The sequence below is a fragment of the Lactuca saligna genome, chromosome 2, assembly GCF_052625555.1.
Source record: "Lactuca saligna cultivar CGN05327 chromosome 2, ASM5262555v1, whole genome shotgun sequence".
Classification (NCBI taxonomy): domain Eukaryota; kingdom Viridiplantae; phylum Streptophyta; class Magnoliopsida; order Asterales; family Asteraceae; genus Lactuca; species Lactuca saligna.
In genome coordinates this window covers 23,037-95,125 of record NC_136418.1, presented here as the reverse complement: position 1 = coordinate 95,125, position 72,089 = coordinate 23,037, and the positions used below count along the sequence as shown (strand labels likewise).

Here is a 72,089-nt window from a genome sequence, read left to right as displayed (position 1 = left end):
AGCCCAATCCGGATACAAAACTGGGCTAAGGAACGAGCCCAAGACGCAACACATAATAGACCCAACAATTAAAATTCTTAATAGAAAGCTTAATTCGATTCTCCAATCTCAAGCTAATTCTGGGAATAAGAATTCAGTTTCAGGGATTGAAGTTGATGTTCTACTCAAGGTTGCAGAGCATCGTATTCAAAACAAAATTGACGAAAGCGATCATAATAATGAGCTTCAAATTAAAGCTCAAGGTGGGTTATTTGAGAATGCCTTGAAGGAATTAAAGAATGTTGCGAAAGAGAGACATGTTCTCTTCGTACAAGATGTCAAAAAGGTTCATGAAGATGTGAACCTCAAGATCGAAGAGTTGAAGAAGGACGTTTCTCATGAAATCTACCACGTACATTCTCAATACAATTCAATTCAGGAGAAGGTGGACATCATTGTTGGGGCTGTAACCAATTTTATAAAATCTTTTCAAGATACAGTACCAAAATTCGAAGCCAAAGCAACTGATGATAACCTAAAGGAAGTGGTTTCGAAGCCTGTACAATAGTCCTTCTTGACTCTTGAGTTTTTAACTTAGAAGTTGAATGTGCTCGACCAAGTAATACAGAAGGTTTTTGCTCCAATTCACAAATTTGCTCAATTGTTACCGATGAATGCCCCACCTGCTGTCACAGGGGTGCAAGGAGGAGAAAGAAAAGAGAGCAAAGGTTTGAAGGATGACATGAAGAGAGAAGGTATAAAGAAAAAAAACGAAGATGCGAAGGTTTTTGGGAAAGTCTTAACTTCACAAATTCCAAGTTCTCTTCCTATCAAGACTGACCCCATTTCAACAACAATAATGACTATAAAACAAACTGCAAGACCAATTGTAAAAGGGATTGTAATTGGTTCAACAATAGGAGGAGGAAGTTCAAGCTCTTCGAAACCAATAATAGGTGTTAATGGAAAAGGGAAGGGGGTAGCAGTCGAAAAGACTAAAGAAGAAAAGAAAGTTGAACTTGAAGCAAAAATAGAATTACAAAGACATGTGCAAAGTATTTTGAAGCTGAGGGAAAGTGATCCTCCTGGCATGGAGAAAGGAGATCCGAAGAAACTCTCAGTTATGAAACAATCGAATCGAGGGTTGCATTCAACCATATGTATGCCTTCAAGAAGAAACTGAAGAAGAGTTACTCCATTGCCAACACAGATATGAATCAACTTGATTTTCCAATCAATGAGATGATGTTCATCACTGCACTATACAAAATCAGTGAGAAGTTCGAAAATGCTGATGACTACACACACATGAAAATTCGTTTTCATGCTGTACTTGGAAATGAACCTAAAGAGGTGTGGTCACTCATTAAAATCAAGAAATTTGTAGTTATAAAGAAAGATGTTATGTTTGAAGACATGATACAAAACTTCAGGTATCATATGGTTCGTGCAAACAACCAACATGTAGACTTCAGTGTAGCAGACTTCCCGTTGATGAACTTGGATGATTTAATTCAAGTTGATTTAATCTTGAAAGACATGGAAGGAAATCAACTCAAGGGTACAAATACTAATGTGTTCAGACTTGGTCTTGCTCACATTAAGACTTTTATCGACAATTATTATGATTGTCTGGCCCTAACGGATGAAGAGTTGGCTTCGGGTTTGGGAAGAATAATTATTGTTGCCATTTTACATTCGAAGCCTCAAACTGAACTGAAGAAGTATGCAGATGGTGAGATTTGCTTGAAACCATTTGGCTTGGTATTTACGGGGAAGGATACGAAGGGTAGAGAGAAAAGATTTCTATTTCAAGTTGCTGAGATAGAGAGATACACAACTTCCCAAATATACGAACTTCATTGTTCGTATGAACAATTGTACCAAGAATAATGAAGGAGATAATAAGGAACTTAAGAAGGTCTTGATGTGGTACTCAGAGATTCGAAGGATGATGCACTTCGCTGCTCAGATTCTCACGAACTAAGTAGTTCGACTTGTTTACAAAGGGGAAGATTGTTAGGGTCGAATTCTTTGTGTTGTAAAGAGTCGAAGTGTATTTCCTTATTTCGTATGTAATCTATTTGATAAGTCATTATTTGTTCGAAGCGTCAATGTATAGACTTAGTATTTTTTGTACTCTTGGTTTCCTATAAATAGGAACTAAGCTTAGAGTTAGATAACAAGTTTACCCTGAATGTTATCTGTTTTGTACTCTGAGTTTGTTAAGAGTAATATGAGCTAAACCAAATCTTATTTACATTGTGTTATCATTTCATTGATCTTTAGCTTGTTTAATTCTGATCTTAATCAAGTTCTCATTTCAATTCTTCAACAACATCACAACTTACCAATTTCAAATGTGCAAGAATAAGAAACTTTCCTATTCTACATTTGATGAGTGTTATAAACCTACTTAAAACATGCCACTCAAGTCATAATCTTGGAGTAGAACTCTAAGCCTTGATATTGGAACGAAGTATGATTGATTTTTTTGACTTAACCATTTCAACAATCTTGATTCCTCCTCTTAGCCATACAAGTGCACTAAGATTTACTTAGAGAATCAATTGAGATATGGTTCTTAATCATTAATACGATCATAGAACATGATAAAAGTACTCTCCATTCTTCTCAGAATGGAGAAACTTTTATCTTTCTTCCTAACTGATTCCTTTTATTCGTTCTACTATTCATTGAAACTTTTCCAATGATGTAGAATTATACTTAAACTAGTACACATAATCACATTTACCAAGATTTTGGTAAATCATGGCAAATCTTTTATCGTTCTTTGTGGTGGACTTGAGCAACGCAAAACATTGCGAACTCGATCTCTTAGTCCTTCACTTGACTCTTTGTCAATGAATTAGTCTTTAATTTCCCAAATATAAAGTTCCTCATTCATCACACAAACCAAGTTGTATGATTCCAAGTTTCTGTCCAATTGAAACTTGGGTGATGAGAATCTTTCGTTATTTGGAAAATTCTCGACATTACCACAAATAACATTATTAAGAATCACATCCATTTGAATATTGCTAATAACAGAAATACACAAAACATCAATTTTCATACAAGAAATTGCAAGGAAACATAAATAATACAAAAAAGCAAATTTTATTTTATTTCGGAAAAATATATCCTCACAATGCAATTCAACTGAAAACTATGCTATTACATATTTCTTAGCATGATATCCTAACTCTAGAGTAGCAGCTCAAAAATCCGATCTTCGAATCCATGCGATCGAAATCCATTTCTTCATGATCAGATTCAACACACTTGTTCCTTAAGCTTCCCCTCTTTTCTTCGATCCTACAAAACATCAAAATGCAATATTATCACATCATGTATTAAGAATCAAAAAATAGGAACTTATAGAGTTAGTTAACGGATTTTACTTGAAGTTGAGGCATACGTCTTGACTATCTCATTTCTTTGATCTCTCAGGTAGTCAGGACAACTTTGTAACCAATGCCACTTCCTTTGGCAATAAAAGCAAATTGACTCTTTTGGATTAGCATATGGGATAATTTCAGACTTAGCCTTTCCCTTTACCATCCATTCAAACGGTTCGATCATGGCCAATTCCTTTCCATTGGGAAGAGAAGACTTTTCTCAACTTCCATTGTCACCAGTGTCCATGGAAACTTGAGAAGCTGACCCACCAAACAAATTTGCTTAACCAGCACGCCAAATCATTGTTGATTTAGCAACAATAAGCAAATAGGTGCGTTCAATGAGGGTCACGTCGTGTTCCATCATATAGTACTCTCTTACGAACTCACTATATGATCCAGGAAGTGACTGAAGAACCTAGTCAAGAGCCAGCTCCTTGCAGACAACAACACCCAACATTCCCAACCTGTCGATGTGTGACTTCATCTCTAAGACGTGTGCGCACACATGCTTTCCATCTTCGTGTTTACTTTCCAAGAGGGCTTGAGTGAGATTGAACTTTTCAAGCTTTTGAGCTTGTGGGTCAGGGAGAACAACAGGAGGAGGTGGAGGAAGTGAAGCATGATTCTCATTTCCACGATCCAATCACGGTGGATCATCTTCTAGAAGTTTAGGAAGACCATAGTTATTTAACATCTACAAAACGGGAGAAAAACCAGGTTAGTTGATAAGAATCCTTGATGTAACACCCAAATGAAACATCAAGGCTAGGATCCAACACAATACTCTACAACCTAGAAAAGGGATGTCGTAGTTTAGTTGCAGAATATTTGAAGGTAGGTAAATGATGATTTACCAATTTCCACTACGAAAAATGAAAAAGAAGTAAGTTTTAAATGTATTGAAAACTCCTAGATCTTTTGAGATTCATTGAACTTTTCAATGGCATGTTTAAATCTCGATTATGCCCTTCATTTGTGTGGGATGCCGAGGATCACAAATAAGGTGTGAATAATCATGCGAATGTATGTGGTGCACTCAACGTCGTCATCACCTAATCAATGTACCGGTTAACCACACACGCTCCATTGATCTATGACAAACATTGAATCACCCTTCACTACCAATTCCAATCCCAACTTAGTGTGCCGGTTAACCACACACGCTCCACTAATTGTATTGGCAAGGGTACAAAGTGTAATTCCATGGATTAGCATACAATTTCACATTTTTCTTAAAGTAACTAAGATTTGGGAATAATATAAAGCATTTAGTTACTTTGTTTTCATTATACTTATAATGGAAGGTTGTGTCCTATCCTACCCGTTCGGCTAACGACCCTCCACTAGTCAAGAGTGTAGTGGGTAAGAGAGGATACCAATTCAATCTCCATTTTATAGGCAATTTCCTTAAACACCCATTAGAGACCAGCTTCGTTAATGAGGCCTACTAACAGTAAGACTGACTCTTTACTCATACATAATATGAGACTTTTAATTTTATATATAGTATAAGGGTGTATTTTACACTTTTAAAATACTAGGTGGTCTAATTTAATAAAATTATACATTTAATTTAATTAAATGTAAACCATATTATTATGGATTTTTATCTATCTTTTAATTATATACTTTAATTAATTAATAAACCATAAGGGTGTAATTTGAACTCTTCAAAGTACTAAGGTTTTAGAATTTGATACTTTAAAATTAAACTTTTAATCAAAATTTAAATTCCAAAACTTGAGGGAAAGTTTTGAAATTTTTCAAAACTTTATCAAGAACATTGTAGATCAAGAATTCAATTAAATAAGACAATTAACAATTAATTGGTGGTTATCTAATATTTTGACCTAGTCCAATTACTTGCAAGATAATTAATTAAATAACTCAAATAATTAAATATTATCTTAAAGGCAACAATTATTTGATTAAATCGTAATTCTCTACTATTTTGGCAAGGATAATCACCCAAAATCAATAAAAATTGGATTTTATTAATTAAAAATGTTTTTGGTAATTATCCAAAGCCAAAACAACAAGAAATCGCGAAAATATTGCTGCCAGACCCTCTGACTCGTCGAGGTCACAGTGGACTCGGCGAGTTCACCAGTTAACTCGGCAAGTTAGACCCCCCAGAAAGTCAAATTTTCCAATATTCAGCCTTGAACGATTATGGAACCATCAAATACATCAATCAAACAACCTAGGATCTGATACCACTAAAGGGTTTTGAGCACTACATCATTCCTATGGTGTATATGCAAATCCTAATAGCTTTGGATCTAGTTTGTCCAATGAACATGCAATAATCATTCAAAGCCATAAACCCTAGATCTAGCATACAATAATCAATATCATCATATGAAAGAGTTTAGATCTTACCTTTGATTGTTATGTAGCAATAACAATCTATTCCTTCTTGTAATTGGCTTCAGAAAGCTTAGTGTCTCAAATGTTGCACCTCTAATGGAGTCACAAACACCACTAGCAATAAGGATGAAGAACGAGGAGAAGGAGAAGCTCCAAAAACGAATAGAAACCCTAAGGGAAGTCTTAGCCACGTTTTTGGGGCTTAGGTGGTCTTAAAATAGGTAGGCCATTAGGGTTATCAAACAAGGAAACCCTAATTTGACTGCTTAGGCCCTAAGCAGCCCATGGACTCCTTTAGAACATCCTTGGATGAAAATCATATGGGCTTCCCATAGATTTCGTCCAGCCTATGTTCCAAGGTAATCCATAGCCCAATTACAATTATCTTATAATTATAATTCGGGATAATGACTTGAAAGGGTAATGAACTTTCGACTTTGTTCACATTTAGTCACTAAACTTTTTTTTCGTTATCTATTTGCCATTGAACTATTGAAACTGTTCACATTTTACCCTTATGACCGGCTGTTGCCGGTCATAAGGGTAAAATGTGAACATTTTCAATAGTTTAGTGGCAAATAAATAATGAAGAAAAGTTTAGTGACTAAATGTGAACAAAATTCAAAATTCGTTTCCCTCTAAAAAGTTCAATGGCTAAATGTGAACAAACTTCCTATTGTATTATGTTTTAGCAAATTATTTATTTTTGTTTAATTGTAGCAACATTTTTTGATGAAGAAATCTATGAAATAAAACAAACAAAATGTAACATCCGGATTTCCAGGTATCATAATTTAAGTTTTTTTTTTTTTGAGTTAAGAAGAGAGACTCGACGAGTTGATGCCTCAACTCGTCGAGTAAGGTCGCGACTGATGACTCGGATTAATGAATGGACTCGACGAGTCGGTGAGGCGACTCGACGAGTTCGTGCTGTTGGCAGAAACCCTAAATCTTTGGTCCCGAGCCATATTTAAAGGCACTTATGGCCTTCAATTGCGACTACCTTTCCCATAAGTGAGAACCCTAGCGAGCTTGAGTGTGTAGAGTGAGAGGAAGAGCTATCTTGAGCTTTTTGGTGTGATTTTGCAAGAAAGGAGAAGAGTTTCAGCAAGAGGGACCAAGGAAGGTTATTGTTCTGAGTTATTCAAGCAAGGAGCTTCATTCTGAGGTACAAAAATGAACCCTTTTCCTTCCCTATTGTGTAGATTCCATTTTGGGGTTAGGGCTTGAATCACTTCATCTTTGGGGTTTTGAATGTCTCAAACCCTACTTGCAAGTTTGTGTTATAGATCTGGACCCCTCTAGGTTCAGAGGGCCGAAATATGAAGCTTTAGTAGAGTAAACATTGGGGTTTGAAGTTAGGAAGCATTTATGGGATTTTTATGGTATATATAGTTACTTTCATCTTACACATAGATATGAAGTATTTTATATAAATTACGTGCTATGTGTGCATATTATTTGAATACTTGTTGTCTATGCCGGATGAAGGATTTTATACATGTTTTAAAAGATTTAAACGGTATATTTATTTTATATCTACAAATATGTTGCAGATGAAACATGGGTAGATGAAATAGTTGGTGTGTGATGAAATAAAATGATGAGAGATAGGTGATGATAGAAAGGTAATGATAATTAGGTAAATAGATGATGATGAATAGGTGATGTAGGATGAAAGGAGATACCATAACCTTAATCGGGAATGTGGCGATGTAGTCATCTACCAGAGTATAGATGGCGACCACGGACTATTCTAGACAACCCAGTGGAAACACCAGCAGACCCATAACCTGTAGGTGATGAATTACGAGTTCAGACGATGTTGTAACTACATATTCATGCGATGACACTCTAACCCCTTACTATGAATTACGAGTTCAGACGATGTTGTAACTACGTATTCATGGGATGTCATAAATTCCGCATGCCAAACCAATGGTCATAATTCACATCACTGAGAATGGTTCATTTTTTTGTAAAACAAAAATCAGATTGGAAATTTTGATTTTTTATTTTGGAAAATGTCAAACCATTGGTTTTTTATTTCAGTTTCGGTTTTTTGTTTTTTTAAAATATTATTTAAGGGTTTTTTTTTGTTTTTTTTATTTTATAGATTTCTTCATCAACAAATGTTGCTACAATTTAACAAAAATAAATAATTTGCTAAAACATAATATAAGAGGAAGTTTGTTCACATTAAGTCATTGAAGTTTTTAGAGGGAAACGAACTTTCGATTTTGTTCATATTTAGTCACTAAACTTTTTTTCGTTATCTATTTGTCAGTAAACTATTGAAACTGATCACATTTTACCCTTATGACCGGTAACAACCGGTCATAAGGGTAAAATGTGAACGGTTTCAATAGTTCAATGGCAAATAGATAACGAAAAAAAAGTTTAGTGAATAAATGTGAAAAAAGTTGAAAGTTCGTTACCCTTTCAAATCATTATCCCTTATAATTGCAGTCCCCTAAGTTTAATTAATCTCTTTTAGCCACAAATTAATTATTAATTAATTCTTGACTAATATTAATTAAACAATATGATTTCTCCTTTAATATATTATTCTCATAATATATTCATAAATCATAATTAATCCTCTCTCTCTATAATTCATCTTACAAGTTGCTAGGGTGATGGCAACCCAAAAGGACCATGCTCATAATCGGGTCAAGTACATACCAAAATAGTTATGGACTTAGACACTAATCCAACAATAACTTCTTCGTTATAACTCGGATTTCAACATTCTTTATATATTCAGAATCCTTGTCACGAATACTACAACTTAGTTAAGATTATTCATTCTAAATAATCTTCTATTAAAAATTCATTTTTGACGCTTATCGCCTCTAAATTGACTAACCTTGATCGACGGGTGTTACACTATCGGAGCCTCACCAGGAACCAGATCAATCTGAAAACTCCACCTACCTCTCGAGAGGCACTCCGAGTAAATCCTCAAGAAACACATCGGGGAAATCACGAACAATGGGCACTCCACTCAACTTTGTTATGCCCTCAACTCGAGTATCTGCAACATAAGCTAGGAACTATATCTCCTTACTCTCGCAGCTGAACAGAGAATCGGTCCATGTGGAGTTCTCTTTCTAGGAATAACTAGTTCTCCCCCACTTGGGGTTCAAAATCTCACCAACTGTCACTCACAATCAATCATGACCCCATTGGGGCTAACCAATCCATCCCGATGATAAACTTCGACCTAAAATCGTAACAAAATCAAACTTTTTGGACCACTGATGTGAGTCCAAACTTTTTTGGACCAAACTTACGAGTTATGACATAACACAGGGATCATTCTTGTAATTTTGTCAAACAAGAATAATGACTTAATAGATTACCTTACATAGTCGCTACCAGTTTAATCAGACTAATAATACACTTAAATTATTTAATTAACAATTTCTTAATGGAATAAATCACTTAGGGCTGATGTTAATCAATTATTGTGGGTGAAGTGAATTAAAAAAAAAAGGAACTAATTAAAAAAGGGGGAAAAGACATTAATTGAATTATTCATTTGGAAATTACATATTAAATTACTTAGAGGGCTGATAAATTCAAATCAATTGTATATGTGGTGTGAATTAGGAAAAAAAATTGATCAACTAAAAGGGAAACTGAAAAAAAAAAATAAAAAAAGCAAGAATTTAAGTATTAAAAGTGATACTGAATCATGAAACTAAAATCAATATTAATCAATACAAGGTAAACAAATGGTAGGAGGCTAGAGTCGAACACCACTCACTTGGAGTGAAAAAATTAAAAATGCCACACTTTGCCAACCGAACCTCAAGTAATATTTGAAAATTTTTACGTAAGGTAATATTGTAACATCCTGAACCTTAAGGTATTTGTTTAGTTGTCAAACCAACAAATAATGGGATAAAATAATAACAATAAAACTCAAGTCGCTGCTACTTCATACACTAGAGATAGTATAGAGTAAACAGGGTCGGTCCACAAGAATATGGGATTTTTTATTGAGCCATATTCTTACACATCATACAAACAATATTAAAATGGTGGATTATGTTTGAACTTGAATTAAACTTCATAAATAAACAATATTGATAACAAAATTCAGTAAAAGAAATACATTTCCGATTCTGATTCCTATACATGTATTATGTTGTAAAGTGTAATATGATTGTGATTCATGTTCAATCTATGTTAGTAATTTAGATGATAATAAACTCTAATATCCAAGTTGACAAAAGTGTTTTATTCAAAACATGTTCTTCAAATAAAACTTCATTTAATTGATCCAATTCAAATAAGCCTTTTCATCAAATCATTAGATGACATTAAGTTCTTGCAACAATTACCAACAATGTTCAACATTCCTCATGAGCTTGGGATTATGAACATTTAATCTTTGATTACACTTATTTTGATCTAGTTACAACCAATCAAGTGCATGTTACTAACATCAAATCATAAAACATATACGAATATTACAATTTGATTAACTAGATTGATAAGAACCCTAATTCATTGATCAAGTGAAAAAGAGAACCAAACAAACACATAATTAAGATCAAATCAAAGATTACTAGATGTTAAACATAAGTCAAGTGCAAATTACAACCTAACCACAAACACTTAAAAATTCAAAATCAGAAATGATAAAGAAATCAACCACACATGTCTAAGTCAAACTACAAATTCAACAAGTTTTATCTTCAAATTGACTTACAAAATGCAAATTAAAGTGTTTCCAAATGATCTTCTTCAAGCTATGAACTAAAATCTTCCTCTAAGAGTCTTCCCTGATGTTCTGGGATGAATATGAGTCTGTCTGATGGTTTAAAATCCTGAAATTCGTTCATAAAAGAAAACTGTCCTGGAAGTTATACGACAGACACGACCCCGTGTCATCCAAAAACTTGGGAGTTTTTCTCATTTGCAGCCACTAAACGTTGACTATCCGATTGACACGAACCGTGTCAAAGATAGACACGACCCGTGTCAAAGATAGACATGACCCGTGTCAACTCTTTTGTGACAAAGTCTTGTTTTCTTCAGTTCTTCTCTAAAAAATCCGCATCTTTGCTCCCGAACCTTTTTCACCATCCCGATTCATCTCCAACCTCCAGAACCACCTGAAATGGCGTAAAAAAGTGTGGAACTAAAGTGTGCCAAGTTTTTTTCCCAAAAACAAGTAAATTGCATGGATAATTACTAAATTGAAATGCAAAAGAATGAAATAAACATGCTTCAATAGTGCATAAAATGCACCTAACAAATCTACGCAAGCTTAGACCTTTCTTGTCCTCAAGAAAGAACAAAAGATAGTCACAAACTGGAGAAAAGAAAAGAAAAATCTAGATCTAAATGTGGAGTACAATGCCATGGATCAAACAAAATATAACAAAACAAAAATGATCCAACCCAATTAACCTTGATTTTTCCACATAGTTGAGAATATACTTGTCATGCCTTGACCTAACTTGGCTTTGACCCCACAAACACATATTCATTGAACACAATATTTTTAGTCACTCCTTAATACAACTCAATAGAATCGAAGATTACAACACTTATTCAATTTTAATAGCATCAAGTCAATCTATGGAACAATTCATGGTCTTACTCTCGTGAAAACATATGTGACAAAAACATTCTCAATCATCTTTGTTTTACAAAATAAAACAATGACCGATTCCATCTATTTGTTGATTAACAACAATCTTTTTCTAAAAAATATTTTCTAAAAATTCCCTAAAATTTACCCAGATTGGTTACAAATTTTGAACCACTTACACCAATTAAAGTTATTAACAATCAGTCCCAATGTCATAAGTTCATGTCCAAGTCCAAAGGAATCTTTTGACAGCCAAACATTTTTCTTAAGCATATTATTCAATTAAACTATAAACACAAATATATACGAATTTCCTAATTACATTTTCCTATAAATAAAGCTCATGGCTTTCTTTGAAATCCTTGTAACGGGCTTCCAACCAAAATATCCAGAGCATATGACCTTAGTGTGCTAGATTTAAAAAGATCCCTTGGGTTTACTTGCCCGAACGTCAAAGGCCACATATTAGCTTTATTTGTTATTATTAAGTTCATGACTTTCTATGGAACCCGTGTTGCGAACTTCGAACCCAATCAGTCCCAAACAATTTAGCTTTAGGCAATTAGGTGTAAAACAACCCTCAGAGTTTACTTGTTCGAGTCCCAAAGGTCACAAATTAACTTAATAATAATTTATTTTTTTATTTTAATTTATTTTAATTTATTTTAATTTTTTTTAACTAAGATAACACATAACACTCTTATTAATTTATTTGCTAGGCCTATTTCATTATATTTTCGTCCTTGACTTTTCTATTGTGGGACATCTCACGGTCTATTACCATGAGAGCCTTCTAAGATTTTCGGGGGACTAAAGTCAACATGCAAAGACCCGTAAGTATTGTTGGAAACTGTGTCCCCGAGCAGGGTATATAAAAGGGAATGAGTAGAAAGGACTTTTTGGAGCGTTGGAAGGCTCGGGTCACTGAATTTTTATCTTCTTTTATGATCTATTGAATTTGGAATTTTGGATTCAGTTCAGCACTTACTACTCATAAGACCGGTCACATGTCCCAAAGATTGACTCATACCTATCGTTATGCTTCAGTGTTGAAAACCTTTTCATTTTCTGTTTTGCACGAGTAGCTTCAGGAGGTGTGCACATGTGATTGGACCGCTTTAAGGTTTTAATGAAGAACGAACAAGTTTAATCTCAAGGCATATGACTTCCTATCAACTCAATTGTTTTAAGTAGATTTGGTCTCTTGGAATTGGATCAAAACAATTTTTTTTAATTTTTAATTTATTATTATTTTCTATTTTTTTTATAAGTAAAACCATGCAACATGAAATACCTCATACCCCTCCTCAAGCTTAAAATAAGCATCATCCTCGATGCTTGGAGAGGGGTGGGACGATCTACTCGCAAGGAGGCGGCTGGTATCCGGGGAAATGACGGGTCCAATGGTGCACCTCATCAAAAGCCCCAAATATGTCTTCAATGCGTTTGTCACGCCTCTTTCTGTCAGTGTGATATTCTGTGGTGAAATCCCCAAAACGTGTGTTTAACCCTTGAAAATCAGTAGCGATGGAATCAATATGTGTGACCACTGACTGAACGGTGGTATGAAGGCTAGAGTAATCACAATGAAGATCAGAAAAGAGATCCATATACATCTGGTGGTAGGGTGGATAATCAGAGGAACCCGCCCCACTAGATGAGACAATATGACCCACATGAGATGGATCATTGTGAATCAGATCGTGTCTTTCATTTTCTTCCTCTTCTTCACTCGAATTCGGCTCCAAATTGTCCTCCGTGTTCTCCATAAATGCTAATAAAGTCTAATCAGTGTTTTCGGTTGGAGTGGACAATTCAAGATAATGGGTGGATGTCCTATTAATGAGGACGGTGGAGGATGTATCAGGATTAATGGTCCAAAGAAATCCACGTTCATGTTGTTTGAACATATGCATGGACTCATAGGCATCAAGAGTGAGAGACTTGTCCAAGGAAAATTGCTCAAACGAATCTAGTGTGACACTAATTGAGTCAGAACTTGCAATAAGATCAACCAATCCTCCACACTAAATTAGACCGAATTTTTCTTGGCTTATGTTGAAGAGTCTTGCGCAAATGAAAGCACCCAAGTGACGCTTGATTGGGAGATTTCGAGTCATGCAATACAGCAATTTCAACTCATCTGTGGTTACGGTTCTGTGCTCATGTCTTAGGAAGACAATGGAAGCGAGCAAAGGATGAGAAATATGGAGGACTGGGTGGAGGACCGGGAAGCTTTTAAAGCTTTTGATTGGTAACAATCTTCGCTGGAAATTTGAATCTAAAAAGTTGTTGCACTAAAATCTGGGATTTGTTTGAAATTTGGGGGAAAAGTATAATCCACTGGAGCATTTAGTAAAACAGTAAGTTCATCTGCAGTAATTTGATAAATTTGGTTGCAAAGGCGGAATGATAGGACATCATTTTGATACTCAAAGGATGACAAGAATTCAATTGTGGGCTTACGGTAGGAACGATATTTATGATTAAGAAGTTCTTCCCAACTGATGTTTCGAAATAGAGTTCGGACACCTTGGTCAACATGTAGATGGATGAGGGCACTCTTGCTTGCAAATTTTTGAGAACCAAACCCCCTTTCAAAGACAGCATCAAATTTTTGATGTTGAAAATCACTCACAAATTCAATGCCCACATGATTTGGGTTATGAGGGACTCTTTTTTTTTGAAGTTTTAGGTGACATGGGTTCCAAATACACAAAAGATAACTAATTTCAAACCAAATTATGCACCAATAATCAAAAATCACACAAAAATGCAAACTTCGAACAATTTCAAGCAACTAAACTAGTATTGGAAGGAGTATACCGGATTTATGCTTGAATGTGTGATTTTTGTGGTGAAGATTCCTCCTTTGTCCTCCCCAAGCTTATCCTACAAAACAAAGCAAGCAAATTAGCACAATTGAAAGCTAATTTTTGGACCTAGGGTTTGTGAGAAAAACCCGATTTCACTATGAAAGGTCCGAGAAAGAGCTTCAAGATGAAGAAGATGAAGTGTAGGGAAAGAAATTTCATACCTTGGGAGAAGATTTCACTTGGAATTGAGGAAACTAAGGTGTTTTAAGAGTGACATCGGTTTTGGGGAAGAAAAGTGGAGAGAAACACGAGCTCAAAAAGTGGGTGAAGTGAAAGAATGAGCAAAACCCGACTCTTTTTTTTAAACATTACAGCACGTCGAACACGGCCCCGTGTCAAACGAAGGCAAAATGACACGGCCCGTGTCATTCCCAGACTTAGATAATTTTCAGCAAAATTTCGGACACGACCCTGTGTCAGATATGGTAAAAAATGACACAACCCGTGTCAAACAATCTATGAGATTTCGGGACTTTTTTGTTTCGGCATCCTCCGATACTCAAAATTCATTTTTTTCATTTTTGTTAATTCATTTTTTATTATATGAAAGTTGAAAAGTCATTTGGAAAAATTTGAAACGATGAAATGCAAAAAACGGAAAAATGACAAAAATACCCCCGGGTTGCCTCCTGGTTAGCCACCCACTTTTTATGTCGTTGGCTCGACTTGGACCCCAACTATTTGTCAATCTTGATACTTTGGATCTATTACTTCCTCCACTTCTTCGTTTTTTACTTGAAATCTTTCATAATAAGGCTTCAAACGATGACCGTTTACCTTAAAGATCTTCCCGATTTTCTCACTTGTGATTTCTATTGCACCATGCTCAAAAAAATTAGTGACAACAAATGGTCCCACCCAACACGACCTTAATTTACCAGGAATCAATTTAAAATGAGAATGGTAGAGTAATACCTTTTGACCTTTTTCAAATACCTTGCATGCAATCATCTTGTCATGGTATGCTTTTGTCCTTTCTTTGTAAAGGACTTCATTCTCATATGCTTCATTACGAATCTCCTCAAGTTCTTGTATGTCAAGCTTCCTCTTCTTTCCTAATTCACTTAGATCCATGTTGAACTGCTTGATTGCCCAATTGGCTCTATGTTCCAACTCAACGGGTAATCGACATGGCTTTCCGAAAACAATGCGATATGGAGAAACCCAATTGGAGTTTTGAATGCAGTGCGGTACGCCCCCAAAGCATCATCAAGATGTGTACTCTAATCTTTCCTTGTTGTATTCACAGTTTTCTCTAAAATACCCTTGATTTGTCGATTTCTCACTTCAGCTTGTCCATTTGTTTGTGGGTGGTATGCCATGGAGACTTTATGAGTAACACCATACTTCTTCAAGACACTTCCAAGCATACGATTGAAAAATTGTGTACCATGATCACTGATTAAGGCCTTTGGAACACCAAATCTGGAAAAGATGTTAGCCTTCAAGAAATCTATCACAACGTTTGAATCGTTAGTACGGGTAGCTTTTGCTTCCACCCACTTAGAAACATAATCCACAACCAAAAGAATATAAGTAAAACCTGAAGATGATGGAAAAGGTCCCATGAAATCAATGCCCCAAAAATCGAAAATTTCACAAACTAAAATGGGATTAAGGGGAATTTGATTCTTTGAGCTTAAAGAGCCCATCTTTTGACATTTATCACAACTTGCATAAAAGACATAAGAGTCACTGAAAATACTTGGCCAGTAAAATCCACTCTCTAATACTTTTCTTGCAGTCCTTTGAGGACTAAAATGCCCTCCACAAGCACAAGAGTGACAAAATGTTAATATAGAAGGTACCTCATGTTGATCCACACATCGTCTAATCATTTGGTTAGCACAATATTTCCACAAATATGGCTCATCCCAAACATACCTCTTGGCTTCTTTCTTGATCTTGTTTTTTTGCCATCGAGTCAAATATGGTGACGATGTAGTTCACAATATCGGCATACCATGGGGAAACTTTTGCTGAAAATAAACTCTCAACTGGAAAATGCATCATGAATGAGAGTTGAGTCATCGGGAGAAACAATCCTGCTAAGATGATCAGCTACAGGATTTGACTTTCCGCTCTTTTCCTTGATTTCTATATCAAACTCTTGTAAGAGTAATACCCATCGAATGAGTCTAGGCTTCGAATCCTTATTTGCAAGTAGATACCTAATAGCTGCATGATCAGAATAAACAATGACTTTAGAACCTAGCAAATAGTGACGGAATTTATCTAAAGCAAAGACAATAGATAACAATTCTTTTTCATTTGTTGAGTAGTTGGATTGTGAATTATCAAGTGTCTTTGAAGCATAATAAATGACATGAGGAATTCGGTCTTTTCTTTGCCCCAACACTGCATCAACTATCACAATTAGCAATTTAGCTAGCAAATTTTTTACTCATGTAAACATCATCAGTTGTGATACATGTAATTATTATTGATATCAAACATTATGCTAAATCAATGACAACAAATTCAATCAAGGTTCATAGAGTAAAGTTTAAAACTCTACACGAAACGTTTCAAATAGTCAATTGGGAATTGAAAACCCTAAGAATCCCAGTTCAAGTTCAATATGGACTAGGATTTTCTTATTGGGCCAAATGGACCCATAAGAACTCAATTTGACTATCTTGGGCTTAGAACCCTTAAATGGGCTCTAAATGGACCCACATTCATAAAACTTAACATCTTGGGCCATAATTAGCCTAAAATGGATTGATTTACCTACATTGGGCCTTGATGGGCCATATATGATTCTATTTTCCCTAATGGACTCTTATTGGACCATGAACCATTCTAAGGGCCCAATGGGCCGAAAAGTAATAATTTGGGCCTTGTGATTTCAAACTAAAATAACTAATGGCCCAAAACTATTCAACTCTTTCTCCTAGCCCAAATCTCGGCCCAATACGAATATATATATATATAAGAGATGGGAAAAGGTTGGATTAAGAGCTTGACAACACATTGTTAACCAACATGTTTCAAGGGCATCACATATTTCTAAGAGTTAATAACCTTCATGCAAAAAATCTAATCTCTTTTCCCCTCTCTTCTTATTTCTTCAGCCGAGAACAACAAATCTCACACACACACACACAATATCAAACTTCCTTCAATACACTCTCAAGAAAATCCATTCCCTTCCATCAAAAGTTTTCGAGATTTAGAGCATTCCAAGGAGGTTTTCATCTAAAAACGACTTCAAGTTACACTCTAGTGGTAAGATCTCACAAACCTAAGTAACATATTTTCTTTCTAAACTCATTCACTCCTCTTACCACCTTAATTTTGTGATCATGCTCCCTAGAACTCACCAAAATTCGAAGGTCCCCTCAAAGAGCTTGCTAGAGCCAAAAATCACATCAACTTCTTCCATTTCTTCTTAAAAACCTGAAACATCAAAGCAAAGGTGAGTTCATACCCCCTTTTTTTCGGTTTTACATGTTTTTGGGGGAAGAATATAAGTGTTATGTATAGATCTATGTGTTTATGCATGTTATGTATGATTTTATTGGTTATTATTGTGAACACATGGAAATACTTGACATATCTCGAAATCTCTAACACAAACGAGTGAAATTCATAACTAGAACACACTAGTCATCATACTACAAAGATCAAAGTGCTCTATATGCTTAAGATGCGAAAAACAAAACAAAAATCTTGCATAAGAATCATTTGACAAATAAAGTAAAGTTTAGGGTTAAAAGTGACATTTTTGGTTTTTATAATGATCAAAGAGATCATATTTGCATGAAACTGAGTTTTTATGATAATCACCCTTTTCAAAGGACCAAAGATGTAAATTTTAGCATAATGGGCTTAAATATTGGGCCTTACGATTTTTTGGGCCCAAAATGCAAAAAAGGTGAATTTTTAGGGATTAAAATATTATTTTATCAAAACTTGAGCTAAAATCGAAAATAAACAAAATAAGGGTTAAAAATGACACTTATTTCTAAATTGGGCCAAAAATGCAAAGTTTTCAGAATTTGGGCCAAAAATGTAAAATTTATGGAAAATAGGCCAAAAATGTAAACTTTTACCAAATAAGAGCTGGAAATGTCAATAATGGTATTTTGGGCTGAAATTGTAAATTAATTTATAATTGGGCCGAAAATGCCAAGATTAATGATTTAATGGGCTAAAAATGTTATTTTTCACCAAAAAGGTCCAAAATGTCATTTTATTCAAACAAGGGATGAAAATGAAATTTTCTGTGAAAAAGTGGCTGAAATTATCAAATATGTATCTCGGGCCAAATTTGTCAATTATTAAACATTTGGACCAAAGATATAAACTTTTATAAGTTAAGGTTTAAAATGGTAATTTTTAAATTTAAATAAAATAAAAATATCGTTATAACCAAACATTAGACTTTTATAACATTACTAGTAAAGGTTTCGACTAAAAGTATCATGCTATAACAAACATACAAAATACAACAACGATACGATTATTGGGCTTAGTATTCTCCATACATGCTTATTGGGCCTCTGTGGTCCATTTGCATGTTTATTGAACCCAATATAATCATTACATGTCTATTGGGCCTTAGTGACCAAATTAAATGCTTAATGGACCTAAATTAGCCTTTAACTGCTATTAGGCCTTAGTGGCCTATTTGCATTGCTGATTTGGCCTGAGATATCCATCACATGCTTAATGGGCTATAACGTGTCTGTTGCATACCTAACAAGCCTGGAAATAACTTACATGACTAGTGGACCATAGTTGTCCTTCTTCATGTTTGTTGGTCTTTATCCTTTCGCATTCATATATCATCTGGTGATAGTAAATCAAAATACAATTAACGGTATACAAATTCAAAAGGTAATAATTGTGATCTAGTGAGACCTTTGTTGATAACTTTGTAAAAATGATCACGGGTAAAGTCTCTTTCTCTCCAAGATACGCATACCTGAGATGCTTAGGTAAAGTTTTGAGTTCCAATTCCGGTGTCTGCACAATAGAAGGAACAAGTTTCTCATTAGGCATAGGTAATTTCAGCTTTGGAACATCCAACCTCATTTTCTTCTTTTAGTCTATGCAAGATACAACTTACAAAATCTCTTCACCAATTTTAAATTGCTTGGACAGTTTTTCCACTCCTTCCTTTTGAAGATTCCTGTAAAAAATGAGAGCTAACACATAAAGATTAGACAAATCAAAACACTCTTCGGTTAATGGTTCAATAACATCCACAAAATTCAAAGATGAAATATCACATGGATATCTGATAACATCATAGATGTTAAAATTTATCACTTCCCCATCAAATTCCATGGACAATGTACCATCACAAACATCAATTTTTGTCCTAGCTGTTTTCAAAAAGGGTCTCCCTAAAAGAATTAAACTCAATTTTTGTGAGTCATCATCATCCATGTCAAGGACATAAAAATCTGCTGGAAACACTAACTCATTCACTTGGAGTAAAACATCTTCTAGCACACCTTTTGGATGTACTAAAGATCTATCAGCCAATTGAATGATTACCCCGGTCTTCTTCAATGTGCAAATATTTAAGGTTTTGAAAATAGAATATGGCAAAACATTAATAGAAGCTCCTAGTTCTAGCATAGCTCGTGGAACATGAAGATTACCTAACTTGCAAGGAACTGTGAAAACACCCGGATCCTTACATTTTTGAGGTAATCTTTCATGTAACACTGCAGATACATTTTCACCTACTTTGACAGTTTCATTCCCTTTCAATATTTTCTGGGATGTGCATGATTCCTTAACGAATTTAACATACCTAGGGACTTGTTTGATGGCATCAATAAGAGGAATATTTACCTCAACCTTTCTGAACATCTCCATGATTTCATTGTCTTCCCTTTCACGCTTTTACTTGCTTAACCTTGTGGGAAATGGAGGAGTAACTTTTGCTTCAATGGGTACTTGCTTTGACGGTGTTTTTGACTTCTCTTCTTCTTTCTCTAGGTCCATCTCTTCTTCTTCTTCAATCATCTTTTGTAACATCCCAAATTTTGAGGCCAAAATTTTCATTTTTAAATAAGTGGTTCTCAACATAGTTTACCAAACAACATCTAAATAGATAAAACATAATTGTCATGTTTGAAAAACCATATCAACAAAAGTGATGTAAATCAGAGTACAATCCCAGGAATCTCTTTGCGGAAATCATGTGTGTGTGATGCGCTGCTACACCGCCGACTCCTTCCCCTTAGACGAAGAGGTACCTAAAACCAAAACTAAAACCGTAAGCACAAAGCTTAGTGAGTTCCCCCATCATACTGCATACCAAATAATATCGTTGTCATCTTTCAACCGGTAACTATCATCGGTATCTTTCAACCGGTAACCACCATCGGTATCTTTCAACCGGTATCTTTTAAGCGGTAACTGGGGACTATTTCACCCGCTACTACTACCATACAATAGCAAGATATGACATACAGTCAGGCATAACGGGTACTGACCTACCCCTTGGTCATAACGACCTATCCCTGGGAAAGACTATTCCATATCATTATCACTGACACATATATCATACAACACAAGCATGTCTCATGACCTAATCACATAATCAACCATGATAATTATCACAAAGACAATTATCCTCTAATTACCCGTGTTGGTGGGCCGACAATGTGGCCTTAGACCTACCCCTACTGGATGGTAACTCACCTCGATGTCATGTAGTGTCTGAACTGCCCTCAGTGTGATGGTCGGATCTCCTCGACTCCTCAATCCCTACACGACAATCCTAAAGTCATCAATAGAACATACAACCCTAACCAGGGTCAACCCAAACTAGTCAAGTCAAAATTGGTCAAAGTCACTAACCCGATCAAACCCCGACTCTACTCGTCGAGCCTAGAAAGAACTCGACAGGTTCTTCTTCATTTAAACCATCAGGACTATCTTCATCCGACTCGTCGAGTTGTATGAACAACTCGTCGAGTTCATCTCCAAAGGTTCGGAGATTGCCTTGGACTCGCCAAGTCTGTTCGTGTACTTGTTAAGTCCCATGATTCTCAGCTCATTTTTCTCGTCTAAACGTCTACGACACCTCCCTCCCTAACAACTGATCCATTCATAGAATGGATTTGGTGGTCATTACACCTTGACTAGCCGAGTCCCAAGAACAACTCGGCGAGTCCATCCTTGACCATTACAATACAGTCAATTTAAATGGGTATTAACACATTAAAACCATAGAATTGGCCTCCTAATGTCCATTTTATACGTAAAGTTCCAAACTAGGTGCACATGTAAGGGGTCTTTGGCTCAAAAAGCCTTAAAAGATGGTCTACAAGATGCATGGGGTGTTTATGGAAACAAAGTGGGCATCTTTATGCCATAAGGACCCCCATTAACCCTAGATTTGAAGCACAAACTGACTTTCAATACCCAAATCCGAATACAACCTCTCTAGGGCCTAGAAAGATGTATAAAAGGCCCAAAATGAAGATCTAGACAAGGTTTCAGCTTTGTACCTCTAAAAAGCTGGAAATATGCTCAAAACTCTGGATCTTCTTGTTCCCATTAGATCTTACAAGCCCCTTTCTCCTTCTTCAAGCTTAAAATGCACAATATAACACCACAAGGCTCAAGAACACACTAAAAACGGCTAAGGTTACGATATGAGGTCTTCTGGGAGCATAAGGGACGATGGAGGCTGCAATGAGGCGTTTAATTAGGGTGGAAACCCTCGGATTTAGGGTTTCACTCACACAGTACCTACTCGCCGAGTCAGCCTTCTGACTTGTCGAGTAGGTCACTTAAAATGTCCGCGGGTCCCGACTTTACTTGACTAGTTGGGCCTCCAACTCGTCGAGTCCCAGACAAAAATACATAAATGTTTAAATTAATTGCGTACCGGGAATCATGTGTTAAAAATTTCCCCCACTTATTTTAGACTTTGTCCTCGAAGTCTGCTGCTCAATCCTAAAAAAGCTTGGGGTAATGCTCTCTCATCTCGTCCTCCAGCTCCTAGGTCCATTCTGAGCCCTTGCGGTGCTGCCATTGCACCTTTACCAGTTCCACCATCTTTTTCCTCATATCCCTTGACTTCCGGTCAAGGATTGCCACTGGCCGCTCGATGTAGTGCACGCTGCCATCAACCTGGATATCCTCCAAAGGTACCACCGCCGAGTCATCTACCTAGCATTTCCGCAACTGGGAGACATGAAAAGTGTTATGAATATGACGCTCAGCAGGAAGATCCGACCTATATACCACCTTGCCCACCCGGGCTATAACCCTGAAAGGTCCAATATACCTGGGGCCCAACTTTCCCTGCTTCTTGAATCGGATGACACCCTTCTAGGGTGACACCTTTAGGAGTACCATATCCCCGACCTGGAATTCCAGGTCCGACCGTCGCTGGTCGGCATAGCTTTTCTGCCGACTCTGAGCAGTCTGAAGCCTGCTCCGAACCTGCTGGATCCTCTCTATCATCTTGAGTACCACCTCAATACTCCCCATGACCATCTGACCAACCTCACCCCAGCATATCGGGGTCCTGCACTTCTTCCGGTACAACATCTCAAAGGGAGGATGTAACGCCCAAGTTTCAGGGCTAAGAATTTTTGACAATGTAATAGTCTAGGTCAACTATTGTAACTCTTTTTGAAGTAATAAAGATGAAATATTTGAGTATTATGTGAATTATGTGTATTTATGTGCTTATTATTTAATTATAAATGTATAATTAATAAAGAATAAAAATAAGCGTCAAAATTAAAGTGTGAGATAAGCCCGATATCTTTATATAAAGTTGTAGTGGTCGAAACAAGGATTCCGGATATATAAAGAACGCCGAAATCCGAGTTATAACAAAGAAGTTATGACCTGTCGAAGTTTTGCGACAGAACCGGCACGATACCGGAAAGCGTAAATAGTGAATTTATGATAGAGCGAGATTTAGCCTTAGCGATCTAAACGAAAGTCATAGAATACGTTAAACCAAGAGCTTACATAAAAAGAACGCTCAAATCTGACTTCGTATGAGGAAGTTATGATTTTTTGAAGTTTCAGATTAGCAGTGTACAGCCCGAAATTCGAATATTAGATCGAGCGGTTTTTAGCTGACACGACCTGAACAAGTATCGAAGATCTCATTAAGAGTAGCGTAACGAGAAAAAGATGGGCGAAAACGAACGTCAGATGAAGAAGTTATGAGAATTTAACGGACCAATCATGTCCCAGCCTGTTAATAATATAACTTTTAAAATAGAGTCAAAATTATCCGACAGAGTCTAAACGAAAGTTGTAGAGTACGTTCCCACCTTCACGTGGATATAAATAACATCGAAAACGGAGCTCGTATGCGAAAGTTACGAATTTTTAAAGTTGAAGCATGAAATTGCGAAGTCTGTTGCTAAATCGATGACGTGGCAGCACCACAACCGTCCGATGATGGTCTCAAAAGTCGCTTCGGATTGCAACACGTCGCCCCTCGCATTACGCCCAGCGTCCGAGCTTGGAACGCGCCGCGTACGCGAACCCTTCCCTCGGTCCAGCTTGAGCCACATCGCACCGTCCAGAGCTTGCTACCTGCTATTCTTATCCGAGGACTACGCCCCGCGTAACCTCCCTACGCCCAACGTACTTGTGAGGCCTCACACCTATAAAAGGGGGTGCGAGGGCAGCCGGTTTTTCACACCTTTCTTCAGTCTCTCTCTAACTTCTTTCTCTCTCTATGTGTCCTAAACACTCCTAAACCCTAGGAAACCTCCCTAGCACCCGAAGGAAGCCCCGAGGCTCCTGGAGTCCCGAGAAAAAGGGTCTTTCGGTTTCGAAACGCTGCTCCAAATAAAGTCCGATTTTCTTTAAAATCCATAGTAAGTGAGCTACGCTTACCCAATTTTTAATATAGCTTTCAAATAATTATAAGAATGTTATTAGGTACTTAAAATAATTATTTAGGCTATTATTATGACTTATATTGAGTGTTAATGTTATTTAACGCTTATATAATAATAATAATAATAGTCAGACTATTAATTTGTCACGGTTACCATTAGACTAAACCCTAGTGGTATTGGTACTAGGTTTTATCGAAGGAAAATTGTTTTGAGAGTATCGAAGCGTTGTCCGAGTGCTGAGTCACCACTTTTCAAGTGAGTTCATAGTTACTTTCAGCTTACACATAGATATGAAGCATTTTATATGAATTACGTGCTATGTGTGCATATTATTTGAATACTTGCAATCTATGTTGGATGAACGTTTTTATACACGTTTTCAATGATTTAAGCTGTATATTTATTTTATATCTACGAAAATGTTGGGGTAAAACATGGGGAGATGTAATAGGTGATGTGTGATAAAATAATGAGAGGCCTCGATGTTGATGTTGTTGATTATGTTATCTAGCGGAATATGGATGACGATCACGGACTCTTCTAGACAGTCCAGTGGAACGCTGGCAGGATCGCAACCTGTAGGTGTTTGTGAACGATATGTTCACCGGTGTACTCCATCCCCCACATGGTTGCCTTTAGGACATTTATTGCTAAGGAATCCCCTTAGCAGTAGTGTCCATCCCGATGATGATCCTTAGGCTAGGTCCCTTATGATAGGTGTTTAGGGATGTAAAGTGAGGATAACGGGAATTTTTAATCGGGTTATTGATTGATTGATGAAATTAATAAGCTTATTTATTGTGGGTTGAAAACCCTATGTGCTCACCAGGCTCACCAGCCTGACCCACTCAGTTTCTTGTATTGCAGGTAGTGGCGCATGAGCATAGATGTGATGTTTTGGATGAGGCCTGTAGATATGAAATAATGTAGTAAGGCTTATATTGTACTGTTTATGCTTTTAATCTGTATCGAACATGACATCGCAAGTCTTTTAATGAAATACATTTCTTAGGAAATGCTTTTGATAATCTTTATCATATTTTGTTTTGGGACAAATTCCGCAACACTTTTATTTAAAATGTTACTCTGATTTTAAACCAAGCATAAACAAAATCGCTCTTTTCTGGCCGTGAAAATGGGGATGTCACAGAGGACAGTCGATATTCTCATGATAGCTGTTATTATAGGAGAACTCTGCCAACGGGAGGTAAGTATCCCAACTACCTCCAAAATCCAAAACACACGCTCGCAGCATATCCTCTAGAGCCTGGATGGCCCGCTCACTCTAACCATCCGTCTGCGGGTGGAAGGCAGTGCTAAAGTGCAGACGAGTACCCAGCTCGTCATGGAACTTCCTCCAAAACCTGGAAGAGAACCGCATATCCCTGTCGAAAATAATGGAAACAGGTACCCTGTGCCTCGCCAGCACCTCCCTGGTATAGATATCAACCAACTTCTTGGCCAAAATGCTCTCCTAAATCGGAATGAAATGAGCGATTTTGGCCAATCGATCAACGGTGACCCATATCGAGTCTACCCCTCGTGCGGTCCTGGGAATCTTGGTGATAAAATCCATAGTAATATCTTCCTATTTCCACATGGGGATGTCCAACGGCTACGTCTTGTCGTGAGGCCTCTGGTGCTCGGCCTTGACCTTCCTGCAAGTCAAGCATCTTTCAACATACCAAGCAACATCCCGTTTCATACAAGGCCACCAAAAATCAGGATGAAGATCTCTGTACATCTTCGTCGCTCCAGGGTGAACAGAATAACTGTCACACCCCAAAACCAAGAACGGCGGAAACGTTCTGGGGCGGAGGACGTCATGTAAAGTATCACAACACAATAAATGTAAATAAGCAAACAACATCATCCATTGCATTAAATATATAATTTTCATACAAGCGTTTTCTGTACAATTTTAGACACCAAAAATATAATGTAAATCAAAATAATATGATGAGTCTTGAATGCGCTCTATCTTCTCAAAAGCTGGCATCGGTACCTGTCTACTGATGACCTGAGAATACAAGTTATTTTGAAAGAGTTTGTCAGCATTAAGCTGGTGAGTTCATAAGTATTTTAGTGTTGATGTTTGTTATCAAAACGTTTGAACCTGTCGTAAGTATAAGTTGTAAATTGTATGTAAGTGTTTGTAAAAGTTTGAATCTCTCAGAAAAACCTATATTTTCTATTAAAGTAGCCTTCTACCAGGGCTTAAATGTTTTGTATGCTCGTTTGTTGTAAAAGTGTGTAATTTCCCAAGTGTAACTATCATTTAGCAAAATATAGTTTGTACATTAATGTTTAAGTGAGGTTATCACTAAAAATATGTAATGGGTAAATCATTGTAGTACTGTAGTTTTGTTTTATAGGAACTACTGTTGTACTAACTACCTTAAACCGGATTTATATTAAGGTATAATGTGATAATTGCACCATACTATCGATTGATAACAACGACATAAAGAACGGTCGTGATAACGGAATGACGTTTGGCACCCGCAGACCTGCAGGTCCGGCTGTAGCTAGCAGCAAGGTGTAGGATAGTCAATCCAGTATAGATCTATACGCAAACTCAATGCTCTCCCTCCAAGAGAATTCTGGCTACAACTCGGGCCATGACATTTAAGGCATGCTCCGATACAGTGGATCACAATTTTTATCGTATTCTTGTATGTGTAATGAAATGTGTCTCGTTCTAGTATAGTTGTATATGTTCTCATAGTATAGTTGTATATGTTCTCTTCCTAGTATAGTTGTATATGTTCTCATCCTAGTATAGACTCATGAATGAACTGACTCGTTGATCTAGCAGTTGTAATAGTATGATCCTGTGTTACCCCGATGGTAACTTACTAATGGTGTGTCTAGTACGTATGAATATGGAAGTACTTTTATGTCTATATATGTATATTTGATATATAATTAATATGGAAACGACCTTCGGATGGTCACCCGAAATTCCACCAGACCACATCCAAATCGAGGAAAAGGAAATAGGGCAGGTGGCTTTCCTAAGCCCTTTAAACATTATTTATACATCTATACATATATGGGCATGCAATTTATAAGTAGTAAAACAAAGTTTAAGTAAAAGCATTTGATAAGTAAAAGAGTTTGTAAAACATTTTGAAGTAAAACAGTTTGAACAGTGATAAAATCATTGGTTTCCTAGTTATTAATCACATGTGATTAATGCAATCACATGTGATTAAAGCGATAACTATAAGTATTTAACTTGTATTCCCCCCCCCCCCCCCATAAAGTATTTAAACATTTAAAATCATTTCAAAGATTAATATAAGGGGTATGAATTCACTTGAAAGTTTTAAGATAGCGAGATGGAAAACCGGGCAGAGTTTCGTCTTGGGAAACGGATTTTTCTCGGGATTCTCGGGAATCTCGGGAGTAAAATCGACCCTCGGGACTTGAGCAAAAAGACCAGAGCTTCGGGTTTGAACGGGCACGGAAATCGAGGCAAGATCGTGAGAGAAAGAGAGAAAATGAGCAAAATTTTCGGAAAGCCTCGCATCCCTTTTATAGGGGTGCTGAACCGCCTCGGTACGTGGGGCGTACGAGGGTACGCAGCGCGTACTGGGGCGTCATCGCTTACGTATTTCAGATGGGGCGGTTCGGATGGGACGGCGGGTCGGATAGCTTCGCATAGGGGCGACGTGGACGGACCGAGACCAAGGCCCTCGGGTACGCAGGGCGTACAGGGTTACGCGGCGCGTACCTCGGATGAGGACGTTGACTCTTCCTTCGTATATTACCAAGAGTTTTTAATTATTTTTATATTTATTTTAAATAAACTTCTAAAATTCATATCTCCTTCATACGAACTCCATTTTCGACGTTCTTTATATCCACGCGTAGGTGAGACTACACTCTACATCTTTCGTTTAGACTCCGTTAGCAAATTCCGAAATTGTTTTTATTATTTATTTATTAAATGACGTGATTAAGGAATTTCTTTAAAAATTCATAACTTCTTTATCTGTCGTCGCTTTTTGCCAGACTTTTTACCGCTGAAATACCATTGACGAGACCTTCGATTCTCGTTTAGGTCATTCCGGCCAAAAGTCACTCGATCTCCAATTCGAGTTTTTAGTTGTCTGTTGCTAAGCTGAACTTGGAAAAATCATAACTTAATATACGAAGTCGGATTTGGGCGTTCCTTTTACGTACGGTCATGGTTTGATGACATTTAAACATAGGAGAAATTTAAATAGGAACTTTTTGGACTTTTTAATATCGAAGTTAATTTTATTAACTCAAAAGTGGTTACAATACTTGACTTTTTAGGTCACTACAAAGAGTTGAAATATCGGGTTGTCACAATAACGACACTTGTGGGCCTCGTCCATCAGCACCTGTCGTACCCTGCCCCAATACGACACTTATACCCTTCTATGTAGGGTCAACAATCCTTGACTGTCGTAGTCAAAGGAGGCCACTTGTCATATAATCCGCTCGCACTTCTGACGCTCCTCCTTCAGGCCCTCGGTCTGTGCCTCGTGGATCTGCTCCAACAGCGGAGTCACGAACGTCATCCTCATGCATATATCCTTGATCAGTGCTACCTTGCGGCTAAGCGCGTCGGCCACGACATTGGCCTTCCCTGGGTGGTAGAGGATCTCACAATCATAATCCTTCACCACATCAAGCCACTGACTCTGCCTCGTGTTCAGATTTGGCTGATCCATAAGGTACCTCAGGCTCTTATGGTCCGTGTAAATGGTACACCAGACCCCATAGAGGTAATGGCGCCAAATCTTGAGGGCGAAAACAACGGCCCTCAACTCTAGATCGTGCGTCGGATAGTTTGCCTCGTTAGACTTTAGCTACCTTGAAGCGTAAGCGATAACATGCCCTCTCTGCATCAATACTACGCCCAATCCTGAGATGGACACATCGCAATATACAACAAATTCTCCATGCCTTCTGGCAGGGCTAAGACTGGCGCCTCACACAATATCTGTCTCAGAGTCTCAAATGCAGCCTGCTGCTCAAGCCCCGAGCGAAAGACCACAGCTTTCCTTGTCAACCCTGTCAAGGGCACGACTATCTTGGAGAAGTCCCGAATGAACCTCCGATAATTGCCTACCAGTCCCAGAAAGCTCCGAATCTCATATGGAGACCTCAGAACCTCCCATCTCATCACAGTTTCCACTTTGGCTAGGTCAACCGAAATCCCATTCTGGTAGACAAGGTGCCCAAGAAACTGCACCTCGCGCAACCAGAACTCACACTTGGAGAACTTAGCATACAAGTTCTACCTCCTCAAAGTAGCCAGAACCTCTCGCAAGTGCTCCTCATGCTGCTCTTGCGACTTGGAATAAACCAAGATGTCATCGATAAAAACTATCACGGACCGATCCAACATCGGTCTGCACAGGCGGTTCATGAGATCCATGAACACGGTAGGAGCATTGGTGAGCCCGAAAGGCATCACCACAAACTCATAGTGACCATAGCGTGATCGAAATGCAGTCTTCTGCACATCCTCCTCTCTGACCCTCATCTGGTGATATCCTGAACGCAGATCAATCTTGGAGAACCATGATGCTCCCCATAGTTGTTTAAAAAGGTCATCAATCCTCGGGAGTGGGTAACGGTTCTTCACCGTCACCTTATTCAGCTCCCGATAATCTATACACATCCGATGCGACTTGTCCTTCTTCTTCACGAACAAAATCGGGGATCCCCAAGGTGAACTGCTCGGTCTAATGAATCCCTTGTCTACCAGCTCCTGCATCTGTGTAGACAACTCCTATATCTCAGGAGGAGCCAACCGATACGGTACCTTGGCTATCGGAGCTGAACGACGGACTAGGATGATCCTATACTATACATGCCTCTCCGGAGGTATCGCAGGCAACTCCTCAAGGAATACGTCTGCAAACTCTCATACCACGGGCACATCGCCCACCGTCGCCCTTCCCGCCTCCTGGGTATCCATAACATAGGCAACAAATCCTGCACAACCATGCTGACGGTAGCGCCTAGCCCTCACTTCCGAACATATAGTTGGTCTTCGTTGTGGCCTCTTTCCCTGAATTACCAGCTCTCCCCCTCTTGGGGCCCTAATCTGTACCAACTGATGTGCGCAGTCAATCAGTACGGCATTAGGGCTCAGCCAATCCATACCAATAATAACCTTATTCCCCCGCAAAGGTACGGGGAACCAGATCCACCAAATAACGTTCCTCGAACAGTTTCAAAACACAACCTCAGTAGACCTCTGATGCTCGCACAAACCGGTCGTCCACAATATCGACCTCCAAAGGGAAATCTAGCATGTCCGACGACTCGGGAAACTTCTTGCTAAGCGCAAGAGAAACAAATGATCGGGTAGCACCCGAATCAAACAATACATGTACTGGGATGCCGTTCACATGGAACGATCCTAAACAAAGCACACACATAACATGTTAAAATCACTGCGACATATCATAAAAGTATAAGGAAGAAATCATACCCGTCACCACATCGGGAGCAGCGCGTGCCTCCTCGCCTGTCAACTGAAATGCTCGGCTCCGCACCACTGGAGCCTCTACCTTGGCCTTGCGTCCATCCGTCACCCGTGCCGATGCTGGGGTCGACGCCACCACCAGTGTTGTTGCTGTCGCTGCTGTAAATCTAGGGAAGTTGGCCTTTTTGTGGCCCCGCTGATTGCAATGAAAGCAAATCACATCTGATGTCTGAACTGTGGGAGTAGGGGCAGTGCAATCCCTACCAAAATGTCCTGTCTTGTCGCACTTGTAGCAGCCGGAACCCGACCCAGTGCTACAAACTCCCTCATGTGAACGACCGTACCTCCCACAACGGTCCTTTTCTGCTGGCCCTTCGACCTCACATCGAATCCCTTGGGTTTCTTCCCCAAAACCCTCGTACCTTACGTAGCCTCTGCCTTCCTCTTTGTGAGGTGCTCCAAGTCTATCTCCCTCTCCCGCGCCCTCGCAATCATGGATTCCAAGGTCGGGCAAGCCGAATAGCTGACATGATCCCTGATGTCAGCCCTCAACATATCATGGTAGCGGGTCTTCTGCATCTCCTTATCTCCCGCATACTGAGGGACCAACAAATCCCTCTCCCGAAACTTGGTGGTGATCTCCACCACAGTCTCCGTATCCTGTCTCACATCAAGAAACTCCCTGGCCAGCTGCTGGAGCTCGACCGTCGGTGTGAACTCAGCCCTAAATCGGGTCACGAAATCCGACCAAGTCATAGCCTCAATGGTTGGGGCTCCCAACGAGTCACCGACTAACTCCCACTAATATATGGCTCGATCCCTCAAACAACTTGCAGCAAAATGGACCTTCGACCCTTCCGGGCAGAAGCTCGTCAACTGCGCAAACTCGATGTTTGCGATCTATCTCCTGGCAGCAATGGGGTCCCACCCCATGGAATTCTGGTGCACCAATTCCTCGGAAGTCCTTGAAGGACAGTATGCGTGTACTCGTCTGGCTAGATGCCAGATCACTCATGAATGCCCGGAGGCGATCCTCCATTAACTCAACAATCCCCTCATTGATCCACCCGAAAATGATGGGGTCGAATCAAGGATACCTCTAGTGATCTCAGACGTGATGAACTCGCGTAAGCCGTCATCCACCCGCTCGGATCGCGCACCCGAGCCTGATGCAGAACCGGATCCAGACCCTGAACCTCCTGTTCCATTACGTGTAACCACCATTCTGAAATAAAACATGTAATTTTCAGGGTCATACATACTCATAAGAGGCATCACACACTTCCCAAATTTCCTGGTTCCATCATTGGAGGGTTCAAATGTCTTTGAGCTTCTCGGGAAGGCTTGTAATCTTCTTCCATAAGGATCTTGTGCATGCAAAGTGAAGGACTTAGCCTTTTGATGTCGGTTATAGTCCACGCAATAGCTTCCTTATACTCCTTTAAGATGGTGACAAGCTCTTCCTCTTCCTTTGTTGATAACTTTGTAGAAATGATCACGGGTAAATTCTCTTTCTCTCCAAGATACGCATACCTGAGATGCTCGGCTAAAGTTTTGAGTTCCAATTTCGGTGCCTGCACAATAGAAGGAAAAAGTTTCTCATTAGGCATAGGTAATTTCAGCTTTGGAACATCAAACCTCATTTTCTTCTTTTGGTCCATGTAAGATACAACTTCCAAAATCTCTTCATCAATTTTAAATTGCTTGGAAAGTTTTTCCACTCCCTCCTTTTGAAGATTCCTGTCTAAAATGAGATAACACATTAAGATTAGACAAATCAAAACACTCTTCGGTTAATGGTTAAATAACATCCACAAAATTCAAAGATGAAATATCACATGGATATCTGATAGCATCATAGATGTTAAAATTTATCACTTCCCCCATCAAATTCCATGGATAATGTACCATCATAAACATCAATTTTTGTCCTGACTTTTTTCAAAAATGGTCTTCCTAGAAGAATTGAACTCAATTTTGGTGAGTCATCATCATCCATGTCAAGGACATAAAAATCTGTTGGAAATGCTAACTCATTCACTTGGACTAAAACACCTTCTAGCATACCTTTTGGATGTACTAAAGATCTATCAGCCAATTGAATGATTACCCCGGTCTTCTTCAATGTGCAAATATTTAAGGTTTTGAAAATACAATATGGAAAAACATTGATAGAAGCTCCTAGGTCTATCATAGCTCGTGGAACATGAAGATTACCTAACTTGCAAGAAACCGTGAAAACACCCGGATCCTTACATTTTTGAGGTAATCTTTTCTGTAACACTGCAGATACATTTTCACCTACTTTCACAGTTTCATTCCTTTTCAATATTTTCTTAGATGTGCATAATTCCTTAACGAATTTAGCATACCTAGGGACTTGTTTGATGGCATCAATAAGAGGAGTATTTACCTCAACCTTGTGAAATATATCCATTGACAATATTCCAATGATGATCATTTCATATGGTCCTCTCTTTGTGAAATAGATCCATTGACAATATTCCAATGATGATCATTTCACAATTCCAATCCTTGTTGTAAATGCAAGAATACCAAACTCTTGCCATTTACTGTAATCTGTTAGATTCTAAACTTATATGCAATGATCCCCTTGTAATGACTATGCACAGAAGTCACAAAGACTTGGCAACAGACATTACAAAGTATTTCCAATGGAAAGCAATTCCATGGAAATGAAGTCTCAAATTCAAAGTACATTCCTTTGAACATCCTTCTTAGCATTAAGTTCTTTAATCTTACACAGATTCAAAAATAACTTCCACCTATGGAGACAATTCCATATTACCATTTTGACCATCACTTCTGAACAAGAGTTGCCTCTTTTCAAAATATGTCAATATGGTCCTTACTCTATACTTCTAAATGTCCATGAGCAACCAATCTTTGGTAAACCTCAGATTTTACTCGACAATTTGCTTAATCATTTTAGTCATTTCCAGTTCTATTCCTTTTTCCCTTTTAATGCCCTAAGCATTAGGAAAATTTAGAATGGATGAATATTATAGTACATGCAATCGATCATATATCCGAAGCATATGGGACACGATTCATGCTATAAAATTTTTATTTGCCATGTTCTCAAAATTCGAACTATAAAGAGGTATGTCGTAATCATAATCGAATTTTGAGAACGCACCATATATAGATCCATTGACAATATTGTCAAGAGGATCTATTTCCCATTTTGGATTAGGAAAAATAAATTGAGACTTTTATTATGACTTCAGAAGTGTCGAAACTAAATAGAAACACACGTATTACACCCTCGAATTCATTGGAAAAGTTTTTAGTTTACGACCAATTCGGGTTACGACCATTTAATCAGGTACGACCATAAACTCCGTTTAACGTCGGGATCGGGTGGATCCCCACCTGGCCGCAAACTAAAACCTAATATAAGGGTTGAGTGGCCTTCAATTGAGCTTTTTCCCCACTTCTAAAGCTTCTCTCTCTACTCTCTCTCTATAAGTCGAATTTTGATCGAAAACGCCCCTTTCAAGCTCCAAAATTGTAAGTAATCCTTCCTAACTTGTTGTTTAGCTTGGTATGCATGCAAATTCGTGATTGAATCATCCAAAAGCCTCAAAATCATGTGTTTACGGCTGAGGAACACCCTCCCCCCCCCCCAAAAAAAAAAAAAAAAAAAAAAAAAAAACCGTAAACACCCATAAGTGGGTTTTAAAGCCCCAAAACCCCTCCAAAACCCTTCTAATGCTTACCTATGACTTAGAAACTAGCATACATGAACTTAGGACCCCAAAATCATGTCTTAATGGGAGTAAACATGAGTTTACGGCCTATGAATGAGAGTTTATGACCTATGAATGTTCTTGGGTCGTAAACTCCCTTAAAGGGTGCAAAGTTTCCCTTTCTTCCTTCCTTATGCCTAGAACTCAACATAGAATCAACCACCATCGAAGTAGGTACCTTAAACATCAAAGAAACCAAGACCTTATAGAGTTTACGACCGTAAACCCCCAAGGAAATGGTCCTTTGGCCGTAAACTCCGTTAAGGGGTCAAATGGTGCCCTAACTTCCCTCTATGGCTTGTATAAATGACTAGAAACATTGTATGCTTAACCTAGAACCACCAAAGCATGAAATGAAGGGGCTAATATGAGTTTACGGCTGTAAACTCTATGTTTACAGTCGTGAACTCCCCTAAAGGTTCCATTTGAAGCCCTAGTCACTTCCTATGCCCTAAAATTGAACCTAGCTTATTTCCCCAAGTGATATAAGACCTTTGAGCAACCAAAAACACCCCACCCATGAGTTTATGGCCGTAAACTCATGGGGATATGGTATTTGGGCCGTAAACACCTCTAGAAGTCATCCACTTGAAGAGTAAATTCTTATCAAGGCCCTACACTCCTTAGATGCAACCCGTATCACTTCCAACACTTGAGATAAAGTGTTCTCGCGCATCGGAGTGTATTATCTTATTTAATTAGTGGTTCAATGTCTAATTAGATACAATTGTGTATCATTTCATGTTACATAGGACCCTCGCGCACGTTCAAGTCCTAAATTGACACTTAGCATCCTACCTGGCACATTCTCGTCTGGTGAGTTCATACCCCTACACTTTTTCCGAGTTTTTCATGTTTTCAGGTGGGGGGGGATACAAGCAAACCATAAAGGTTTTCTTAACTTAAAAACTGATGTAATTATATGATTTTCTGAAAAAAAATTAGATACTTTATCTCTTTTGTAATATGCGGAGCATAAGGGAGGTTTTCTAAATATAATTACATGGTTTTCAAACAGCGTGGGAACTTAACAAATCATTCAAATTATTATGGGAATAATTTGGGATCTTCATTACTTGTTTTATGGATTCAGATTTCGTACAAAGTCAATAATATAAACTATGTCTGATTTAGTTTATCCATGTTTAATCTAGAGTATCATGTTAAATAATTACTTTGCATTTAATTATTTATACTCTACTTTGTTCCAAACGATTTCGAAACTCGAGAACGATCAATTATCCCGTGAATTAGTTACTACTAGTTGTGAGACTTGTCTTCGTTATACCCTTCGGGGTACCAGTAAATCCTCTCTAGAAGTATAACCAGAGTCTCCTGGAGGGAGAGCGTGAAATTTGTGGATAAATCTATTTGGAACTGACAATCCCACACCTAAACTGCTAGCTACAGTTAGGCGGGCATGCATGGGGTGACAAATTTTGGAATTGATCGACACCTGAAGAACGTCAAGGAGGTCACGGGTCAAATCAGTATTGTTATACAACTCACAATACGTATTAAATTAACTAACTAACTTTGTTCACATATTTCTTTCTTTCTTCCATAGTTTTATTTATGTAATAAAACTACCAGCTTTCGTACTGGAGGGTATTCCAGGGAATCTTAATCTATAGTTTTATGTATTAAAACTACCAACTTTCATACTGGAGGGTATTCCAGGGATCTTAATCTATAGTTTTATGTATTAAAACTACCTAGTTTCGTACTGGAGGGTATTCCAGGGATCTTAATCTGTAGTTTTATGTATTAAAACTACCTAGTTTCGTACTGGAGAGTAATCAAGGGATCATAACTTATGGTTTTCTTAACTTACTGGTGATAGCCACGGTTTTTCTTATCTCATGGAAATCGACTAACATGTTAGAAAATATGAGATTTTCTGGGAAAACATGCATATAAATTTCATAACTCAGTAACAATGGTTTTCGACATTACGACATTCTTTATCAAAGGAAATGAAGTATTTTCACAAGATTTAATAACCAGTTTTCCTTACAAAATATGCTTATGAACTCACCAGCTTTATGTTGATATTTTAAAACTGCTTGTACTCTCAGGTTCTCGTTAGATAGGTACTTCGATCACTTTTGGAGAAGATGGAGCATATAGAAGTCTCGTCTTTACTTTTGTTCGTACTAATGTATATATAAAACATGTATTACTTTACTTTAAAACAAATGTAAATATTTCTATGTAATGTAATGGTTGTGTTTACTATGATTGCTATGTACATTGGTTGTGATACTACGCATGATGTCCTCCGCCCCGGAACGTTTCTGTCATCGGTTTCGGGGTGTGACAAATTTGAAGATCAAACTTGTTGAATTTATAGTTTGACTTAGACATGTGTGGCTGATTTCTTTATCATTTCTGATTCTGAATTCTTAAGTGTTTGTTGTTAGGTTGTAATTTGCACTTGACTTACGTTTAACATCTAGTAATCTTTGATTTGATCTTAATTATGTGTTTAACTGGTTCTCTTTTTCACTTGATCAACAGATTAGGGTTCTTATTAATCTAGTTAATCAAATTGTAAAATTCGTATATGTTTTATGATTTGATGTTAGTAACATGCATTTGATTGGTTGTAATTAGATCAAAATAAGTGTAATCAAATATTAAATGTTCATAATCCCAAGCTCGTGAGGATTGTTGAACATTGTTGGTAATTGTTGCAAGAACTTAATGTCATTTAATGATTTGATGAAAGAGTTTATTTGAATTAAATCAATTAAATGAAGTTTTATTTGAAGAACATGTTTTGAATAAAACACTTTTGTCAACTTGGATATTAGAGTTTATTAGTATCTAAATTACAAACCTAGATTGAACATGAATCACATTCATATTACACTTTACAACATAATACATGTATAGGAATCAGAATCGGAAATGTATTTCTTTTACTGAATTTTGTTATCAATCTTGTTTATTTATGAAGTTTAATTCAAGTTCAAACATAATACCCCATTTTAATATTGTTTGTATGATGTGTGACAATATGGCTAAATAAAAAGTCTCATATTCTTGTGGATCGACTCTGCTTACTCTATACTATCTCTAGTGTATGAAGTAGCAACGACTTGAGTTTTATTGTTATTATTTTATCCCATTATTTGTTGGTTTGACCACTAAACAAATTGGTGCCATTGTCGGGGATACGGTAGTACTAATTGTTTATGCCAAGATCTTTTCGCACAGGTACACCTTTACCAGTTGATATGGAGATAGAGAAATCTGCAAAACAAAGAAGGAAGCAAGCCAAACTTTTAAAGAAACAACAATTCAGAGCTTCTTCTTCAAATCCATCAATCACATCTTCACCAACATCCAAAAATACCACACCACCATCTTCACCTTTACCCGAATCTGAAACCTTTATCCTTACTCCTACCATGGGAGACAACTATGGCCAAAATCCTCCAAATCCACCACCTGAACAAACCTTTAGATAGTGGGCAACTCAAGATGTCACCCAACAACCTTTGTACATTAATTATAGTGCAACAATAAACTTTGAACTCAAGTTTGGACTCATTCATTTGTTTCCTTCATTCCATGGTCTATATAATGAAGACCCACATAAATTCCTTAAGGAATTTCATGTCGTTTGTGTTGGTATGAAGCCACATGAAGTTACAGAATACCAAATTAAGTTAAGGGCATTCGCCTTTGCTTTACAAGATTCAGCCAAAGAGTGGTTATATGACTTACCACCAGGGTCAATCACAACATGGAATGAACTTGCAAGGATATTTTTGGATAAATATTTTCCAGAAATGAGAGCTTCAGCTTTACGTAGAGAAATAATTGGTATCACGCAACAAAAGAGAGAAGCCTTGCATACTTACTGGGAACGGTTTAAAAAGTAGTGTTCAAGATATCCAAAACATGGGATTTCAGAGTATAAATTGTTGCAATATTTTTGTGAGGGAATGTCATCTTGGGATAGGAGATTACTCAATGCATCAAGTGGTGGATCAATAGCTGATAAAACGCCAACATAAATCAAAGCTCTTATAAAAAACATGGCAGAAGAGTCCAAGCATACAATTCAAGAAGAAGAATGGTATAGTGATGCACTAAGAGGAGTGAAAGAAATTTCTACCCAAAAAATTGAGATTCAACTTTCCAATTTGACTAAAGTAGTGATAATGCTTGCAAAGGACAAGGATGTGCAACCACCAACAATTAGAACTTGTGGTATGTAACGCCCGTAGATTAGGGCTAGTCAATTTAGAGACAATAAGCATCAAAAATGACTTTTTGATGGAAGATTATTTAGAATGATTAATCTTAACCAAGTTATAGTATATGTCTCAAGGTTACCAAAAATATAAAGAACGCCGAAATCCGAGTTATAACGAAGAAGTTATGACCTGTCGAAGTTTCCCGACAAAACCGACACGACACAGCGCGACGTAAATAGTGAATTTACGTTACAGAGATATTTATCCAAAACAATCTAAATGAGAATTTAATATCTCATCGATATTATTTCAACGATAAAAAGACAGACAAAAACGGAGCTCAGATGAAGGAGTTATGAATTTCGAACGGAGTTTTCCTGTCCCGGCCTACTAAAAATAATATATAAGTAATATATTTATAATATATTAAAAATGAAGTCAAAATTAGCCAATGGAGTCTAAACAAGAGTTGTAGAGCATAATCTCACCTTCGTGTCGATATAAAGAACGTCGAAAACGGAATTCGTATGCGAAAGTTATGAATTTATGAAGTTCGAGGCGTGAACCCCAAAGCTGTGTCAGAGACCACGACGTGGAAAGTAGTGCCACGACGTGGCAAGTCTCCTGACACCTTCGGGAGTCCCCCAGATGCAACTTGCAATGACGTATGCAGTGACGACCAAGCCCGCGACGTGGAAAAAGGGTGTCACGACGTGGCAAGGGCCAAATTTTCCCTATAAATAGATTTGAAGGGCCAGCCGACTATGGTTGCTCCATCCTTTCTCTCCCACTCCCGATACACCCTCTAAGCCCTATTTTAACCCCCCGAAGCCCCGATATCAACCCCGAGACCCGAAGCAAGTCCCGAAGCCCGAAGATCCCAAGAAGAAAATAGTTTCCGAGCCGAAGCTCTGTCCGTGAGAAACCCGGTGTGTGAAGATATCCTGGTTTCACCAACGAGTTCTACTTGAAGAGTCGTAGTGTTGTCCGAGCATCGTCTAATCAAGTGAGTGTATAGTTACTTTCTTCTAACACATAAATATAAAGTATTAGCTATGAAATACGTGCTATGTGTTATATATTATTTGTCTATTTGAGATGGGCTTGGAATTGATGTTTTTATACGGGTGTTAAATGATTTAAACTGTGTTTGTATTTATATCTACAAAAATGTTGGGTAGAACATGCGTAGATGGAATAGTTGGTGACGATGTGACTTCGTGCTTGTTGTGTAAACCCTGGTGACTATGAGACGTAGTGCCTATTGTGTAAACCTTGGTGACTATGAGACGTAGTGCCAATTGTATGAACCCTGGTGACTATGTGACATAGTGCCTGTTGTATAAACCATGGTAGCAAATGGACTTTGTGCCAGTTCCTTAGGTAAATCCTTAGGAATGAATGAATGAAGGATAATGGATTCTTAGGGTAAACCCTTGAGAAAATAAAGGAGATATGGGGATGGGTATTTGGGTTGATTGTTTGATAATTGAATATAATAAATGTATTATTGTGGGTTGAAAACCCTATATGCTCACCAGGCTTTCAAGTCTGACTCACTCAGTTTTCTTTGCATTACAGGTAATGGCACAAGGGTATAAGTTGGTGGTCTTGACGAGAGAATTTGGATTATAGATCAGTAGTTATAAATAACTATTGTAAGGTCTATTTTATATTGTTTATGCTTTTGGTCTGTATCGGAACATGACATCCCAGGGTTTTATTATTTAATGAAAATACATTCTCTTTGAGAAATGTTTTGATTAATAGTTATCATATTTTGTTTTTGGGACAAATTCCGCAACTGTTTTCCTTAAAAAGGATTACTCTGATTTTAAAACAAAACATAAACAAATCGGTCTTTTTTGGCCGCGAAATTGGGGATGTCATATGGTATTTGTACACAAGTTGGACACCCCACTGATATGTGCCCAATGTTACAAGAAGATGTAGATCAAGTTCAAGCTATGGGATTTTCCATTCAACAACAAGGAAACTTTCAGCCAAGAAGTAATCCAAACTGGCACCAACCTAATGCCAATTTTCAGCCAAGGCCACCATCTTTTCAAGCAAGACCTCCGTTTTAAAATCAAATTCATCATCAACAAAATTATCAACAACATTTCCAGCGGAATCAACCTCCTCATCAATCTCAATTTCAACCTCAAAACATGCAACAAGGAAGCAGTTCAAGCGGATCAGGAATGTCTGTGGAAGACATTCTCAATTGTTTAGCCACAAGTACTTAAACATTTCAAAATGAGACTAAGGCGAGTATCAAGACTTTGGAGCAACAAATGACTCAACTCGTCACTTCTGTGAGTAAATTGGAGTCACAAGGCAAACTACCCGCACAAACCGAAAAGAATCCAAAGCATAGTGCATGTGCCATCACTTTGAGAAATGGAAAAGAATATGAAGGTCCTAAGATGTAACACCTGATTCCCGGTACGCAATTAATTTAAACATTTATGTATTTTTGTCTGGGACTCGACGAGTTGGAGGCCCAACTCGTCGAGTAGAGTTGGGACCCGAAGACATTTTAAGTGACCTACTCGACGAGTCGAAAGGCTGACTCAGCGAGTAGGTATTGTGTGAGTGAAACCCTAAATCTGAGGGTTTGCACCCTATTTAACCGCCTTATTGCAGCCTCCATCGTCCCTTATGCTCCCTGAAGACCTCATATCGAAACCCTAGTCATTTTTAGTGTGTTCTTGAGCCTTGTGGTGTTATATTGTGCATTTGAAGCTTGAAGAAGAAGAAAGTGGCTTGTAAGATCTAAGGGGAACAAGAAGAGCCAGAGTTTTGAGCATATTTCCAGCTTGTTAGAGGTACAAAGTTGAAAACTTGTCTATTCATTATCTAGGTCTTGATTTTCGGCCTTTTCTACATCTTTCTAAGCCCTAGAGAATATTGTCAAGAGGATCTATTTCACATTTTGGATTAGGCAAATTAAATTGAGACTTTTATTATGACTTCATAAGTGTTGAAACTAAATAGAAACACGTATTACACCCTCGAATTCATTGGAAAAATTTTTAGTTTACGACCAATTCGGGTTACGACCATTTAATCGGGTACGACCATGAACTCCGTTTAACGTCGGGATCGGTTGGATCCCCACCTGGCCGCAAACTCAAACCCTATATAAGGGTTGAGTGACCTTCAATTGAGCTTTTTCCCCACTTCTAAAGCTTCTCTCTCTACAAGTCGAATTTTGATCGAAAAACGTCCCTTTCAAGCTCCAAAATTGTAAGTAATCCTTCCTAACTTGTTGTTTAGCTTGGTATGCATGCAAATTCGTGATTGAATCATCCAAAAGCCTCAAAATCATGTGTTTATGGCTGAGGAACACCCCCCCCCCCCCCAAAAAAAAAAAAAAAAAAAAAAAAAACTGTAAACACCCATAAGTGGGTTTAGAAGCCCAAAACCCTTCTAATGCTTACCTATGACTTAGAAACTAGCATACATGAACTTAGGACCCCAAAATCATGTCTGATTTTGATGAGGATAGTGATGAAGACTACTTGTAGCATATTGATTATGCTAGCATAAGAACGGATTTAATGGAGCCTACATGATCTCAAAATATTATGAGGTATGTACCATATCTTACATTATGTCACTTTATTTTTGTCTCTCCCATGTATTAGTTTTCATAATCGATGACAGAAAATAGTACTCACAAATTAGTGAACAGTTATGCAAATCAATGTCTAAAACAGGTTTTAGAAGTTAAAATTGTAATGGTGTTTCTTTATGTATTTTCTTGTATCTTTATTGATCATCATTATAAGGACACACCCTTTTAGACAAAGGATGAGAACAAGATATTTATATACTTCTACTTACGTGTAACACCCGAGGCCCAAAGGCCAAAGCCCAAAGTTACATAATAGCCCAATAACTTCTTGACCAACTTAAAACCATGGTGGTAGCCCACAATTTAAGGCTTATAGGGGCTCAAAATTATCATTGTTGTCCCTGTAAGGGGAGCCAAGTAGATGAAGGGTGCCATTCTTAAAGGAAGGTAAAGGGTTTAAAACCTGGCACGCCCAAAAAAACTATTGATGGTACCTTGCGATTTACCCTCATGTGATAGGCCTTTGGGTGGGTAAATCGCAAATGTTGTTTAAGCTTCTCTTGGTGAGCTTGGAAGTTGGAATCTGTTGGCTTGTGATTTTTAGCCTGTTTTCCTTGACCTGACTTCTACTCTCATTTATTAAGTTGAAGTTCTATTAGGTATCCTATCTTGGATCCAAATAATACCATTTTGACGAAATTAATTTTTAAAAAGAGCATGACTCATGAGAGTAAAACCAAAGATGTCCGAGAAATTTTTTACTATACTTATACTTCACTCCCTATGATGACTAGAATTAGATATCACAGCTTTGGTCATTAACCCATAAATGGGTTGCATAAGATTCTTTTGTTTTTAACAGCCCAAAACTGTTAACTATTAGCTTAAAAGAAAACATGTCAAATAAGTAAAAGTCATCTCATCTATGTTCAAATGCTTAAAAATTATTAATTATTTGTAAAAATAATTAAATTAGTATTTTAAAAACTATATAATATTTAATATATTTGTCATATTGAAAATTGGACAGAAGGTGTTTTTGGGTCAATCCAACCTCACTAACTTTAATCCATAAAAGCAACTTCTTGATATATAGACCGGAGAAAAAGAAAATGCCTAAAATCAAGGGTTTGTATTCCTAAAGGCTAAAGGTAGTGGATTGGCAGGGTTGATTAATAAGACGTCCATTTTTACATATAGACACCTTATTTGGTTTTTAAGATATTTTTATTGGTTGAATTTGCAATGTTTTCTGAAAAATTAATTTATAAATAGTTAATTATTAGTGGATTTTTAATAAAAATGTTTATAAGGTGTCTAAAGGATGTCAATTTAACAACACTCTTTATATTTGGATAATCACAAAAGTAGAGGTGACAATTTCAACCTATCGAGTAAATAAGCTAAGGGCTTGTTTGATAAGGCTCTTACTGGGTCCAGTAAGAGGGCCAGGTCTGAATGTGAATAAGACTAATTAAGGTAATTAACTTTTTGGTTTGTTCACATGTAGGTAACTATCTTTTTTTTGTACACATCTAGGTAACAAACTTTTTGAAACTGTTCACATATGACCATTATGACCTGCTGTAGCAGGTTACCTCCGGCTACAGTAAGTCATAATGGTTATATGTGAACACTTTCAACAAGTTCGTTACCTAGATGTGTACAAAAGAAAAATAGTTACCCGAATATGAATAAAACCAAAAGTAAGAGTAAATTACACGAATGGTCCGTGTGGTTTGGGAGAATTTATGCGTTTGGTCCCTAACTTATTTTTTTAATTCGGATGGTCCCTACTGTTTTGTTTTGTTGCGTTTGGTCAATATCCTATCTAAAAAGACTAGTGTGTCCTTATTAATTTAATTTTTTTAAATTAATTTCCTTATTTATGTATTTTTTTTATATGTTTAAAAAAACTAATAGACCTCACATATTTGTATCTCCTCACCATCCTATCTTTCATCATCCTAAACTTTTATTTCTTTTTCATATTTAATGACAATGAAGTCTTCATCATCTATTCTTTTTCGGTCCTTCAACTTCAACGAACCAACACCACAACCCAATAAAGTGAAGAGACCGTGGGTTATGGTGTTTGTTCGCCAGAGTTGAATGACCAAAAAAAAGGATGATGAAGACTTCCATGTCACTAAAGATTGAAAGAAAATAGAGGTTAAAGAGGATGTGAGATGGGATGGTGACCGGTGGGATCCAAATTAAATTTCTCAAATATCGTTTCAGATTTACGGTGAGGAGATACAGATATGTGGGGTCTATTAATTTTTTTAAACATATAAAAAAACATAAATAAGAAAATTAATTAAAAAAATAAATTAATAAGGGCATAATAGTCTTTTTAGGTAAGACAGGGACTAAGCGCACAACAAAAATAAACAGTAGAGACCATCCGAGTTAAAAAGAATAAGTTAGGGACCAAATGCACAAATTCCCCTATACCATAGGGACCATTCATGTAATTTACTCTTACCTTTGGTTTTGTTCATATTTAGGTAACTATTTTTTTTTGTACACATCTATGTAACGAACTTGATAAAACTGTTTATATATAACTATTATGATCTGTTGTAGCTGGATGTAACCTGCTACAGCAGGTCATAATGGTCATATGTGAGCAGTTCCAAAAAGTTTGTTACCTAGATGTGTACAAAAAAAGATAGTTACCTATATGTGAAAAACCCGAAAAGTTAATTACCTTAAAATAAACAGTAGAAATCATCCGAGTTAAAAAGAATAAGTTAGGGATCAAATGCACAAATTCCCCTATACCATAGGGACCATTCATGTAATTTACTCTTACCTTTGGTTTTGTTCATATTTAGGTAGCTATTTTTTTTTTTTTTTGTACACATCTAGATAACGAACTTGATAAAACTGTTCACATATAACCATTATGATCTGTTGTAGCTGGATGTAACCTGCTACAGTAGGTCATAATGATCATATGTTAACAGTTCCAAAAAGTTTGTTACCTAGATGTGTAAAAAAAAAAATAGTTACCTATATGTGAAAAACCCAAAAAATTAATTAGCTTAACAACTCTGTTACTTAGCTGAATCAGAATGTTTGATAGCACCGCTCAAAACTCTTACTCGGTCCATGTTGCTCTTACCGAGTCATTCAAAAAACAATGCTGACTGAGAAAAAGAAACGCCTCTACCCTTCTCCTTATTTCTCCTTGCACAAGACTCCAGTCCTCTCCCTCTTGATCCGCTTCTGGCTTCAGCCTCCGACCACCTCCTTCATCTCCAGCGTCGCCCACCTCCTTCACTGCCTTCATCTACAGTGCCGACCAAGAATTTCAATCGACAGATACCTTCACGAGTTCACCTATTGGGCTCATGCTCTTAATCGACAGGTTTAAAGCTCAAGATTTTTAGAATCCATGCTCAAATCTCGATTGTTCTTCTATAGTTGTTGAATCGCTACCACTATTGCTAGGGTTCTCACTAAAGGTAAAGATCTTCCATGGTCCAAACAGTTTCACTGTTATAGTATTTGCATCTAATCCTTCTCTTAATTGCTTAATTGGATGTGTATACTTTGATTCTTCGAAATTAGATGTGTATCCTGAAAGGAACATTTAACAACTATGGCATATGTCAACTCTTGGATTGGATTTAGGTGTTGAGAGTTTCTTTCATTTCTAACTGAATAATTATTGGAGTGGTTACTGGTTTATGATCATTATGAGTATGCAGAATTTCTTTGACTGTGTGATGAATACTGGAATTTGGGTATGGAATGTGTTATTGATCAGTGGAGCATGGGCTCGAGGGGGACTATCTAGAAGAAATGGAATTGGCAGTGGTTGTGGATTGGTTGGTTGTTTAGGATAGGTGTTTTTTTTTTTTAAATCTTTCTGTAATTAGTCTCTTTTAAAACCTCTGTATTCTTTTTTTATTATCTAATAAGTTTGCCATTTACAAATTTGGAAGATTTATTTCATGCGTATAGGATAGTGAGAAATGGTTTATGTTTGAGTGATCAATGAATGGATTCTCAGAAGAACAGATGAACTTCAGGTTCATTGTTTACAAGAAAAAATTTAGTGCAACGGTTATGATGATAGTTATGGACTTAACCGTTAAGAGTTGATGATATTAGGTATAAATGCAATATAAACAGAAAATTAAGAAGCTTAAGGATAAACACTACAAAAAATATGAGAAATTTGAACTGTGCATTGAACATACATAAACTAGGTTTGTTCACAAAAGTGGAGAACAAAACTACAAATGCATTCAGATGAATTCACGGTCATTTGTGTACAAAAAACATGGAAATGTAACTTCTAAAAGAAAAATTATGATAACACATGAAATTATGCTATGCCTTCTAATATTTTCTATTTCTCTTCCAAATTGTAAACTTTAAGCACAAATTCAACACAAACAGAAAAATAAAACCCTAAGGATAATCAGTGACAAGAATATTTGAAAGTTGAACAACAATCGAACATACAGAAATGTAAAATTGTTTACAGCACATTGAACAAAACTCTAGCACGAAACAGATGATTCAAGGATAACTTTTTAGAAGAAACATAGAAATGTAACGGAGTAAGGAGTAAAAATTCAAGTTGATCCACATTCCACAATCCAATAAATCCTTCAATGGTAATGATACAGATTAGTTTTCTATTAAGGAGTAAGGAGTAGAAACTATATATAATAGCCATACATATAGATTATATAAGATATGAATCTTATCGTTTTCTTCGAGTTGAGCTTGAGGAGCTTCTTCGCTCAGCTTCTCTTTCAGCAACCAAAACAGAAAACTCAGCAGCAAGCATCTCATGTATATTCAGGCCCTTGGAGCTGCTCAGATCAACAACCTCCTGAATCACATCAAGTGTAATGCTAAAGCCCAATGTTGACAACACCCTGATAGCATTTGCAATCCTGCATATGTTTTGCCTGGTTTCTAATGGAGTGTAGGTCTGTTCTTGTTCTTCAAGGGTTGTTTGTGATTTGTTTGGGGGTTTAATTGGTTCGTCTTCTACCATGTTATCTTTAGTTTCGACATGTTCACCAACCCAGATGAAGCCATTACAACCAAGTATGAGGTCGATTCCATACTGTTGTAGATGATGGAAATGTTGTTTGCGCCTCTTTACTAGATATGGAGATACTGTCAGCATCTGACCCCTTTCTAGCTGCACGTGCAAATTACCATCATCATTAAATCATTAAGCTAAAAAGAATCACATCATCCAAACTCATCTTCCATTAAGATACACCAACAGGCTAACAAAATGAAAAAATTTCTTGGAAGGAATTAGAATCTTTCCATACTTGTGGACAAGAAAAGACAACATAAACACATAGGTTACATAGTAAAGCAAGCCAAACCTTTCCATATTTCTGGCTCCTTGCTTGCAGTTGTAGACTACCATCACGCATGAAATCACGGACTTCAGCCTACAACAAACAGCATAATGATTAATCGGGGCATTCATCGAGTATAAATAACACAATGAATACTAAAGTGTTGTTTCTTTCTTTTTTACAAAATGAACTGAACTAAGTGAGTGTTTCTTTTTTACTTAATAGAGAAATTCAGGAAAATAATCAAATCTAACTCTTTTATATAAACTTGCATTCATTTATTGGTTTCTTCCACTTTATCCAAGTGTATCGTCTTTTCTCAGATATGTTATAAACATCATTTATCCGGACAGCACTTCATTTCGGACAATACATGGAGTTTAAAAAAAAAAAAAAAAAAAAAAAAAAAAAAAAGGCCTTTCTTGTATGAATAAACGCACGAGATTTATGGGCTTACACAGATGACATCATTCTCTTCAAAAATGGTACGCATGTTGAGCTCATCAACTGCAGTCCGTCGCCTCTGCCAATTTAAGGATGGTCATGAGAAAGACAAAACACAACAATCCAAACAAGTTTGGAAATAACAAAGAAACAAAGTTGATAGGTACACTAATCTACACATCATACATCTTTCTCGCATTATAACAAAAAAAAAAACTAAGCTCACAGAGCATTCATACACGTTAACATGACCATATGACATAGTGGGAGATATATACCTGGATTCCATCAGGTAAATTCATTGAAGAAAGCATCAATACCGCATCTTGGCTAAAATTAATCTCCAATCTCCACCGCTTTGGAGCAACCTTCATATATATCATGAAAAACAAAACTCTGTTAACCAAAATACTAACTACCCACTGATCAACTTAACAACACATTCCTCACTTGTATCAAACATTTTAACACAACTGCTACAAATTTTATCTTTTCACTTGAGAAGAATTGCATATATGCAGGCGGATTAAGCTATTGGTATAAAACTAAAGTGAACAGAAGCAGTAAATCGAGTTAGGACTTGCCTCAATAACACGGCCTACTATGATATCACCAACCTCAGGCTTATACCTACACCAATTTAAGATTCAGCATTAAGCATTTTGCTTCCACTCTTATGAAACATAAAAATTCAGGTAAATATATTGCTGATGACCTAGCTCTCAAAGTGCGAACATAGACCAATTTATTTACACGTTCGATTACTCCACACACGGTTGCCACGACCTCACCCTCAAGCTCTGTCGTCCCATGACCCCTAAAAATATTACAATATGGAAAAAAGAAGGAAAAAAAATCATTTCAAAATTGAAGCTTAACGCACGAATTCCATGATTCCTAAGACTACATTAGGATAAATGAGGATGGGAATGGACATGATTTGTAATTACAAAGTTGGTACTTGCTCATACTTTTCCGCATCGGTACATGCAGTACATAAATAAACATCAAAATTCGCATAAAACACACAATATAACATTTGCATATGGAAAGTAAACATTAGTTAGGGTTTATATTTACTTGAGAACACCATCTTCTTGGTTAACGGGGATAGAATCGGCCACAGTGACGGAAGCATCAGAATTGGTTCCTGAAGACAGAGATTCCAACAGTTCGAGTGCTCTTTGCAGCCTTAGTTTCTGTGTTTGATTCAATGATAGCTCAATGCCTCTCATCTCTTGAATTGTGTTTGAATCTGTTGTAAGAAAACAGATGCATAAACAAGGGGTGAGCATCAGGTGGTTTAGGCCCGAACCGTAATAAATTGGTTTAATTGGGTTAGTGGTAAGTCGGGTTCTGTTACCCAGTTAACAAAAAGACCAATTTACTTTGGTAATGTATTTTTTAGTCAGAAATCATTCATCATTATACTAATAAATCACTGAAATCACGTTTCTATTTCTTGCATATAACTCCAAGTTGAGAACGCGAACGAGAGTTGTGCGAGAGGAGTAGGAGTGTGTGTGAGAGAGAACAAGAGTAAGGGGCTGTTTGGCAGGATCTGAATTTTTAAGAGCTGAATTTTTAAGAGGTCTGAATTTCTAAGAGGGTCTGAATTTTTAAGATCTGAATTTTCAAATGTTGTTTGGTTGGAACCTCTGAATTGCATTGCTGAATTATAAAAATGATCATTTTACCCTTCTGTGTTATTTTTTGCTGAATTTATTGTTTATAAAATAAGTGAATCAACATCTTGAATAATTGTATATATATATATATATATATATATATATATATATATATATATATATATATATACACAAACACCATATAAAATTCAGATTAAACATAAATGAAAATTAAAAATAAATCCAAATCAAACATGACACTATCATTTCTTCATTATACCCAAAGCAACTCATTGCAATAATACAAGAAAATAAAGATTTCAAATCACAAAAGACAAACCTGTTTCTTAAATGTTGCGCCCAAAACAATTAAAAGCTCCAACTCAAGAGCTTCATGATTCTTTCAACTATAAAAAAGGTACAACATGATTAAACTCCATGTATAACCTAAAACATATCTAAAAAGTAAAAATCTTCTCTTCTTTTGTTAATTTTCACTTATTGCCCAAAATACCCTTTTGTGTAAACTATAATCTATTTACTTCAATCCATAACAAATCTGATGTTAATGAACTCCCTAAGCTTGTGGAGTATGAAATCTTCTCCAATAATAGACACCACGTGTTTAAGATATACCATTGTACTTTCATTTAATGAATCCATTACATGCTAATATTCATATTTCATCAAACAAAACAACAAAGCATATGACTTCATAAGCAAAACCTTATCATATTTCAGAAAAAAGAACAAGCAAAACGCATATGATTTCATCAACATTATCACATTTCAGATTTCATCAAGCAAACAACAAACATATGATTTCAGCAATATTATCAGATTTCATATTTTATCAGCAAAAATATCACAACATTGATAAATTACACAAGAATAAAGAACAGACATATAAATATTTATGCACTATAGTCGAACTCAGGGAAAAAAACGATATATGAACTTATAACCGAATTCAGGGGAAAAAGAAAAAGAACAAATGGATGTATTTACTGAGAATCGATTTTCGGCTGTATTTCGGATGTATTTACTCACAAGGAGGAAGGGCAGACGTCGAGGGATGTAGCAGGCGGAGGAGAATGCAGAATCGACGGTGAAATCCTCTCAGCTTTTCGACTTACATGAAACGAGATGAAGATATCGATGTATGTGCTGGGAATGTTTTTTTAGGGGGAAAGAAACCCTTACCTGCAATAGTAGGAGTTGCTGAAGGAGGCGTCCAAATTGGCAGCGGCTTCGTCAACGGCAGTGGGAGAACACCAACGATTAAACCCTTGTTTCCAAAAAAAAAAACCCTACCTTCTCTAGAATTTAGGCCCAAATTTTAACATGTGATTCAACCCGACCTGGTGGAGGTTTGGGTAAACATAGCAAAAAAAAAAAAAAAAAAACATAGGGTTATTAATGAAAAAATTAAATACAGAGTGTATGACCACATAAGGTAGGACCCGATTTTTATTAAATATATATATATATATATATATATATATATATATATATATATATATATATATATATATATATATATATGTGAAACCCTTTTCTGAAATATTAACGAGTCCACGTCTATCAGAAGTTCCTCACCGACCGCTCTCATGCCTTCGTCACCTATAGCTAATTTGTCTCTTTGTGTGCTTAAACTCATTTCCGCCCAAAATAGTGTTGACGACACACTGGGATTAAAGAAACGGCGTCGTTTGGCTATGAAAGGTGTCTTGGTGCTTGCTTCTGGTCAGCCTGACATCACCATGAGGAAGAAGGCTTGGTGGTGGGTTTTCCTTGTTGGCGGCGTTGTTAGAAAGACCGCCTTCCCCATTCTTAACTTATGCGGCGTCAACTGCTTGCCTCCTCTACACCGCCTCAAACAAGCTGAGTCATTCTCTTTCTTTTCTCATGCCCTTTCCCTTTTCTGCCACCTCCTTCTTCGTTTACCACCTCATTTGAAGACTAAGGTCCTTTCTTAATAAGTTTCCCCACCACTTCTTTGCTTCCATATCTCTCCAGTGTATCTATTTTCCCTCCCATCGAGATCACGTTGCAGCTTTCCAAGAAAACAAACCGCAATGAAGAAGATGTGAATTTCATTTTCACGACTTCGTCACCGTGCACTTCGGGCATCCGTGACAACTGACCTTCCTCTGTCGGGAACACCTAACCTCATCGCGTTGACAACTGACTTCGGTTAGTAAATTGATGGTCATTATTGTGACTCCTCTTCCATCGACACTTACACATGCCCCTTCCATATTTTTCTTTAATTTTAATCTTCAATTTTTGGTGTGTAACTACAATAAACAAAAGGACTCTTCTCTCAAACATCTTTTGTTGAGGATGGAAGTAGGGGGAATGTAGGGAGTTGATTTTCAAAGTTAAAGATGATACAATTAGCTCAAAGTATTCATCTTTTGTTTTTAGGGTTATTATTATTTTTATTTGGGGTTTATGAAGAACATGTTCTTATTCTACTAAGAGATGGTTAGAAAATGACATTGAATTTCTAGGTACTCTTTTTTGTTCATTAAGCTTTTAATTACATGTTTTTATCTTTTATTTGTTTTATCTATTACAAGGGTTTTAAATCTAGCTATTTGCTTTTCCTAGGACGTCGATTGGCTTTTACAACTGTACTATCAGGTACTTGATTCTCTTCCTTTTTCTATTTTCATTTTTTAATAGAGAGGAGAATAGGAAACTAATGGGTGAAATCAACCAATTTCTTAAGCTTTGTTTTTAACTGGAATCCAAATGAGTAAAAATCTGAAAATTTGGAATTATGTTTTTCTACTTTTACATAAATCACCATATGTTAGCGAGCAAAAGTTCTTTGAATATATTAAAGGATAACATAATGATTATCATGAAATTTCTTGAAACTCACATGTTTCTTTCTTGATTTATCTCTTATTCGGATGAGGCCGTCAGTTTTGGATTGCTAAATCGACTTTTTTCCTTGATGAAAGTTACTAATGATATTCACCTAAATATTTAACTTATTCTTATTGCTTAACAAGTGTTTGACTAAATGCCTCAAAGATGAGATGACTGTAATTTTGGTTATCTTTTGCATTTCTTTGCTTATGTTTCTTGTTATATATATATATATATACATATATATATATATATATATATATATATATATATATATATATTGATTCAGATACTACATAAGATTATTACATAATTACATGATTTTATTTACTTGATGGAAGTCACCAGTAATGAACGTAACCAGAAACGGTTCGGGTCATACGGGCCGCATACTGCTATCATCTTTGCAAGTGACTTCAATATTGGATATACAAATGGGGTTTCTTCTTGGTGGGAGCATTTCCCCCAATGCTTACCTATATGCTAACGAGATCCTCTTATGTCTATGTCAATCATCAGCTTCCTTCCTCCAATAAAGACGTTTGTGGGAGGCCATTCAACTTATACAACATCAGCTCTGTCACACCTCCACCATCCATGGTAAGATAGCTGTCTGCTTGCTTCCAGTCATCCTGATCTCATGCTGACCCTGAAGACTTCAAGGTGGGGTTTCTTCTTGGTGGTGGGGTTTCCCCCAAAGCTGGTTGCTAGCTCCTTAATTTGTTTCCCGCTTCTGAAGGTAAAGAAGAAAATATGCCTGATGCTTTCAGTTACCAATTTCTTCCGATTTCCTTACATTTATATTACACTTCACTTTGTTATTTTTTAAAATTTCATGATTCTTCTTCCGTGTTTATCAATCCGAGTTCTTTCCATTGGATGGTTGAGTTAACAACTATTGTGATGTAAGTTCTCTTTCTCTTTCATGGAAGTCAACACTTGCAGGTCATGGTTTTAGGGATGTTTTGTGGCGGTGGCTGGACTTTATTGGCGGCTTGGTTTTAAGTATCATCTATTGATTTCACCATCTATTGTTTTTTGTTTGAAGCACACATATTTCATACCTATAAATAAAAGGCTCTCCCTTTGTATACCTTGCAAGAGATACCTTTCAGAATAACCTATTTTTTACATGTTTTTGAAATATGATACAGATGTATTATTTAAGATTCAAATCTAAAACCAATGTTAAGACTCATTATTTGATCATGCAATTAAAGTATGAAAGATGACGAACATGGTTATTGGGTCAGTTAGTGTACTCTAATAATTACGTATCTAATAATAATATTCATTACCATATCAACTATTAAGTATCTAGTAGTAGCATTCCTTGTTTTAATAGAATTCATTACTACATCAGTGTATTGTTGATGTGAGAACCTTCTGTGATACACATATGTAAATTCCATTAAAAGGTTAATATGGTAGATTAGCAAGCAAACACGGAAATTTAACTTCCGATTGATGCTAATTTGGGCTTGGAGATGATCGTAACTGTTAAATTTCAATAAAAAGATATTAACTACTAGAGTTATAGATAATTTTATAACGGCCTGAAAAAAGAGAATTAAATTAACTGATTATGATGCTCTCGATGTACTCTTCTTGTTTGCAATTTTCTTCATTTCTGTAAGAACTTCCACTTTGAGAAATTAATTTATCATTTTAGATGTTTAATCAAATCAACATTAAGCTCTCCATATTTCCACAAGGGCATCTCTACAAAAAATTATGCTAATACCAATAATATACTGATGCAATTGTAACATAACCACCTAATTTTCTAATTTCTTACATTCATTTTCTATATATGGACTAACATACTTAAATTGTATTGATTTTTTATTTATTATCTACGCATTTATGGAATTTTCACAATAAAGACCTCAATATTTATATTCTATCTTGCAAGGTACCATAGTCAATGTCAAGCCCTGGCAAAACTGTAACTTATAAGTTTAGTATCTAATATGCTTTTTTCTTACCAACAGCTACCACAACAGCAACAAAACTCATGCAGAATTAGCCCATACACCAGTGGTCTCGCCAAGCTACAATATGAATTAGCCCATACACCAGTGGTCTCGCCAAGCTACAATATGAACATACGTCACAATTTATGACAAAATTGTAAATTATCAACAAGAAATATAACATGAGATGGCGAACACAAACAACTATTAAGGCGATGTACTTTGAAAATTCTAACCATTTATAGCATTACACTTTAACCTGGAAGAAATATTAAGACGTGCATATTTCATTTTATATCTGATTTACCTTTTGTACATCATTTTTAAAATTTCAAAAACACCCATCGTGGGCCATGCTTAGCACGGTCCTCTCAAATTCACTAGTATATATATATATATATATATATATATATATATATATATATATATATATATATATATATAAGACCCAAAAATGTCATTTTAATTTAATAAAAACAATATTCCAAAAACATCATAAATACAAATTTGATAAAACAAGTGTATCAATCGACCTATAAAATCAGAGTGAATAACAAAATACGAAACGAGGTGGTGTGTGCCCAACGATTATCTCGAGCTCTTACTTTTGAAACCAAAAACACTTGCAACATAAACTAAAAACCGTAAACACAAAGCTTAGTGAATTCCCCAAGATACAACATACCATACATCCTTCATTGGGCCTCGCTCGGTATCGAGTCCCACTCGACCTCAGACCCCGCCCTACATCGAGCCCTGCTCGGCTTCATGCCCCGCCCGACATTGAGCCCCGATCGGATTACAGATCTGTCAATCACTGGGCCCCGCCTGACATCGGGTCCCTCCCTATACACATAATCATATAAACATATAACCTTACTAGTACATGCAATAATCACATAGATTATAGCATATCATACAGTCATCGAGCCCCGTCCGACATCGGGCCTTGCCAGGTAAGCATAAAAACAGGAACTAATGACTATCATACAATATACTCATCAGGCCCCTATTTGGCATCGGGCCTCGCCCACTACACACATATGATATATATATATATATATATATATATATATATATATATATATATATATATATGTGTGTGTGTGTGTGTGTGTGTGTGTATCACATAATCATGCTAACACGGACCACAAACATAAAATAACAACGTACGATTCAATCGTCAGGCCTTGCCCGACATCGAGCCTCGCTTGGTATACATAGCATCACATAACGCATATAAGGGTCATACAGACTCCTAGCATCCTAATACAATAACAAGGGTCAGTATTGGTGCCTTAGACCCATTAACCCAGTGAGGAAACTTACCTCAATATACATGTAGGTAACCACAACAGTAACGAAGAACTCTATAGGTTCAACTCACTTCCAATCACCTACAGGAAGATACTTGAGTCAATATCCGATCACATGTCATAATCACTTGAAACAGTGTCTGTTTCACATAAAATGATGAGTAGGGTTAAATAAGAACACTTAACCCAATAAGAACCTAACTACCTCAGGATAGGTGTAACATTCATAAAATTCATGAAAAATCTAACTTTTAAAACAACCCAAAAATCACCATTGTTTACAAATAGTTTTCAAAACAAATTCAATATAAAAGTAATCCCAAAATCATGAAACAAAATATGAGGAGGTGCACAATCACGTGTGACATCCCCAAAATCACGGCAATAAAAGACCGGTTTCATTTATGCTTTTAGAATAATTTCAGAGTAAATCCTTTTGATTTAAAAGAGTTGCAGAATTTGTTCCCAAAAACCAAATGTGATAAAATAATATTTACCAAAGCATTTCACAAAGAAATGTATTTTCATTGTATAATCAAAATTCGGGATGTCATGTTCCGATACAAACCATAAAGCATAAACGATCGATAACATTACAAGTCATTCAACAAATATATACATATACAAACTTGTAAACAAAACAACTTGACGATTCATCCATCACATGCCATTGCGCCACTTCCTGTAATACAAATAAACTGAGTGGGTCAGGCTTGGGAGCCTGGTGAGCATATAGGGTTTTCAACCCATAATAAATAATTATATTTAATTTCACCAACCAACAATAGCCCAATTACTCATTCCCGTTATTCTCACTTTACGTCCCCAAAACAACTAACACAAGATGTGACATCCCCAAAATCACGGCCAGAAAAGACCGATTTTGTTTATGCTTTATGAAAATCAGAGTACTTCATTTTATAAAAAGGTTGCGGAATTTGTTCCCAGAAAAACACGATAAATACGTTATTAAAACATTTTCGAAGAAACGTATTTTTATTCATCTTAAAACGTTTGGGATGTCATCGTTAATACAGAAACATAAGCATAAACAGAACTTACAATTATTTACACTAGTGATCTACATCTCTTTAAATCTCTCAGTGTAATGTCACTTCATTTCGTCACCTGTGGTATACATAAACTGAGTGGGTCAGGTTGGGAAACCTGGTGAGTACATAGGGTTTTCAACCCACAATAATATAATTATTATGTTTAATCAAACAATCAACCCAATTACCCATCCCCATTATCTTCTTTACTCTTTAAGGATTTAACCTAAGAGTCATCTATCCTTCATTCGTTTATTCCGAAGTCCCTTACTTCCAGGGTTCTAGGACTGGCACTAAATCCATAGCTGCCAATGTTCGTTCATAAAGCACTAATTCCATAGCTGCTATAGTCTATTCATCGGGTACTAAATCCATAGCTACCAGTCTTTATCTAATAGGTACTAAGTCCATAGCTACCAATGTTCAACAGGTACTAAATCCTTAGCTACCAGCATCTAACTAATAGGTACTAAGTCCATAGCTACCAATTCCCAACAGGTATTAAATCCATAGCTACCAACGTCTAATAGGTACTAAGTCCATAGCTACCGGTGTTTGTCCCATAGGCACTAAGTCTATAGCTGCCAATGTATACTCACGTCATCTTCTATCTCTCATCATTTATCTACCCATCATCATACCCAACATATTCGTATATATAAAATACGTATACAGTTTAAATCCTTTAAAACATGTATAAAACGTTCATCCAGCATAGACAGCAAGTATTCAGATAATATGCACACATAGCACGTAGTTTATATAAAATACTTCATATCTATGTGTAAGATGAAAGGGACTATGCACTCACCTGATTAGGTGGTGATTCCGAACTCAGACAACACTTCGTTATCTCAAAACATTTTTCCTCGACAAAACCTAGTATCAATACCACTAGGGTTTAGTTTTTAACGTTAACCACGACTAATTAATAGTCTAGCTATTATTACTATTATATAAGCGTTAAATAACACTCAATATAACTCATAATAATAGCCCAAATAATTATTTTAAGGTCCTAATAATGTTACTATAATTAAATAAAAGCTATATTAAATATAGTATAAGCATAACTCACTTACAATGGGTTTTTATTAAAAACCGGGCTTCGTTGGAGCAGCGTTTCCGAGCCGAAAGCTTTTCTTCTCGGAGCCGTCGGGCGCTCCGGGGCTTTCTTCTCGTGATAGGGAGGTTCCGTAGACTTGGGAGGGGTTTAGGGAGGCTAGAGAGAAGTTAGAGAGAGAAAGAGAGGCTTATGGTGTGAAGAAAATATGAGGAGTTCACCCATGTATTTATAGGAGTTTTATAGTAAAGTAGCCTCTAAGCTTTGTCCGTAACTTTTGCATACGAGCTCCATTTTTGTCTGTCTTTTTACCGTTGAGATCCTATTAATGAGATCTTCAACTTTCGTTTAGACCTCGTTAGCTAATTCTCATTCTATCTCGGATTTACAAAACTGTATCGAATTCGCCGCGCTCGAAAAGTAGGGACTACGCTTCATCCATAACTTTCGCATACGAGCTCCATTTTTGTCTGTCTTTTTACCGTTGAGTTCCTATTAATGAGATCTTCAACTCTCATTTAGACCTCGTTGGCTAATTCTCATTCTATCTCAGATTTACAAAATTGTATCGAATTCGCCGCGCTCGAAAAGTAGCAACTAAGCTTCGTCTATATCTATGTCATACTATCTCCGTTTTCGACGTTATTTATATCCATGCGTAGGTAAGCATAATATCTACAAATTTCATTTTGGCTCCGTCGGCTAATTCTCGACCGATCATAAATTTAACAGTAGGAGGCGTTTAGACTGTTAAATGACCGCGAAGAATTCGTAACTCTTTCATACGAACTCCGTTTTCGTCCATCTTTTTACTGTTGAGTTCCTATTAATGAGATATTTAACTCTCATTTAGGTCGCGTAAGCCAAAAACCGCTCGAACTAAAATTCGAGTTTCGGGCTGTACACTACTAAGCTGAAACTTTGAAAAATCATAACTTCCTCATACGAAGTCAGATTTGGGCATTCTTTTTACGGATTTTTCTCATTTTAACATACTCTACGACTTTGGTTTAGATAACTAAGGCTAAAAAGTCTTCTATCATAAATTCACTTTTTACGCTTCCCGGTGTCGTGCCGGTTTTGCCGTAAAACTTCAACGGGCCATAACTTCTTCGTTATAACTCAGATTTCGGCGTTCTTTATATGTACGGAAACCTTGTGACATATACTATAACTTGGTTAAAATTATTTATTCTAAATAATCTTTTGCCGAAAATTCATTTTCGACCCATATTGCCTCTAAATTGACTTGCCCGGATCTACGGGCGTTACACAAGAGACCTAGTCTTAGAATATTTCATCGGGGCGACAGCACATGCATTCGGGGGTTTCCCGACAATATATGTCAGATAAGTCAACCATGAGGGGGATGGAGTACAACGAATGAACACCCAAGTTCATTAACACCTAAAGGTGACGAACCTGCTAGCATTCCACAAGACTGTTTAGAAAAGTCTGTGGTCGTTATCTAAACTCCACTAGATGACTGAATAAAAAACAACATCGAGGCCTCCATCTGTTTATCACACAAATGTCTACCCATGTACTACCCGACATATTAGTAGATAAAAATATATATTTTTATACATAGTTTAAAACATGTATAGCATTCTCATTCAATACATATTCCAAACAACAGATGAGACACATACACATAACACGTATTTCATAGAGAATAAATCATATTTATGAGATAGAAGAAAGTGAATATACATTCACGCATATAACAACAAAATATACACATAATGTGACAACCCGATATTTCAACTCTTTGTAATGGCCTAATAGGTCAAGTATTGTAACCATTTTTGAGTTAATAAAAATTAACGTTGATAATAAAATGTCCAAAAAGTTTCTATTTAACTACCTACTATGTTTTATATCATTAAACCGGGATCGTACATAAAAAGAATGCCCAAACCCGGCTTCGTATATTGAAATTAAGATTTTTCCAATTTCAGCTTAACAACAGACAACTAAAAACTCGAATCGGAGATTGAGCGACTTTTGGACGGAATGACCTAAACGAGAATCGAAGGTCTCGACAATGGTAATTCAGCGGTAAAAAGTCTGTCAAAAACCGACGTCAGATAAAGAAGTTATGAATTTTTAAAGAAATTCCTTAATCACGTCATTTTAATAAATAAATAATAATAATAATTTCAGAATTTGCCGACGGAATCTAAACGAAAGTTGTAGATCTTAGTCTCACCTTCGCGGGGATATAAAGAACGTCGAAAACGGAGTTCGTATGAAGAAGATATGAATTTTTGAAGTTTATTAAATAAATTATATATAAATTTAATTATAAATTCTTGGTATTATCCGAAGGAGTCAACAGATAGGGCCGAAGTACGCGCCGCGTACTCAAGGCCACGACCTCGGATCGTCAACGTCCCGGTCTATGCGAAGCTAGCCCGTCCCATCCGAAGTGCGAGGCAGTCGAGGACTCGGTCATGCGTGACGTACGCGTACGCCCAACGTACGAGCATATGCCCCGCGTACCGAGGCGGTTCCAGCCTCCTATAAATAGGATGCGAGGGTTCCCGGAAAAATTGCTCATTCTCTCTCACTTTTCTTGCGATTTACCTCGTTTTCCATGCCCGCACTACCCCGAAGCCCTGGTCATTTTGTGCAAGTCCCGAAGGTCGATTTTACTCCCGAGATTCCCGAGAATCCCGAGAAAAATCCGTTTCCCGAGACGAAACTCTGCCCGGTTTTCCATCTCGCTATCTTCAAACTTTCAAGTGAGTTCATACCCCTTAATTAACCCTTTTAAATATTCTAAACGATTTTATATGCTTTCTACGGGGGGGAAATACAAGTAAAACACACGACTACTATCGGGTGTTATATATAAAGTTTATTATACACTTTTATTAAGTAGAATCATATGTGATTTATAAACTTTATAGGGAACTCCCGTATACAAAATATATTACAATAGAATTCTATCTTTGAAACTATAAATTGTTGTAATGGATGTATAAACTAAACATTTTTCCTAGATTTAATGTATATGTGTCTATCTTAGACTTTACAAAAATCTATGCTTTCATAACAAGTGATTCTTTTTCTAGATATTATAAAACAAACGAGGCACACTTTTAGAAAACTATAATAGGTATAGTTTTATGAGGATATTGCTAACTTTTACATACTAGAAACACGATTTTCAAGAAATCACTTTCATGTACAATAACAAACGAACATTTCAACAGTTAAATCTGTTTTTATACTACGGTTCTATGAGACATTTACTTCACGTACGTTCGAGTACACATTTCAAGTCCTGTATTATATACCAGAATCCCTTGGAGGGGGAGCATGGTGTTTGTGTATAGATCTATACGGGCTTGACAACCCGCGTCCTGACTGTTAGCTACAGTCCACCGTTTGGGGTGACAAACGTCATAACATTCCAACGCCTGAAGAATGTTGTGTATAGGTATTCCGAGTCAATAGTATGGTTATAAAGCTCACAGGAGGTATAAAAAATACATTGATTTACGAGGTTTTCAAACATATTGGTTACTTTTACACTTACATACATTTTGGAAACAAACTTTGGTCTGGAAGGAATACTACTTTTATACTAGTAGAAAATATAGGATTTTCTAAACACAAACAAACAAGGACAAGATATTTCGTTTCATACAAACATTGTCATTAAATACTTATGAAACTCACCAGCTTAAATGCTGATCTACTCTTTCAAAATTACTTGTATGTCCCAGGAATTCAGTAACTACAGGTATCATTATGCTTTTGATGAAGAGATGCTGCGGCGGCAGTTTAATCTCATATTTTGACATCATATTTGTAATCGGTTTTAAACATGTAACTTTTAACAAATGTAAACTTTCAATTATATATATATGATGGTTGTATTGCTTTCTGTACTATGTATTCACTTGTTACGCTACCACATGAAGTCATCCGCCCCCGAACGTTTCCGCCGTTCAGGTTTGGGGGTGTGATGGATTTGTATCAGAGCAATGTTTATAGTGAACTAAGTATATCGAACCACATAAGATATACAAACTATAAATGCTTAAGGGACTAATACTCTCTGACAAAACGATTTTAATTACACCTAAGCCGCGTTTCGTTTAACTTAAAAATGTTAGTTCATTCAAGTACAAATACATGCATACAACACATTATTTTCATGTTTATTTAGACAAGTTGGACACTACGATTAAGACTCGATATATGTAATCAGATTTGGGACAAATATAGCGATCAACTATATTTGCCCGAAATCGGACCAATGTATATCGAGGAATGCTCGTAGTGAGCAACAAGTCAAAACTTACCAAAAACAACACAAAGATCAAACACAAGAATTTAAATACTATAGGAGTATTTGGTGCATACACTAGATAAATTAGTATTACATGTCTCAAGTTTTATTCAAATCTTATAACCCTATTCTCGTATAGTCAAATGGCTGGATTTCACCCGCATGGAGACCCCTACTACCCACAACAAGGCAACGGAGGATGGATTGAAGAGGATCCGGAGGAGGACGAAGAGCCCATTGAGTTGGATGGCGGGGATGATTCCGGGACAGACTCAGATGCGGAAATAGTCAACCCTCCACCCATTAGGAGGAACTTTCAAGGACCGACTCCTGTCTGGGGAAGTCACCTCATCCACTGGAGCCAACAACAAAGTATACGCTCTCCTTACGGCATGTGCCGAGATTTCTACGATGTCCGAGGTAGAGGTTCAGCCGATCGAGCACTCCCGGTCATGGTGGGCAAACTCGCTAACCAGTCCTACCAATAGGGGGTTCAAGCAAACCGAATCCGAGAGGTTAACGTGGAAGTACAAATCCACACAGCCGATATCAACCGCCTAGAGATGTTGCAGAACGACATCCACGTTCACGCCGAAGCATTCCAAGCACAAGCGAATGCAGCCTTCGCAGAATTGAGGGAACAAAAAGCCGCCCTTGATAGGCGTCTTATGGAGTTGAAGCAATCAGATGTAGAATCGAGCTCCAAGCACAACACACGTCGCAAGTAGTACTTGTGAAAACCTCAAATTTTGCTACAACTTAGGACCTCGGCTAAAAGTCTTTAAATTTCTCGAACTTTGTAATCGGAGACCCTTATAAGGGTCAAATTTTCATGATTGTTGTATCAACTTTTATATTAATATAAGTGACACTATTATTACTACGTTGAGTATTTCGTTCAAACCTTGAAAAGTCATCGAGAAACCAAATACTTGTTTCATACTTTCAGTCTTACAAATAACTTTCATTTTTCTATGTTATCATCTGTTGTTGAACCATGGCAATTTGGTTCATGAGACACATTCATTTGTCACTTATTCTTATCCATATCATCATCTTTTAAACGTATAGTTAAAGATGCCGCCACGCAGGAATACCAGACGTAACCCTATCAATGAAACACCGATACCACCACTACCTTCACCTCCTCAATTTGATATTGTCATGTTCCTAGCAGCAGTCACCGCAGCGGTAGCAGCTGCCATGTCACAGCTCAATAACTCGAGTACTAATGACTCGAGAACTGGCACACACCTATCCAACCATGGCGAGAGTCATGGGCAACCCCGAGAATGCACTTATAAGGACTTTACTAATGCCAAACCCCGTATGTTTTATGGAACTGGTGGCGTGATGGCTCTGAGACAGTGGATTGAAAGGACATAATCAGTCTTTGAAATATGCTCCTGCCCCGAGCACAACAAGGTCAAATTTGCAACCTTCATACTCATTGATAGAGCTTTGACTTGGTGGAACGGTCATGTTAAAGTACTTACTCTAATTGTGGCAAACTCCATAAGCTGGGAGAGCCTCAAAGCCATGATGATGAGAGAATACTGCCCAAGGGGAGAGATTCAAAGACTCGAACATGAACTCTGGACTCTCGGAATGGTTGGTACCGACATAGCAACATATACCAACAGATTATGCGAGCTGGAAATCCTTTGCCCAGATATGATTGCTCCTGAGAGAAAGAAAATAGAGAGGTACATATGGGGACTGACGACCCAAATACGGTCAAGCGTGTTAGCTTCCAAACCTGACACCTTTGAAAGTGCTAAGGAACTGGCACAATCTCTGATTGGCTACGGAGGCCATCGGAACTCAACCGTTTCTGCACCAGAACCACAGAGAGGAAACAACAACAACAACAACAGGAAGAGAGTATGGAATAAAGGGAAGGGTGGGTCTTCCCAAGAATCCGCAAAGAAACAACTGGTTTCAGTGAATGCTGCCACGGTACCTACTACAGCTCCTACAAATACCTACCCAACAAAGCCTTATGAAGGTAACCGTCCAAAGTGCACCAAATGCACTTACCACCACCATGGACCTTGTCGGGAAATGCAGTGCGCCATCTGCAACAGAAAGGGACACACAACCCGTTTCTGCAAGGAGCCCGCAAGGCCGATCACTCAAGTCCCCAGTGCAGGTATAGGCCAGACTTGCTATGGTTGTGGCGAGGTGGGCCACTACAGGAGGAACTACCCTAAGGCAGTAGGCACCGGCAGTGTGGGACGAGTTTTGACTATAGGCCACGAAGAAGCTATAGCTGACCCAACTGTAGTTGCTGGTACGTTCCTCCTCGATAATTCATATGCATGCATATTATTCGATAGTGGAGCGGAGAGAAGCTTCGTGAGTCAAAACTTTATTCACTTACTTAAACCTAAACCTAGCAAACTAGAAAAATCATTCACTGTAGAGATGGCCAACGGAAAAAACCGAAAACACTAACTACATATACAAGGACTGTACGTTAACTTTAGACGGTCATTCTTTCCCAATCAATCTCATGTCGGTTCCTATTAAGAGTTTCGATGTCATAGTCGGCATGGATTGGTTAAGTCTTCTTCGTGCCAACATCATGTGTTTTGAAAAAGCAGTTCGTCTTAATCTCCCTAACAACGAAACATTAGTGATTTACGACGACAAATCAAGTACGAACCTTCGTATCATTTCGTGCATCCGGGATCGAAAGTGTTTACGGAAGGATTGTCGAGCATTCCTAGCGCACATCGTCGATACAAGCCAGGAACTGAAGGACATCAAGAACATTCCAGAAGTACGCGACTTTCCCGATATCTTTCTAGAAGAACTACCAGGATTACCACCACAACGCCAAGTCGAATTCGGAATCGACTTAGCTCCAGGGGCTACCCCAGTAGCGAAATCGCCTTATCGTCTAGCACTAACAGAGATGCAAGAACTTTCCAGTCAACTTAATGAACTCCTGCAAAAAGGATTCATAAGACCAAGTTTCTCACCTTGGGGAGCACCGGTCTTGTTCGTAAAGAAGAAAGACGGATCGTTCCGTATGTGCATCGACTACAGAGAGCTGAACAAACTTACTGTCAAGAACCGTTACCCTCTACCCCGTATTGACGACCTATTCGATCAACTCCAAGGAGCAAACTACTTCTCGAAGATAGATCTACGATCCGGATATCACCAATTACGGGTACTTGAGGGGGATATTCCCAAGACAACTTTCCGAACTCGTTATGGACACTACGAATTTGTAGTAATGCCATTTGGATTAACCAACGCACCAGCAGTATTTATGGACCTAATGAATAGGGTATGCCGTCCCTACTTAGATCAGTTCGTCATCGTCTTTATCGATGATATACTTATCTACTCCCGAAGTAAGGAAGAGCATAGTCAACACCTACGAAAAGTCTTAGAAACACTGCGATAGGAGAAACTCTATGCGAAATTCTCTAAATGCGAATTTTGGATTCGAAGAGTCGAATTTTTGGGCCACGTGGTTAGCGAGAAAGGGATACACGTGGACCCCTCCAAAATCAAGGCCATCAAAAACTGGTCGGCACCAAAGACACCTACAGAAATTCATCAATTTCTAGGTCTCGCTGGCTACTATCGCAGATTCATAAAGAACTTCTCTAGCATTGCGAAACCTCTTACTACATTAACCCAGAAAGGCGTGGCCTTTGACTGGGAAGCAAAACAAGAGAAAGCGTTCCAAACACTGAAACAGGCCTTGTGCACCGCACCAATACTATCCCTCCCCGAAGGGATAGAAAACTTCGTAGTGTATTGCGATGCGTCAAATCAAGGACTTGGTTATGTTCTTATGTAGAGAGGGAAAGTTATTGCTTATGCCTCCCGACAGCTTAAGACACACGAAGTGAACTATACGACACACGGTCTTGAGTTAGGAGCAGTAGTATTTGCTCTGAAGATCTGGAGACACTACTTATACGGAACAAAGAGCACTATTTTCACTGATCACAAGAGCCTTAAACACATTTTTGATCAGAAGGAACTCAACATGCGGCAACGACGATGGGTTGAGTTACTCAATGACTACGAATGTGAAATTCATTATCATCCTGGCAAGGCCAACGTGGTAGCTGACGCCCTCAGTCGAAAGGAATACACTGGATGGAGGGTCAGATCTCTGACTATGACTATCCATTCCCACTTATCCACACAAATTAAAGAGGCACAAATGGAAGCTTTGCGACCTGAAAATGTGGCGGGTGAATCCCTGCGGGGAATGCAAAAGAATCTAGAAGTCAAGGGTGGCGGAGCATATTATCTAATGAACCGAATCTGGACGCCGAAACATGGCGGGTTTAGAGACGTAGTAATGACTGAAGCACACAACACAAGGTATTCCGTTCACCCGGGTTCAGATAAGATATATCTGGATCTTAAGAACTGGTACTGGTGGCCTAACATGAAAGCAGAAATTGCTACCTTCGTAAGTAAATGCCTTACTTGCGCTAAGGTTAAGGTCGAGTATCAGAAACCTTCAGGATTACTACAACAACCGGAGATACCAGAATGGAAATGGGAACGGATTACTATGGACTTCATAACCAAGTTGCCCAAGATGACGGGTGGACTCGATACCATATGGGTCATCATCGATAGGTTGACCAAATCCGCGCATTTCCTACCCATCAAGGAGACTGACAAAATGGAAAAGCTTACAAGAACTTACTTAAGGGAAGTAGTGCAACTGCATGGTGTTCTGATATCCATTATCTCCGACCGAGATAGTAGATTCACTTCAAGATTATGGCAGTCACTACAAGGTTCCCTGGGGACTAAGCTAGACATGAGTACAGCCTACCACCCACAAATAGACGGGCAGAGTGAGAGAACGATACAGACTTTAGAAGATATGCTGAGAGCCTGTGTGATTGACTTTGGAAAGGCATGGGATATCCATTTACCCCTTGTCGAATTTTCATACAACAATAGTTATCACACAAGCATAAAGGCTGCTCCGTTCGAAGCCCTCTATGGTCGAAAGTGCAGATCCCCTCTGTGCTGGACTGAAGTTGGCGATACCCAGTTAACTAAAGGAAGAGTTCCTGAAAGCACTCTAACCGGTCCGGAAATCATACGAGAAACAACAGAGAAGATTGTTCAGATTCGTGAACGATTGAAAGCCTCTAGAGACTGACAGAAAAGCTACGCTAACCAAAGGAGGAAACCTTTGGAATTCCAGGTAGGAGACCACGTTTTATTAAAGGTCTCACCGTGGAAGGGTTTAATACGCTTTGGAAAGCGGGGGAAACTAAATCCTAGATACATAGAGCCTTTCGAGATTCTTGCCAGAATCGGCCCTGTGGCTTACAAGCTTAACCTACCGCGTGAACTTAGTAACATACATCCAACCTTCCACGTCTCAAACTTGAAAATGTGTCTGTCCGATGAGACTCTTGTTATTACACTCGACAAAATCGAGATCAACGAGAGCCTCAACTTTGTGGAAGAACCAGTAGAAATCATGGACCGAGAGGTCAAACAAACAAAACAAAGTCGCATACCCATCGTGAAGGTTCGCTGGAACGCCAAGCAGGGACCTGAATTCACATGGGAACGCGAAGATCAGATGAGACAAAAGTACCCTCATCTCTTTCATGTTCACTAGTGTCCTTACTACTTTAAATTTCGGGACGAAATTCCCTCTAACGGGGGAATGATGTGACAACCCGATATTTCAACTCTTTGTAATGGCCTAATAGGTCAAGTATTGTAACCATTTTTGAGTTAATAAAAATTAACGTTGATAATAAAATGTCCAAAAAGTTTCTATTTAACTACCTACTATGTTTTATATCATTAAACCGGGATCGTACATAAAAAGAATGCCCAAACCCGGCTTCGTATATTGAAATTAAGATTTTTCCAATTTCAGCTTTGCAACAGACAACTAAAAACTCGAATCGGAGATCGAGCGACTTTTAGCCGGAATGACCTAAACGAGAATCGAAGGTCTCGACAATGGTAATTCAGTGGTAAAAAGTCTGGCAAAAATCGACGTAAGATAAAGAAGTTATGAATTTTTAAAGAAATTCCTTAATCACGTCATTTTAATAAATAAATAATAAAAATAATTTCGGAATTTGCCAACGGAATTTAAACAAAAGTTGTAGATCTTAGTCTCACCTTCGCGGGGATATAAAGAACGTCGAAAACGGAGTTCGTATGAAGAAGATATGAATTTTTGAAGTTTATTAAATAAATTATATATAAATTTAATTATAAATTCTTGGTATTATCCGAAGGAGTCAGCAGATAGAGCCGAAGTACGCGCCGCGTACCCTCGTACGCCCCATGTACTCAAGGCCACGACCTCGGATCGTCCACGTCCCGGTCTATGCGAAGCTAGCCCGTCCCATCCGAAGTGTGAGGCAGTCGAGGACTCGGTTATGCGTGACGTACGCGTACGCCCCGCGTACCGAAGCGGTTCCAGCCTCCTATAAATAGGATGCAAGGGTTCCCAGAAAAATTGCTCATTCTCTCTCACTTTTCTTGCGTTTTACCTCGTTTTCCGTGCCCGCACTACCCCGAAGCCCTGGTCATTTTGTGCAAGTCCCGAAGGTCGATTTTACTCCCGAGAATCTCGAGAAAAATCCGTTTCCCGAGACGAAACTCTGCTCGGTTTTCCATCTCGCTATCTTCAAACTTTCAAGTGAGTTCATACCCCTTAATTAACCCTTTTAAATATTCTAAACGATTTTATATGCTTTCTAAGGGGGGGAATACAAGTAAAACACATGACTACTATCGGGTGTTATATATAAAGATTATTATACACTTTTATTAAGTAGAATCATATGTGATTTATAAACTTTATAGGGAACTCCCGTATACAAAATATATTACAATAGCATTCTATCTTTGAAACTATAAATTGTTGTAATGCATGTATAAACTAAACATTTTTCCTAGATTTAATGTATATGTGTCTATCTTAGACTTTACAAAAATCTATGCTTTCATAACAAGTGATTCTTTTTTCTAGATATTCTAAAACAAACGAGACACACTTTTAGAAAACTATAATAGGTATAGTTTTATGAGGATATTGCTAACTTTTACATACTAGAAACACGATTTTCAAGAAATCACTTTCATTTACAATAACAGACGAACATTTCAACACGTAAATCTATTTTTATACTACGGTTCTGTGAGAAATTTACTTCACGTACGTTCGAGTACACATTTCACGTCTTGTATTATATACCAAAATCCCTTGGAGGGGGAGCATGGTGTTTGTGTATAGATCTATACGGGCTTGACAACCCGCGCCCTGACTGTTAGCTACAGTCCACCGTTTGGGGTGACAAACATCATAACATTCCAATGCCTGAAGAACGTTGTGTATAGGCATTCCGAGTCAATAGTATGGTTAATAAGCTCACAGGAGGTATAAAAAATACATTGATTTACGTGGTTTTCGAACATATTGGTTACTTTTACACTTACATACATTTTGGAAACAAACTTTGGTCTGGAAGGAAGACTACTTTTATACTAGTAGAAAATACAGGATTTTCTAAATACAAACAAACAAGGACAAGATATTTCGTTTCATACAAACATTGTCATTAAATACTTATGAAACTCACCAGATTAAATGCTGATCTACTCTTTCAAAATTACTTGTATGTCCCAGGAATTCAGTAACTACAGGTATCATTATGCTTTTGATGAAGAGATGCTGCGGCGCCAGTTTAATCTCTTATTTTGACATCATATTTGTAATTGGTTTTAAACATGTAACCTTTGACAAATGTAAACTTTCAATTATATATATATATATGATGGTTGTATTGCTTTCTTTACTATGTATTCACTTGTTACGCTACTACATGAAGTCATCCGCCCCCGAACATTTCCGCCGTTCAGGTTTGGGGGTGTGACACATAACACGTATTCCGTATAAAATACTTCATAATTATGCGTTAGAAGAAAGTAACTACACTCACTTGATCAGAAGATGATTGGACAGCACTACGGCTTGTAGAAGTAGTATTCTTCGGTAGATCTGGAAGATCTTCACAAAAACCGGACTCCTTGCGGGCAGAGCTTCGGATCGAGAATCGCACTTATTGGGATCTTCGGGACTTGCTTCGGGGCTCAGGAATGATACCGAGGCTTCGGGATAATTCTTGCACGAAAAATGATGCAAAAACGCGAGAGAAAGGGAAGAAATGAGCGAAAGAATCGGCTGCCCTCGACATCCTTCTATAGGGGGTTGAAACCCGATTTTTGTTGGGCATAAATTTTTATTACGCTGGGCGTAATGTGGATCAGCTCGCTGACTCCCCCCATGGATAATATCGGTTATTTTATATTTAAATTAAATATCGAAAATATTTAATAAACTTTAAAAAATTCATATCTTCCTCATACGAACTCCATTTTCGATGTTCTTTATATCCCCGCGTAGGTGAGACTACGCTATACAACTTTCGTTTAGACTTCGTCGGCTAATTTTGACTTTATTTTTATTATTTATTTTTAGTAGGCCGGGACAGGAAAACTTCGTTATAAATTCATAATTTTCTTCACCCGACGTCCGTTTTCGCCTATCTTTTTATCGTTTTCACTACTATTAATGAGATCTTCGATTCTCGTTTAGATTGTTTTGGCTAAAAACCGCTCGGTCTCAAATCGAGTATTCGGGCTGCATACTGCTAAGTCGAAACTTAGTAAAATCATAACTTCCTCATACGAAGTCAGATTTGGGCGTTCTTTTTATGCATGCTCTCGGTTTAACGAACTCTACGACTTTCATTCAGATCACTAAGGCTAAATATCACTCTAACGTAAATTTCACTTTTTACGTCATTCAAAGTTATTGGTTTTGTAGCGAAACTTCGACGTGTCATAACTTCTTCGTTATAACTCGGATTTCGGCATTTTTATATCTTCGAAATCCTTGTTTCAACCACTACATCTTTATGCAAAGATATGGGGCTTATATCATACTTTAATTTTGACGCTTATTTTATTCTTAATTCATTAAATTATAATAATTAAGAAAATAAACACATAATTCACATAATACTCAAATATTTCATCATTAATACTCCAAAAAGAGTTACAAGGGTTAACCTATACTATTACATCAATGATAATGCCTAGCCTGGAAACGCGGGCGTTACATCACGCCTTCGCCTTCCTGCAATCTTCTGAGGTACCTGAAACAAAATCCAAAGTTGTAAGCTCAAAGCTTAGTAAGTTTCCCTAATATACCAATACATAAACAAATAACACAAATATAATAACAGCATGCAATGGGTCCACAGTTAACAGACTGGATTACCCTTAAGCCCACAACATAAGTCTGGCTTGCCCTTAGCCCACAACTCATGTCTGGCTTGCTCCCCGACCTGATCAATCCTCAGACTGAATACCACTAATCCCTCAGTACGAGTCTGAAATTCCCTTCTCGACCCTCAGCTCGTATCTAGAATGATCATGAGCCCTCAGTATGAGTTTCACATGCCCTTCCTAGCCCTCAGCTCATATCTGGTATGCTCATGGTTTGTTGGCTACATCACGGAGCAGTACAACCTCAACCCAACCCCGAATATATGTCGACATATAACAAATAATATCATATACAGATAAACAGGCAATATCACAGGTAGTCCTACAGACCTACCAGACTAGCATATCAAAACTAACATGCATATTTATTATATACTCAACATATCAACAATATCAAGTTATCAAACCAATGGGTCGGTCTTGGTGTCGTCGACCCGTAAGTATAGTAAGGAAAACTCACCTCACAAGCAACACATAACTGATATGGTTCGACTCCGAATCTCGGCTCTTAAATCAAATGCCTACAACCATCAAATGACCAATTCCAGGGACGATGCCAATAGAAAAGGCACCTTACCGACTAGCACCGACGAAGATGAAGGAG

General features: G+C 37.4%; 2 protein-coding genes and 2 long non-coding RNA genes across 8 annotated transcripts; 2 read left to right on the top strand and 2 right to left on the bottom strand.

Annotated features, from left to right (window-relative positions):
* Positions 1 to 19,313: 19,313 nt before the first annotated feature.
* LOC145028707 (uncharacterized) lies at positions 19,314 to 20,078 on the bottom strand. The gene has a single exon (XM_078977468.1). The coding sequence runs from the start codon at positions 20,076 to 20,078 to the stop codon at positions 19,314 to 19,316; it is 765 nt and encodes a 254-aa protein (XP_078833594.1).
* Positions 20,079 to 45,250: 25,172 nt separating this feature from the next.
* LOC145030555 (uncharacterized) lies at positions 45,251 to 46,087 on the top strand. Its single transcript, XR_013676612.1, has 2 exons — positions 45,251 to 45,612; positions 45,859 to 46,087. It is a non-coding gene; the product is annotated as an uncharacterized LOC145030555 (long non-coding RNA).
* Positions 46,088 to 46,720: 633 nt separating this feature from the next.
* Positions 46,721 to 50,918, bottom strand: RRP4 (ribosomal RNA processing 4). 5 transcript variants are annotated; one of them, XM_078978907.1, is made up of 10 exons: positions 50,763 to 50,882; positions 50,610 to 50,690; positions 49,900 to 49,966; positions 49,012 to 49,186; positions 48,647 to 48,748; positions 48,516 to 48,561; positions 48,210 to 48,299; positions 47,945 to 48,010; positions 47,512 to 47,580; positions 46,721 to 47,315 (listed from the first exon to the last, which is right to left on the bottom strand). In XM_078978907.1, the coding sequence occupies exons 4-10, from the start codon at positions 49,164 to 49,166 to the stop codon at positions 46,866 to 46,868; spliced, it is 978 nt and encodes a 325-aa protein (XP_078835033.1). In that variant the 5' UTR covers positions 49,167 to 49,186; positions 49,900 to 49,966; positions 50,610 to 50,690; positions 50,763 to 50,882; the 3' UTR covers positions 46,721 to 46,865. The 5 variants fall into 5 exon arrangements, with proteins under 5 accessions (XP_078835033.1, XP_078835032.1, XP_078835034.1 ...); XM_078978906.1 differs by having other exon boundaries at positions 50,610 to 50,918; XM_078978908.1 differs by lacking the exon at positions 50,610 to 50,690 and having other exon boundaries at positions 50,763 to 50,885.
* Positions 50,919 to 51,143: 225 nt separating this feature from the next.
* LOC145030553 (uncharacterized) lies at positions 51,144 to 53,640 on the top strand. Its single transcript, XR_013676611.1, has 4 exons — positions 51,144 to 51,755; positions 51,990 to 52,075; positions 52,176 to 52,208; positions 52,962 to 53,640. It is a non-coding gene; the product is annotated as an uncharacterized LOC145030553 (long non-coding RNA).
* Positions 53,641 to 72,089: the final 18,449 nt, after the last annotated feature.

Bases quoted from the DNA above. Each gene is read 5' to 3' on its own strand.
- LOC145028707 (XM_078977468.1), bottom strand. From the start codon at position 20,078: ATGGAGATGTTCAGAAAGGTTGAGGTAAATATTCCTCTTATTGATGCC.
- RRP4 (XM_078978906.1), bottom strand. From the start codon at position 49,166: ATGAGAGGCATTGAGCTATCATTGAATCAAACACAGAAACTAAGGCTG. The intron at 48,300-48,515 runs GCAAGTCCTAAC...ATATATATGAAG, and splicing joins TAGTAGGCCGTGTTATTGAG to GTTGCTCCAAAGCGGTGGAG. The intron at 48,011-48,209 runs GTATATATCTCC...TTAAATTGGCAG, and splicing joins ATTTACCTGATGGAATCCAG to AGGCGACGGACTGCAGTTGA.